General features: G+C 38.4%; 2 protein-coding genes across 5 annotated transcripts in view; one reads left to right on the top strand and one right to left on the bottom strand.

Moving 5' to 3' along the window:
• LOC122041535 (vacuolar cation/proton exchanger 3-like) overlaps positions 1–11,019 on the bottom strand; it is a 25,324-nt gene extending 14,305 nt beyond the window's left edge. The window contains exons 1-11 of the mRNA XM_042601249.1: positions 10,729–11,019; positions 9,543–9,803; positions 9,304–9,371; positions 9,207–9,235; positions 8,892–9,088; positions 8,591–8,803; positions 7,484–7,615; positions 6,397–6,513; positions 6,264–6,317; positions 5,599–5,715; positions 5,114–5,207 (exon numbers count right to left, since the gene is read on the bottom strand). Of these exons, the coding sequence (XP_042457183.1) occupies positions 5,114–5,207; positions 5,599–5,715; positions 6,264–6,317; positions 6,397–6,513; positions 7,484–7,615; positions 8,591–8,803; positions 8,892–9,088; positions 9,207–9,235; positions 9,304–9,371; positions 9,543–9,803; positions 10,729–10,731 (1,285 nt within the window). The 5' untranslated portion in view covers positions 10,732–11,019. The remainder of the gene's footprint in view (positions 1–5,113; positions 5,208–5,598; positions 5,716–6,263; positions 6,318–6,396; positions 6,514–7,483; positions 7,616–8,590; positions 8,804–8,891; positions 9,089–9,206; positions 9,236–9,303; positions 9,372–9,542; positions 9,804–10,728) is intronic.
• A 29,710-nt stretch (positions 11,020–40,729) lies between these two features.
• Positions 40,730–51,313, top strand: LOC122041534 (1-phosphatidylinositol-3-phosphate 5-kinase FAB1B-like). Of its 4 annotated transcripts, none has more exons than XM_042601246.1 (12): positions 40,730–40,872; positions 41,245–42,249; positions 43,643–44,368; positions 45,221–45,374; positions 45,454–45,810; positions 46,120–47,028; positions 47,125–47,456; positions 47,550–47,673; positions 47,762–47,905; positions 48,015–49,436; positions 49,816–50,082; positions 50,471–51,313. In XM_042601246.1, the coding sequence occupies exons 2-12, from the start codon at positions 41,633–41,635 to the stop codon at positions 50,792–50,794; spliced, it is 5,376 nt and encodes a 1,791-aa protein (XP_042457180.1). In that variant the 5' UTR covers positions 40,730–40,872; positions 41,245–41,632; the 3' UTR covers positions 50,795–51,313. The 4 variants fall into 4 exon arrangements, with proteins under 4 accessions (XP_042457180.1, XP_042457182.1, XP_042457181.1 ...); XM_042601248.1 differs by having other exon boundaries at positions 40,781–40,872; positions 41,797–42,249; XM_042601247.1 differs by lacking the exon at positions 40,730–40,872 and adding an exon at positions 40,958–41,119.
• Positions 51,314–72,089: the final 20,776 nt, after the last annotated feature.

The following is a 72,089-nucleotide window of genomic DNA, read 5'->3' as shown; positions in this document are numbered from 1 at the left end:
AAAATTATGGAAAAGAAGAAGCAGAATAAATATGAGTCTATGAGATATTATTAGTTTTCCCAATTTTGAACTCATTTTGTTAAGACATGATTTATGTTATTTAACAATTATATTTTGCTTAGTGGTTACTAGTTCACAATGCATTGTAATCTTAAATTGAACTATTGCTACTATTTTCCAATGTTCTACTGTTTACTATATGATTATGATAACTTACTGCATGTTCATTTTTTGGTATTGGAGAGTATGTATTTATTTTAGCATACATAGTTAGATCTTCATTGCTATGAAATTGTTTAAGACAACATTTAGATTTACATATAACATTATCCACAGTCCACATGAAACAAGGGACGCCTAGTCCCCGCCTAGGCGGCCTAGGCGCTAGGCACTGGTCTGCCGCCCGACTAGCGCCTAGCGAATTTTAGAACCTTGATCTTCTCTAATTTATCAATTTTATCTTTTAAACTATTATTTTGTATTCCTAATTTTCTTAAGGTTAATTTCTTATTTTTACTTAATAATTTTGAGTTATTCTTGTTTATATATGAATCAAATTTAATCATGGTATTATTAGCATGTGTATCTAGTTTTGAAGAAAAATCTATACTTGAGCAAGCAAGATTAGTTGAACTACTGCAATCATGTGTTGTAAAAACTGAATTTTCATATAATGTAAATTTATTTACCTTGATTTCTCCCTCTGGATTATTGGGTCTTCTTTCTGGGCATTGTCTTTTGCAGTGACCCATTTGTTTGCATTTGGAGCATTTAATTTGTTCCTTCCCTCTTTTGATCATTTTCTCCTTCTCCTTCGATTATACCGGCCGAGTCTTATGAGTAGGACACTCGTTTTTATAGTGCCCTCTCTCCCTACACTTAAAACAAGTTATGTGACATTTGCATTTTGAATTTACAATCTTGCCTCTCAAATTCATGACAGGATCCTCCCCCTTGACTGTTGCCACCTCGAGTTCAGACTCAGATTCAGCAATTTCCTCTCTAGCCATAAGTGTTATGAAATCGGTCTGATCTGATTCTTCCGAATCTGGTTCGGAGGTTGACTCTGGAGATTCGTATTTGGGTTCGCAGTCTTGTTCAATTTCTGACTCTGAAGGAACCTCATGAAGTTTGAGTAGTTTCTCCCAAAGCTCTTTAGCAGTGTCGAACCTTCCGACTCGATCAAGCTCTGAATTTGATAGTCCGCCTAGGAGAATACATGTTGCCTTTGCATTTGTCTCGAAGTTTCTTATTGTTTGTGCATCCCACTTGTCACAGGTGATGGATACACCTTCTTCAGTTGGGAGAATGAATCCGATCTGGACTATGGTCCATGTCTCCACTTGAGTTTTCAGTTGGTGCTCCATCTGATCTTTCCAGTAACCAAAATTTTTGCTGGACAAGAGTGGTAGGTTTGCGGTGTTGTATCCATCTTCATAGGCCATTTAAAAACCTAGTACACAATATAAACAAAAAACTTATTCCAAGACTTGGTCTTGGATTAATAGTGCGGGAAAAAAATAGAACACGAACTCGAGTAGTGTTGCACCAACCTCAAACAAGAAATCTAATTACGAAAAATAAATTGGAAAATGGTAAGAATACCGATTCCAATCGACTCCTAAAACCAAAAAATGCCACAAAAGATGCTTGATTGGTGGTTGCACCAGATCAAAGCTCCCCCGCTCTGATACCAATTGTTGGATCGAAAGCGCTAGAGGGGGGGGGGGTGAATAGCACTCGTGGCTTTCACAATCGATTTCGGAATCGTAAAAATAAATGCAGCGGAAAAGAAATAACACAAACACAGAAGACACGAGAAGTTACTTCGTTCGGAGCCTATCTCGACTCCTACTCGAAGGCCCGCGGTCGTTGACTGCTTTCGGTGGGCAACAACTATATAGCGCAAATCTTTACAAGTAGATGAGAACAAGTATGAGCTTAAAAAGAAAGATTATACCGACAAAATACAATATATTAAGAGTGGTTGCTGATTGTCGGAGCAGCAGGGCGTTGTTGAAGCGTACGGAGCAGCACACTAGAGCACAAGAGATCTTCTGTTCGAGAGTTGTTTATAAGCTGCACCTCGAGGCCTCCTTTTATAGCTCTGCAAAGTCTGATCTAGATCCCCAAGCTTCGGGATCAAGTTTGACCCGACGCGGATTGGTCGACCGATCCCAAGGTGCGGTCGACCGATCAGGCGATCCCTCCTATCTGATCTGCCCGATCTTCTCACTCCGCTTCAATCCGGTCAAACTCCATACGAGGTTCGGTCGACCGATAAAGGTCCGATCGATCGATAAGCTCTTCTGACTCAGCCCAGTCAGCCTGATCCTAGGGTTACTGCCCCCTAGGGTTTTTCTCGACCTAGGGTTACCACCCCCTAGGACCTAAGGTTGTAGCCCCTTAGGGTTTTCCGTCACCTAGGGTTACCACCCCCTAGGACCTAAGGTTGCCGCCCCTTAGGGTTTTCCGCCACCTAGGGTTACCACCCCCTAGGGTCTAGGGTTACCACCCCCTAGGGTTTTCACCTTGCCTAACCGCAGCTAGGACTTTTGTCTAAGCATCACTTAGGACTTTCCTGCAAGCTCCATGAACCTTGTTAGATAACACCACAGCTTAACTTTGAACCTTTTACCATAATCAAAACTCAAGTTCGATCATCTGGTGCTCACTGCACCAACAATTCTCCTCCTAGATTACTTTGAATTCTTTTAATTCGTTAACCAATTTGATTCTCAACTTCATTCTTATAATTTTTTAATGCTTCAAGACTTCATTTGTGCCATTCAATAGATACACAAAACAATATATAGTGCAGTCATCAATAAAAGTAATAAAGTACTTTTTGTCTCCTCAAGCTTGCATGAATTTTAAATCACATGTCATTGTGAATTAACTATAGAAGGATCGTTCTTCTTTCCACTAAATGGAAAGATAACCTTAACATTTTCGCTTCAACATTTATTTCACATTTAGATGTTGGATCAATATTAAATATTAGCAATAAATTTAAATTCACAAGTCATCACAAAGTGCTATAATTTACATGTGTAAGTTTAACATGTCATAAATTAGAACACTCAATCAAATAAGCAAAATTTATAATTTTATTGTCATTGAAATCACGGTGTACAACCATTACATTCATTTTGAATAAATTGTTCTCCATGAACCCTCTTCCCATAAATTGACCATTTTTTGTCGATACATATTTATTTGACTCAAACACTAGCCTAAAATCAGCTTTGACAAGAGTCAACTTGACACTAAATTCTTCTAAATTTTGGAACATGAAGTATATCAATTTGTGTCACTTCTTTGCCTGATATCATCTTCAATACCACCTTGCCAAGACACCAACAATATTGAAAGTTGCAGAATTGTCCATGATTAATTTTCTCCCATTAATTTGGGCATAAGTTGAAAGTTAAGCCTTGTCAGAGCAAATGTGTCGTATAGCACAAGTATTGACCCACAAGTGTCTTCTATTGTCCACCAAGTTGGCTTTAAATACAACGACAGTCGGGTCTAATGCTGACATGTCCAGTGGCACTAACTTATCTTCAATCATGTGCACTTGAGTGACTTTCTTTGAAAATCGATAGTCTTTGGCCTTGTAATTCGGTTTGCCACAATTGTGATATATTTCTTGGAACTTCTTAGCCCTCCCTTGGCTCTGCCCTTTGTCGGGATAATTTCTCTTCTTGCCCGTGTTTAGTTCCATTAGATTTGCCTTTGCAAATATATGTATTTTTGTTGATTCTGTTTGCTTGCGATTATCTTCTTCAATCCACAGTCTTATCCTCAAGTCTCATCTCCTTTCGCTTGTGCTTTAAACAATTTTTAAATTCCCTCCACAAAGATGAGAGTTTCTCGATTATCGCAGCAACTTGAAAGGACTCATTCATTGTCATGCCCTCGGCATGCAGACTATGTAGGATCAATTGCAACTCTTGAGCTTGAGTTATACGATTTTGAAATCGATTATTTTGACGTCTAAGAATTTGCCGACAATAAATTTCTTTAGTTCGGCATCTTCTATTTTGTACTTCTTTTCAAAAGATTCCCATAATTTCTTTGCAGTTGTCATTGGAATATACATATTATATAATGTATTGTCCAAGCCATTGAGGATATAATTTCGACATAAAAAGTCACTATATCCTCAAGTATCATATGTCGTCCTTTTTTCTTTATGAGTCTCACCTTGAAATATGGAAGGGGCATCTTCACATAAGAACCTCGCAAGATTCAACGTTGTTAGGTAGAACAACATCTGTTGCTGCCACTTCTTGAAATCAGTACCTATAAATTTCCCAATTTCTGGCCATGCGTTGGTGGAAGAGTCGTCGATGATGAATCCATCATGATTGCAAGGAAATTCATCTTAAACTTGTTGCATCTGGTGGTGGTGCAATTTGAACGCGAGCAAATAATGATATAACACCACTCTGGCAAAGTCGAGGTTAGAGTTGGACTCTATTTCTTTAAGACGAATGTGCCCTGCACACGGTGCTCACAGACATGGCAATCTCCAAAGATACGACTTTATCTTGCAATAGTAGCACTACAAATCGAAGAAGCTTCTCGAGCTCTCCAAATGTAACTATGGAATGCAATACTTGTTTTGCTTTGAAATGGAATGAAATGGGAATGTGAGGGATCTTATTTATTTCAAATGAAGGGACAAAAAAACCTCTTGGTTCAATTAGATCTCATCCATCCAACTTGAATTGGATGATCTAAATTGCATCCCTTCCTAAGGAACACAATGCCTCTGCATTTGGATGCCTTCCATTTTGAAATCAATGTTGTGATTGGGTCGAGCCAGATTTGTTCATCTTAATCCAACGATCTACATTTAATTTCTCATGCACACCAGTTTTCCAACATTTTCTGTATACAACTGTTTCTCATACTCTGTGCCTAGGGTCAGTGTTGAATTCAATAATGTAGACCCACATTACTAGTTAGTCAAAGTTGGAGTCCTATATAAGGTTGCACTATTCCTTTTAGTATCAAATAATAATATTATTATTATTTTCAATTCTTGCAAAACAAACAAAAAAAAGTGTTATATGAAGCATATGTCGAGCTTCCTTTCACTTACTTTCTGTTGGATCAGTGTGGAAATAGAAGCTAGCAGCGACAATGAAGTAGCAGAGTATCAACATTAAACCTTTGAAATAGTTTGCCGTGCCCTCCTGAAAAAGCAAAACAAGCATTAACGGACCTAAAATTGGTATATTGAACTCACAGCAAGGTCAGAAAATATTACCAATTACAAGTCTCGACACAAAGTGCGAGAAGAAGCATATATTGACTACTGAAACTATGGCAGTGAAAGACATTTTCTCGGTGCAAGGATTGCAAAAAATAGATGCATAACAAATATACAAAGTAGGAGTCTTAAACTCTTCCTACTTAGAATTTTTTTCAGAATCTTAGCACAGTGCAAGAAGATGCATATATGTACTGAATGTTTGGCAGTGAAAGATATTTAATCAGTGCAAGGATTGCATAAAAATATATAAGAAAAGTTAACGCCGCATCTACACAACTTGAATAAAAAATATGCTTGATTTGAGAACCAACCTGTAGCATAAATGCCACAACCAACACTGTTATAAAAAGAGTTGCAGTCTCAAATAACTGAAAATTTAGGTCCATCTGTGTCCCCATAACCCAACCAACAACCACAGTGAAAGGAATCTGCAATTGCCACCACAAACAAGATGGTAATCCACATCAGTAATATAGTATAAAAGGAGAAAACATGAATGTCTAATTGGAAACCACAGGCAGGTAACTGGAGTGTAGAGGTCCAGAAGTACTTGAATTAGAAATCTGTTATTGGTGTGAAACTATAAAAATGTTTTACTTTTGACTCTGAACATGGGAAGTTTAGAGAGTTTTAAGACCATAGTGCAAAAATTATAGCATATTAGACTTGAAACTTTTCCATACTTCTCAAATCTTACTGCAAAGCCTGCAGCTACAACTTTTATCAGACAATTTGTGCTATTCCATTTGGAATCAACTGATAGAAAAGTGAGATTGATTTATTAAAGTACATAAATGATTATTTTGGATGAATGTTGTTTTGTCAAGATTTTCAGGAGAATTGCTCTCGTGGATGTTGCAATAAAATTCGTGATAATTACATGGGACTCTAATATATGGATAATTGGCTAACATATGCCCTTGTAATAAAATAACTAAAGGAACAAATGCAAATAGATAGGTTGTCGAAGCATTACCACAAACATGGATATTTGAGTTGATGATCCAATGGCAACTCCCAGAGAAATATCCTACAAGAGAGAAGAAAACAATAACCTGATTGCATGTGGCATAAGGAAATCAACATTAATCAATGTTCTCCAGATTTACAAGCTTATCCTTCATGGCAAACATAATTGCACTAGCGTGTTCAGCAGCATTTCCAACAATAGGAAGTAAAATGACACTGATAAAGGCCAGTGGAAGGTTCAATGCATCTGAAGCTCCCTAAACAATAATAGCAGATAGGAAGATAATAAAGTTAGTATAATTTTTGCCATATGAAATTTGGCAAATCTTACAACATTTAAAATGCGGAATAATTAACAAACAATAGTTTTTCACCAAATACTGTAGATTAGAACTCCACAACTTGCAGAAACACATTAAACTAGGGAATGACACAGCGCAGCAAGGTAAATCAGTAATCCTTACATGATAGCTATTCATATCAAGCCCTTTAGTTTATCCTCATCATTACCTCCAGTGTGTCAATACTAAAGTCCATCAAGACTAGGATTCATTTTTTACTACAGATTGGTACAAAAGAAGGAATCAGTAATGGTTACATGATAGAATCAAGATTTTTTGTTTTGCCCTCATATTAAACTAGGATTTACTTGTTACTAGGGATTTGCACAAGAAGGCAAATCAGTAACAGTTACATGACAGAATCAAGATTTTTCATTTTTTTTTCCCCCTCATCATCGATCCCTTCAGTGCACCAATACTAAAATCAGTCAAAACATGTGGATCTTAGTGAAAGCATCAATATGCCAAATCTCACTCTGACGTGCCACCCAAACCCAACACCAGAACTAGATCTTAGGCCTTGACCAAATCCCTTGCTTTTGGTATTTCAAATAGTTTTGAAAGAATAGGAAATTCATCATCTCATATGGTTAAAATGACCACCAACACATGGCAGTTAATTTGTTGCAAGATACAACAGCGTGCGTAGCATTTGTATGGGAAATTTTTACACTTGGATAATCCACAAGGTGAAACATTCGCACAGGAAGTTATCAATTACCAACCACAGAAGTGTGGCTAAGAGCCACACAGCCAATCAAGGACTGTTTGACCTCATGCATTGTGCAGTTACACATTTACACAATATTACAGAAAACACAGCCAGAACAAAATACTTTCAGAGGAAAAAAAAATGTTCAATATAATGAATAAGAGATTAGTATACCTCTATGACATCAACAAGGTACTCAGAAAGAATGGAAATCCAAAGTGTCAAAACTGCAAGCCATGATATTGATTCCCATTGGCTCAACTCTGGAGGTTCATCTTCATCAGAGTCCTCAATATGCCCCTCTTCCTAGAAGATATAACACTACTTTATAATTAAAATAACATAAAGTGCATAAGTCAAGTAAAAAAAGAATGAAGCAAACAAGAAGACATGTGCCATTAGTTGGTAACATAAAATCTCATTTGACCCTTTGCTCTAAAAAAACACAGAAAGAGATCAAAGACACAATTACCATTTTAAGTTACAAAATAATACGGAACAAAAAGGGGGCATGAGATTTGTGGTAAATCAGGACAGGAAAGCATGGAAGAGTTGAATATATTTATTAAAGATAGTATGCGTGCAGAACTTCACTTCTGATAATCAGCTTACTACAGGGAAAAAATAGTTTGGGAAAAGAAGTAGGAGGAAATGGACTGGAAAAGATTTCCTTTGTGATTCGTTGAGTGGGAAAAAAGGAGAAAAAAAAATAATTTCCTAATATTCATATCTCAAAAACACACAAATGTTCGAAAATAAATATCTACAAAAGATTTGGATCCACAATAAAGCAGATATACAATTTAGGTGGAAACAAAATAGGTGAAAATAAGATAACATTTCCCTAGTTGCTTTCTTCCATCCGGTTATTTCCAATGAAGGAAACAATAGGAAATAGTGCTTGAGGAAGTTTTTCCACAGATATTTTTCCTTCTGCCAAAGGAAATTTGACCCTTAATCTCAAATCTCCAAATGAGGGATCTTAAATTGTGCTTAAATGCCAGAAGCCCCCCACTATAGAAGTCCCCACCTAAGGACCTTGGCATTTTTTGTTGGATTGAGCTCCCTCTTGTACTTTAAAACTACAAAACATTGTTTCTTTGTCAAATAGCAGTTGTTTCTACACCAGTCAGGAGAAGCATATGACACGGATGCAGAATTCATAGGCTTACTACTGGTGTAAGATCAATTATTCATTGTCCTACACATCAATCAGGGGCAAATATGACAAACAAAATAATAAGTTAGCTGTGCGATCATTTATGTTGCCTAGTAACTCACATCTGAAATTGGATGGTAACTGTTTTGATGACTCCTGAGTTGGAAAAAAAGGTAACTAGCATATGCCACAAGCATAACGCCACTGCTAAACCTTGAAAGGGCAACCTCTGACTTTCCATAGTGCACCTCTGATCTTGTAAAGTGGAGGACAGCAGGAAATGTTAAACCCATAACAGCCATCAACAGCAACCCCGAATTCACAACAGCAGCAGCCTAGGTGGATTTGGTATAACATGTGTCAGCTATCATACTGCAACCATCCTAATTTTGCAAAATGCAAACATTCTCAACCAAAAGATACCTTATTGAAGAATTGATCTTTTTTGTTGTGAACAACCCCACCGGCAAAAAAAGCACAACCAAGAACTAGTAGCATATTTGATAAAATAGAGCCCAAGAGTGATTGTTGTACAACACGGATCATTCCACTTTTTAATGCATATATTGCTATTATCATTTCAGTTGCATTACCAAAGGTTGCGTTCAGCAATCCACCAACTGCAATTTCAAAGCAAAAGAACAGTTAACGTGATACATCCATCCGGCCCAAAAAGTCATTTATAGAGAAACTGGAACATATTTGATGGCTGGATAACATATAATTAGATCAGCTCACCTGTATGACCAGTGTAAGTAGCAAGTTGCCTGAAAAATAGAAATATTCAGAATAAATTGAAGATAGGAAACAATATTATAAATACGGATTAACTTACTCTGTTGCATATCCTAAACGTTCAGCTAAAGGAATAATACCTACCAAATTGAAGAAGAAAACTAACCCCTGAAACGAGCAGAAGAGAATAATCAGAAATGACATTCATTTTGTCGAAATGGTAATCCTATAGTTGACTGTTAGTTCAACATAAGCTTGTCAAGAATTGCATAGGACAGAAACAAAAAGTCAAAAAGTAAACAGAAGTATCAGGTACATACTGTTTCAACTTTGACTTACATGATTTTTAGTAAGAAAGTGGAGAATGATTGACAGAGGTCCAAATGGTAGTAGAATATTAATTTTTGCACTGAAAATGACAACTTTAATGCTCTTTGAAATTCCTTTGAGTATTCCCCAGGGGATCCTCGAATAGGCAACATTCAAAAGAGACCTACTATGAAGTAACTCAGATGAGACAATCTTTGTGGACGGTGATGATGAACTAGCAATTGTCTCCATCTCCATTGCAAAACCTTCCCTTTCATCCGCGGGTCTCATCTGTATAATTATCATAACAAATTCAATAAGCAGCTTAAGGAATACAATTCACTAACAAAGATTGTTCATGTAAAAAAGAAAATATGTACAAATGTTTTCTTAGGAAGTGAAAGTTGGTTCGGGTAGTCTGAAAAGAAAGCAGTCCAATAGTGGGACCAGACACTGCAAAGTCACATTATCTCAAGATAGGATTAGCCGACTTTGTGAAGCATGGTCACAAAGTGTATACTTCTATCATACTAGGATTAGTATCAAGTGGATGTAAGTCCAATTATGATATCACTGATGGAAATAAATCATTGACTATACACTAACACATTCCCAAAATCAAAACTTAGGTCGAGACAACTAGCTCAGGGTATCAACTATCAACTCAAAATGAGTCAAATGAAAGATGGAGTTATCCAGCAAACAACCACTCCACGATGCAAAATGCTCAAAAAGAAGAAAGAGAAAAAAAAAAGAATGGTAACATAATTAACCACATTATTTAACAACTAACGCAGGTCGTGACTAGCTAGGCACAAGCAGAGACCTTTGTAAACAGAAAACCTCATCCTCACAGTTAAGGCTTGAATTCTCTGAGGCTACTGCTTAAGCTCGGAATCTGCAACCGGCAAGACCTCGGAATGCCTTAATTACTAAGGTGTAAAAAATTGACCTCATCCGCAAACAATCTCTAACTGAGGCCCAAGATATTGAGTTGAGATCTACATTCTTAGTGTCAACGTAAGTCCGATATCTTGCACCAGGTTTCGGCCATTCAAATAATACTTGCAAAATTCAAAGGTCGTAACGCTGTACATCAATATCAAAGATGATCTTAAGCACTAAGGAATCCTTGTCCAGAAGTGATCAATTCAAGTCCAACAGAGATCTACAACAACGTGGAGACAGAGATCGGAAACAGAATGAGACAAGTTACCATTTTTTCACTCCTTGCGTCGAGAACGAAAGGGATTGAAGATAAGGTACAGCAATCGAAGCGAGAGGCAAATCGATAAAACTAAGACGAAGCTTGATCTCCTCCTCCTTTGCTGCTCATCTAGAATTTTGCCCTTTCGTATCTACAAATCCGAAGATTTTTTGGAACGTCGCCTTCCTTTTAGGGATTCGATTCAACTCCATGAAGACGGCGGAGATCGATGCCTCACCAAGTTAAAGCTTCTAGGAAGCTTCGCAGTGAGCCCTATGGTCGTCTCGGCCGCAAGTCGGTCCGTGTCAGATCAGCTGCCGTTGACTCAACTAGGCTCTATGTGTTTCGACCAAGTCTGACTACAGCAGAGTGCGTCGATTAACAATACCGATCTGCCATTCGCTGAAAACAGGGTTTCGTACTAAAAATATACAGCGGATGGAAATTTCTGTTCGCGTCCGGTTAGCGTACGGTGGCATCTATTTATGGAATTGGTGCGTTGAAATAGGATGCTTTAAACCAAATATTCAAATACGCCCCTATCAATTCTAGAAAATACTCGGGCACAATTTTCATTGAGCACTATCACTATGAAATACACGCCCTCCATCCAGGCCTCCACGGCTCCACCTACGACCACCTCTTCGACATCGATCTGCTCCCGGGCCCGGCTCCCCCCGGGGCAACCTCGGATACTGCAAGGACAATCTCGACGTTGACGGCGTGCGGAGTCTCCACCTCACCTCCACTCCAAAGAACGCCGCGCTCCGCGAGGTTGAGTTATAGCCGAAGGAGGCTGCTGCAGGGGTTCCTCATGGAGGGGCGAATCCGAAGATAATTTCTGACGAATGCTAACATATTTTTTTTTAACATAATAAATATATTTAATAATAAAAAATTTAATTCAATTACTATTAGACTATTATTTATTGTAGTATTAGTTAACACTCAATAATCGTAGATAAGAAAAAGGAGGTAATTATATCTTGTGGCATGTATCTTTTGAAAATATTATAATATTTGTTTATTTTCAATTGTTGAAAAGATATTTTTCTTGATCTATACTAGACAGTCATAAATCAATCTTTATTACTTAAAAATATTCTTTCAATAGATACAGTCACAACTGGTAAAATTAATTTCATCTCAATTAGACGATAAATCAATGGATAAGCTTGAGTTTTTAGAGTTTTAATAATTTTCTGAGCAAGACTTCTCAAATCTACAATTCTAAAAAAATTTAGATTTTATTGTATATTATAAATGAAATTATTAAGTTGTTACTCAATAACTATATAATTATTTGTTAAGAAGTCTTCAAAATATAAATCATAAAATTGAACTAGTTTTTGAACATTAAATTCAAAAAAAAAAAAAAATTGGATGAAGACATGTACAGCAAAATAATTTTGTGTGAACTTATGAAAAAGAGTATTCATCTCTTTATAACTTAATTAACAACCTAACATTATAATTTGTAACAATAATAATTAATAAGTAAAAAAATCTTATTGGGAATATAATAGAAATAAAATAAAAATAATAATACATGATAGAAAATCTCATAATAATAATACAAATTAGTGATGATTTACCTTCTATATGCCTACTAAGACCGCCACTCAAACAAATTGTATTATATTTCATATCCAGCACTGAGATCTAATTCAACTCACAAAATGTATTGACTTTATCTGTAATTGTATACCATCTTTCTTCCCTAAATATTTGAAATTGATCTTTCACACTCTCAATCGAACTTATGGCTTAGACAATATTTTGATTCTTTTGTTGTAAGACAAGTGACAACTCGTGTGTCATTTTCAATATCATCTTCATCAAATGCAACATGAAAACAAACTCATAATTCTCCATTTTATGATTCAATATTCTCCAACACTTGTATCACTAAAGGTCACGTGGATAATAGACAAGCCAATGTCAAGTAGTATGATTCCCAATGAGTATCTCTTGACCTTACTAAACTAGTCTTGGATTTTGCCACTACCAGTACTCGTCTCTCCACCCTCTAACATTGCAACAACTCTATCATGTTCAATTTGTCTAAGTTGATCTCTCCTTTTGCATGATGCTCTAGCCATATTCACAATCATAGAGACATAGTTAAAAAAAAATCACTCATATTAAGATTACTCTTGACAACATCAATAATAACTAAATATAATTGGTGAGAAAAATAACGAATATATTTTGCATATGAATTTTCTTGTAAAATGAGATATTTAAACCCATTCAATCCACCCCCGCATATTTAGAGTTCTATTATATCCTTGACCTCTTAGTCTGGATAATGATAATCCATGTTTCACAAATAAAACATCAATAGCGTCCTTTAAATAATGAGAGCTAGTGGTAGATATATGTACAATTGCAAAGAATCGTTCAATCACATGTCCTCTTTTGTTTACATATCTCAAAACAATTTTCATTTTCTCCTTCACTAAAATATCTCGAGACTCATCAATCATTAAGGAGAAAACATTGTTTCCAATATCTTCAATTATGGAAAGTGTGATCTCAGAGGTACAAGCACGCGTAAGATCTTTTTGAATTGCTAGAGAAATCATTACAACCTTAGAAATTACCTAATTTCATTGACTATACCATTGAAGCAATTCAAGAAAGTTTCCTCTATTTAAATACCTAGTTGACTCATCATGTCCACCGAAAGATAGTCCCTGCTTCAAAAGAAATTACGTAACATCCAACATTGTTGTTAAATGGGCGTGATAAGAAACCTTCATATCTCGCTCATGTGCTCGTAATATATTTGAAACATTATGTCTTTGATCTTGAAAAGATTCAAATTATGCTCTAGTATGATTGTGACAACTATCCACAACACTATTATGCAAATTAATCTTTCTAATCTATTTTTCTAATTAATGAATCCCCTTTTTACAAAGGCGTCATCTTTATATCAACCTCCTTTATTTGATGGTTTAAAAAAACAACACTATAAGTAAAATGTCACATCTTTTAATATGTTATATTTTGAGGCAGGATCTCCTGGATCACTTTTTGTGGTCCAGGGGATGTGCCACTCGTATTTGTCGTCGAATCGTGATTGCGATCCGGTCACAAATGTTTACGATCCCTTTTTGGGTTCACTGTCCCGATCAGGTTATAGTTTTTGGAGCGGGCGACCTCTGATGATACCCTCGCTCGGCGCCCAGTAACCTGGCCACTTATCCACCACCGGAGGTTTCCGGGCGGCCTCCAACCGTCTACTCCGAACAAAAATTATAATCTGGTGGGGACGGTGAACCCAAAAAGGGATCACAATAATTTGCGACCGGATCGCGATCACGATCCGACCGCAAATACGAGTGACACATCCCCTAGACCACAAAAAAGTAGTCCAGGAGATCTGTGCTCTTATATTTTAGCCATATATATATTTTATACTAACTATCTTGGAAACTCCTTTCTTGATTACCAAAAGATCTTTTTAGATATATATACTCAATTGGTTGACAAGGCGTCATATTCAAGTACTTTCTTTAGACTTTATCTCAAATAGAAGCATCAAACTCATAAATTGATTTTTATAATTCTGGATCACTAATAATATTATTTAAATTTAATTCCACACGAGATTGATTTTCCACAACTTCACTAATATTAGAATCACTATAAGAACCCTCACTACGAAAACGTGTAGGTTTTCAAAACCTCTCCTTAATCTACATAAATAAATAATTAAAAATAAAGTTATGTACATTATGTAATTAAATCAATATTCACAATTAATTTAAAATTGAATTAAATAAATAATATATAATGGTCTAAATTATAGTTCCCTAATTTCAAATTAATTTTTTTTTAAACACAACAACTAAAAATTTATATTTTTTTAATTTTTAATTTTCATATTGTAGAATTCAACCCCTATTTAAATTGAAATAAAAAATTAATATTAAATTTCTAATAATCAAATATCCTAAATACTCAAATACCCAAATTGATTATCCTCAGAGCTATGGTGTCATAGTAGAATATCCAAGTTGTCATCTAAGTACCTGTAGTTCGATCCCAAGTATGACAAATTTATAGGAATTTTTCCTCCAAATGGGGGTGTAACTGAGATTATCATTTTTTTCAAATACCTAAATTGATTTTATGCACTTTTAAATTTAAATACACAACACAATTATTTAATTAACAATATCAAAATAATAAGAATGGTAAAAAAAAGTAACCTTGAATTATGAATGAACAATGGTCAATGGGAAATAAAATATGTTATTGTTTGACTATTGATTGGGTCTAGGTAGACTGGGCACTGAGTAGTCTGAGCAGTGGTAATTGGGGTCGTTAGGTAGTAGACCAGTGATGACAAAGAGAAAAGAGAGAGTTGAGAAGCGAAGAGGGAGAGCACCAGAGAGCAATTGAGTAGGGGTTCTTAGGAGGTGTTTGGTTGATGAGTTTGGGAATGAGGGAATGGAATGATAGTAAAAGATGGTGTTTGGATTGTGAGTTTGGGAATGATAATTTGAGAATGATTTCTAAATTTATGGGAATCAACCAAATCCATATAACTAGGTGGATTTCATTTCCATTCTCATTCCTATTACACCTTACTATCAAACTCATACCCATAGTCATTCCCATCATTTAACCAAACGTCATCTTAAATTTGATTTTGGAATGATAAATCAGTCAAAATGGGGAAAGGAGAGAGTCAAGAAGAATTGAATTGTTAGCTTGTTGGACTTGGGTTGCAGCCTATCAGCTACAAAGTTAATAAGATGACCCCTTTTTTATATAAGGAGTTAGTGGAACGATCCACTAACTCCTATATAAAATAAAATAAAAAAGGATGAAGGTAATGAAGACGACAGACATTTTTTTCTTCCCATTTCCCAAGACGCTGGTCATGACTCACCACTTACGGCTAGGACTCCATCTCTCGGTGAGGGTTGAGAGCAATTAGCCCCACCGCAACCTCATTGGCTCCTCCTTCTCCGGTAGATCTTAGCGAGGGCTTCAACTCACTCCGACCCTCACCTAGATCTGCCCTATCCCCAAGTGGGTGTCACTGGAAGGAACCCCTCGAGACTAATATTACACATGGACTCAGAGTCGGTGCCTCGTGATGGGAGTGGGAAATCTTTTATGGGTGAGGGAGGCGGTGGAGGTGACACTGTCGCTGGTGAGCCACCTTCTTAATTTTGATTTATTTCCTCAATTTTTTTTTTTTGTAATTCAAATGTTCAATGGATTTGACTAATACTAATAAAAATTTCTATGAATCGTTAGGATAAATCGTACAAATGGATTATCGTAAATCAAGGGTGTAGTCAGGATTTAAAATTACTTGGGCCTACCGCCAATTATAATTGATATAATAAAATTAATTAATTTAAAAATATAAATAAAATTAAAATTATGTAAATATTATTTTTTGAAAATATGTAATACAAGTTTTTAATATTTAATAATTAAAAAATACGGAGCAAAAATATTATTGAAGTTGTGTTCTTTGATAAACAATCTTAAAATCAAAATCATTATTTTTATATTGTTATCAATTTTTTCAACCAACTTCCGTTAAATACATATATATGATCATAAAACTACAAAAAACTCTTTGTTCATCTTATTATGAAGAAATGTTTTAATAAGTTTCATACCTGAAAATGTTTTTTCCATGTTGTAGAAACAGAGAGAGGTAAAATAATAGGAATCAACTTGTTAATTAAAAATATATATTAGATTAAAAATTCACAACTAATGGATCATTTTCTCACAATTCTTAATAATAAAATTTTAGATTAAAAATCTGAACTTGAAAATTCATAAAAAACATGACACAATATTATCGTAACTCAAATAATTACAACTAAATATTCGACATAATTTTAGAGTAGTCAAATTTTATCTCAAAATTGCACAGTTTCAGAACTTACAACAATAAATCAACCAAAAAATAAAATTAGCAATATATATAAGACAAAAATCAAACTAAATCAAATGGGTAAAATTCTCACTCAAGGCAGGTCGCAAATCGACCAATACGTGTTGGAATTGAGCTTAAAAACTCTCAAAATCGTAGCTAAATTGAGCGGAAAATTTAATTTGGAATTGAGTTGAAAACTCCTCAAAAATGAAGCAAAATCGATTTGTGTCGGAGTTGTAGAAATTGACGCAAAAGAAAAAATAACCATCTTGATTTGATGAATCCCAAAAGTAATTTATAAATAAAAGTACAAAGCCTTATATAGTTAATTATAAGAAAAATCTAAACCCTAAATTGAAAAGGTGAATGACTAAATCGCCTTTGACACTATAAACAAATAATTATATAATCTAACAGAAAGGTGGTCACGCAGTGGTTTTGTTGGAACCCCAAGGTTGTTTTGATATGATCAAACAAGTTAAGTTAGGTCCTGTTTGGTTTAACCCCTGTGTCTAAGTGTACAGGAGCTTAGGAGCACAGGAAGTCGAGCGAAAGATGTAGCTAACGAGAAGGACGACATGGGAGAGAGCCAATGGGCTCGGTGCGCCCGAGGGACAAGGTGCCGCGGAAGAGTACACCGGTGGATGAGAAAAACGTACGCGACATTTGAGGGACGAGAAGCCGGGGAGGAAGGCTGCTCGAGAAGAAGGCCGGAAATTGGGTTCGGGTGAGCCCTATTCCGGATGACCGAGATCACCCAAGTGAGAGAAACCGGAGTGGAAGACCCGGACCGAGGCGAGCAGAACCGGAGCAGAGGGTCTAGATCGAAAAAGTCAATTGTGTTGACTTTTATGGGTTCGGGCGCCCCGGAGCCATTCCGGGCACCCGGAGTCCAGGCACCTGGACCCTTCCGGGTGCTCGGAACCTCAATCTTATCAGGTTCGACGTGTCCATTGACTGACGCGTCGGGGAGAGAATTCTATCCCACTCCAGGTTCTCAAAACCCTTCCAGGCACCCGAAAACAGTGTTATAAATATAGCTCTGATTTAGAGCCGTCAATTTGGGTTGGGCCCGTCGGGTTGGCCCGCCCCGTCAAACAATTTAAGCGGGTTGGGTTGGAATTTTATCAACCGAAGTCCGCCGTGGGCCAACCCGCCTAGGCCCGTGACCCGCGCAAGTCGGCCCGCTCGGGCTTGGGTTGGTCCGCGGGTTGAAAAACACATGTAAGCTAAGTTTTAGGTCAATTTATTATTTTTCTTTGTTAATTTTGAAATAAAAATAGTACTTTTCATCCAACATAAGTACTCGTTTGTGTTCATTTATATTTAAAATACATGTTTTTGTATACATTTAATTGTAGAAAACTTTTTTGAAGTAAAATGTTGAAGATATGAAATATTTTTTATTTTTTTAAAAAAAATTTGATGGGCCCGCGGGTTGGCCCGCCAAACCCTCAACCCGCCTTAGAATGGGTTGAGTTGGAAATTTCTCAACCCGCCAAGTTGGCGGGTTGGCCCGCCCCGCCACGGGTTGGCCCATCTGACAGCTCTACTCTGATTTCAGTAGTTCAGATAACAACTTGTAATTCTTTTCTTTCTGTTCTACTACTATGTGCGAGCTATTAACCTTGTAAGAGCCTACTCTGCCCGAAGGAGATCTTCAGAAAAGTGCGCTTCATTTTCCTTGGATTAGCAATCTCCTGATTGCTTGCAAACCAAGTAATTCTCCTAGTGTTTCTGTCCTTTTAATTAGTCTTTTTTTTATTATTACAAGTGTTCTTAATTAAGCTGTAAAGTTGAGAAAGGGTTGAGTTTATTTTTGCAGGGCAATTCACCCCTCTCCTCTTGCCGACAACCAAGGGACCAACAAGTGGTATCAGAGCAAGAACGCTTAAGAAGGACTAACCGCCGACCGAAGCAAAGGAACCAATGGTCGGACCAAGCATCGTTCCACCAAAATTCGAGGGAGACTTCGCACACTGGAAACGTCGAATGGAGGTATTTCTAAAAACTGGCTTTGAGATTCGTTTAATAATCAAATATGACTTTGTAGCTCCTACGAATCAAAACGGAGAGGAGAAGGAAGAGAGTCTTTGGACGAAGAAAGAACAAAATGATTCCTTAGCAAATAACCGAGCGGAATATCACTTGTTGAGCGTGCTGCCGCCTCAAGAAGTCAACCGCATCGGGAGCTACTCGTCGGCCAAAGAACTCTGGGAAAAATTTCTGAAACTACATAAAGGCACATCTGAAGCCAAGCTCACAAGACGAGACATACTTTGAAACAAGCTGACGAATATCCATATGGAAAAAGGTTAGAAGGTAGTCTATCTACACACGAAGGTCAAAGAACTAATCACTGGGCTCGCAAACCTCGGTGAAATGGTAACCAACCAGGACTCGATATGCTACGCACTCAATGCCTTTCCTAGGACTCCAGAATGGTCCTCGATAATCGACGCCTACTACATCTCAAAGGACCTGGAGGTAAGTACCCTAGAAGAATTTTTTTCTACTCTAGAATTACATGAAACCAGATGTGCAGGTACAACAAAAGAAACAAGTCAGATTATGGCACTAAAAGCAACCAAAAAGGATGAACCCGAGTCTGACTCAGAAAAAGATCAAGAAGCTTATATGGTAAGGAATTTTAGAAAATTCTTTAGATCTAACAAATTTAAAGAAATGCAGAATAGGAAAAATCAAAGAAATAGAAGAAGGGTTCGATGCTACTAGTGTCAAAAGGAAGGACACTTAAAAGATTACTGCCCAGAAATCAAAAAGAAAAAAGGCAAGATGCCCAAGAAAAACAAGCACAAGACTCTAACTGCTACTTGGGACGACACCTCATCATCAGACTCAAAAATAAAAGAATATGCCGGACTAGCACTAATGGCAAACCATAAAGAATAAAGCACCTTAAAAGCTGGCATCGATGAAGGGGGAGCGACTTCAGATGAATGCATCGAAGCAGGGGGAGAGCCAGACTTCAAGTCTGATATGGTAAGTGAGGTATGCCTCTTACCTCTTGATCAACTCTATTTTGGTATTAAGTCTATGGCAAAATCTATGTACAAGTTAAAAAAAATGACAAATTAAAAATTAAAAATTGAAAACTTAGAAATAAAAAGAATTTTAGTAAAATCATGCATGATAGAAGATTTTGAAAAAGTAAAACTTGAAAATATTAAATTAAAAGAAGAAATAAAAAACTTGAAAAATGCTGCATGTTCACATATTTCTTTTTTTAGAAACTATAGAGGATTAAACTGGTACTATAGATTTCACAAAGATCATATCAGAAAAGTAATAAAATCTTATATCTCTAGAAAATACCTGATTAACCCTGTAAGAAGGAACCTATATTGAGTTCCAAAAACTTGTTTAAATTAAAGAGAGAAATTAGATTTAGGGCTTTCAGGTAGAAAATTAAATATTTGAACTCATTAAAAGACTTTATCTAGAAGTGGTTGATGATTCAATAACCAAGAAGGCCTAGTGTCTCGCCACGGCCTGGAAGCTAATTTCTGAATTAAATATTTAATTGACAAACTGATAAACATAAAATAATTAATTAATTTAAATGCTTTCAATATTTATCAAAGGTTTAACATTTGTTAACAAATTTTAAAAAATTGTGAACTTCACTTAAAATCTTTTTCAAATTTCACTTAGAAATTTGTCGGTGTAAAATTCATTTAAATTATTTTTGTTATTTTTTTTGTGTTTAACTAAATTTTCCTTCTTTTTTTTTTGCTTTATTGTAAAATTTATTTTTGCTTTAACCTTATTTGTTTATCCTACCTTAACTTGGGTTGCTCACATAAAAAAGGGAGAGATTGTTGGAACCCTAAGGTTGTTTTGATATGATAAAAAAAAGTTAAGTTAGGTCTTGTTTGATTTAACCCCTGTGTCTAAGTGTGCAGGAGCTTAGGAGCACAGGAAGTTGAGCGGAAGATGTGGCTAGCGAGAAGGACGACATGGGAGAGAGCCAATGGGCTCGGTGCGCCAGAGGGATGAGGTGTCGCGGAAGAATACACTGGTGGACGAGAAAAACGTATGCGACGTTCAAGGGACGAGAAGCGGGAGAGGAAGGCTACTCGAGAAGAAGGCCGGAAATTGAGTTCGAGTAAGTCCTATTCCGGATGACTGAGATCACCTAAGCGAGCAGAACCGGAGTGGAAGACCTGGACCGAGGCCAGCAAAACCGAAGCAGAAGGCCCGGACCGAAAAAGTCAATTGTGTTGACTTTTATGGGTCCGAGCACCCGGAACCTCAATCTTATCATGTTCGACGTGTTCGTTGACCGATGCGTCGGGGATAGAATTCTATCCCACTTCAAGTGCCCGGAACCCTTTCAAGCACCCGGAACAGTGCTATAAATATAGTTTTAATTTCAGTAGTTCAAATAACAACTTGTAATTCTTTTCTTTCTATTCTACTATTGTATGCGAGCTATTAACGTTGTAAGAGACTACTCCGCCCGAAAGAGATCTTCAGAAAAGTGCGCTTCATTTTCCTTGGATTAGTAATTTCCTGATTGCAAACTAAGTAATTTTTCTTGTATTTTTGTCCTTTTAATTAGTCTCTTTTTTTATTATTATTACAAGTGTTCTTAATTAAGTTATAAAGTTGATAAAGAGTTGAGTTTGTTTTTGCAGGATAATTCACCCTTCCACTTTTGTTGGCCACCAAGGGACCAATAGGTTTTGCCCAAATTGCTGTTGGAAGCTCGAAGGGAGGTGACGATCATGATCAGATTTGGTCAGAAATATTTTTAGGGTTTGATATACACAATTCACGAACTAAACTCTGGAAAATTGTCAACAAAATAACAAAAATCGAAGGAGAACAATTCACATACAACCTGTATGAATTAGGGTTTGTTTTCACCATTTCTTGCTTAAATATTTGGTTCAAGCCACAAATCAATGCGATTGGACCTGGATTAGGTTGGGTTAAGATTGGATGTCCTTTTCTAGTAGTTTTCCCGTGACAATAGGTTAAAATTGGAAGGGTAGGGAGACGATAAGAATGATCAATGAGTTTATGAGTGGGGCTGGAAAAAAAAATCCAAAGACATGCCAAAAATTAGTGGGACTAGATCTCACCTTAGCCATGGGTGGCTCTGTCCCTTGGCAAAGGGTTTGACATCACAAATAATTCTAATTTCTCATATATAATATATGGTTCGAATCTTTATTATCGTTCATTTACGATCACATCAAAATCCTGGGTTCTTCATTTATGATGAACCAGTAATATTGAATATAGAGTGATCGATTCGGTTCCATAGAATTTTCTATCGGCTACTAGATTAAATCATGAAGAGCACGGTAAGCAGCTTAGAAGCTCAGTATTTCATCGTTGTGTGTCCTATTTGAAAAAAAAATTCTATAAATGATCTATAGGCGAGAATCAAACTACAGATACCTAGATGACAACTTGATAGCCCTCCTCTGTGTTGGTGCAATATCCCTCAGGTCAAGGTTGACCTGGGTAACCAAGCTGAGTCTTGTTTTGGGTTTAGATGTTTGACAATAAGATATTGATTGAAGAAGAGTCAAGTAGGTCAAGGTTGACTGGATACTTGACTGGGAAGTTCTAACTGGGATGTTAGGCAAAATGAAAGTCCTGGTGAGTGAAGCCAGGCAGAAGGAAGTCCTAGTGAGTGAAGCTAGGCAGATGGAAATCCTGGTGAGTGAAGCCAGGTGAAAGTCCTAGTGAGTGAAGCTAGGCAGATGGAAATCCTGGTGAGTGAAGCTAGGTGAAAGTCCTAGTGAGTGAAGCTAGGCAGATGGAAAACCCTAGTGAGTGAAGCTAGATGAAAGTCCTGGTGAGTGAAGCCAGGCAAGGGAAAATCCAGATGGATCAAGGATGATCGGACATCTGGTGTTGGGAAGTCCAAGTAGGTCAAAGGATTGACTGGATACTTGGCATGAAAGAAAAGTCCAAGTAGGTCAAAGGTTGACCGGATACTTAGCAGAGAAAAGTCAAGTGGGTCAAAGGTTGACGGACACTTGGTAAGGGAGTCCTAGCAGGTCAAGGGAGTGACTAGATGCTAGGCATGACATACCAACAGGTCGAGGTTGACGGATGTTGGTTTGGAGGTTTAGGACTTGGTTTTGGACAAAACCAAGTCTGGATCGATCGGATCGATCCAGGACTGGATCGATCGGTGGATCGATCCGAGGTCAATCGATCGATGGATCGATTGGGGGTTTGCGCGATAAGGGCTGGATCGATCCGTGGATCGATCCGAGGCTTGGATCGAGCCACGGATCGATCCGTGGATCGATCCAAAGCCTCCCGATCGATTGGGAACATTCGAATCGATCGGGATCCGACCGTTGACATCGTTTATAGCTGCGGTAGAACTTCACCGATTCACTCCAGATTACTCGCCAGCTCCTCCACAGCGCTCTCAAAGATCAGGTCGCCAGTTCTTGAAGGATCTTGGAAGCTTTCCAAGTCAAGAGGCGGATCAAAGGCAAGAAGAGAAGCTAGGGTTAGGGTTTTCTGTACTCATTGTAAGCTTTGCGCTTGTATTTTGTTTCCCTTTCCTTTCTTCTTGTACTGAGAGTCTTGTAGGGCTTCTCCGCCTTCGGTAGTTACCGAAAAGGAGTGTTTTCATAGTGGAGGGTGCGTGCGTGGTGTGGATCCTTGGACTAGTCACCTCTTGTGAGGTGGATACCAAGTAAACCAACCGTGTTAGCGTTGTTGCATTTGTTTCTGTATTTTCCGCTGCATATTCTTGAAGAAACAAGCAACGCCAAGCAACGCCGAGCACCGAGAGAACGCGACGAGCTATTCACCCCCCCCCCCTCTAGCTACTTTTGGTCCTAACACTCTGCACCACTAGGGGCTTTTGTTTTCCTCAATTTGACCTCAAAGAAGCTGTTGAGCAACAAATTCAAACATTAGTTTTTACTGTATTTAACCATAAAAATCTAATGTAAGTTAAACAAATCAGTTGCATCAAAATTCAAAAGAAAATGTAGTCATAGATTAATTCCCTTAAAACAAAGAAACCTATTGTTGAAGCAGAAGAAGATTTAGGTACCGGGGCAATGGTTTCATGAAAATTAAAAGATATATGATTTGAATTTTAGCTGCGATGTACTATAGATAATTTTCTCTTCAATGAGAAGTATGTCTAAGAATGTTTGTCGTTTGGATGGACCTCCATGAACATTTCCTAATTTATCCTAAGAGTCAGTGGAAAATTTTCGTGAAATCAGGTTAGTCATTGCGACATTAGTTTGTTCAAAGAATTAAATATATGAAGTCAACTAAAATAATAGTTAATAAATAAATAAATAAAAGATTGAATAGGAAGAAGGATTAAGTGTTTTCTTAATTTTTCATGTATTTAAGGATAGAATTTTAATTTCAGTGAATTAATAAATAAATTTTTCTTGATAAACGGTTGATCTAAGAACGCTTAGTAAATGAATACTTCTTAATTTATCTTTAATAGTCAATGAAAAATTTTTATAGGGTTGGATCGATTACTCCTGAATTAATCAAAAATTTATGGTGCCAAATTTAAAAAAAAAATTGAAAAAGGAAGAAAGACCGTTGTTACTGTTGTGCGTTACACAAGAGACGAAAGGGTTCGTCCCTTTCGCTGCCGCAAACGGCAGTTTGCTGGAAACGCCAAGGAGACGAAGGGGCGTCCTTTCCCCTTCGTCTTCCTCAGCCTTCTTATAAGAGGCGTCCAAGGCAATCAGAGAGGGCGCAGCAGAAGGTGATCAGAGGAGCAAGTGAAGCGTGAGGTGATGTGTGAGCAAAGGGAGAACATCTGTAGATCGGGATTTGGCTCGTGAACCTTGAAGCGCTTTCCGGCAACTCCGTGATCGTGCTTCCGACAGCGGCAATCTCTTCATCGATTGGCGTCTTCAGTTGCGGTTCTTCGGGAGATCAATGTGAGTGTTTATGGTTTCCGCATTATTATTTTAATTACTTCGTTTTAGTTTTCATGCTCTCAAAACTACCAACAATGGTATCAGAGCATGTATAGTTTTGACAGCATGAAAAACGACGCCGAAAAGCTCGTGTTTTTCCTTCTTCTGTTCCGAAGAAGAAGATGAACAGTGAATTGAATCGATTGAAATTTCGTTTCAATCGATTCAAAAATCGTGAACAGCGTGTATTTTTGTTTGAATCGATTGTTCAATCGATTCAAATATTTGAATCGATTGAATAAGGAATTGAATCGATTCAATTGACGACACAGTGCTTTGTTGAATCGATTCGTCAATCGATTAAAAATCATGCACAGTAATATTTTCGATATTTGAATCGATTCATTTCAAAATCTGAATCGATTAAAGATCGAATGAAAAAGAAATGAACAGTTTCGAAGCACAGTGCATGCATGTGCATATATATATATATATTTTTTTTTTTCTTCACATTAATAAACCGTAGATGTGAATATTAATTAAATATATTTATTAATTAATTAAATGCATATAGTTATGTATTATTAATTAATAAATAGATATTTAATTTCTGGTTCAATTTACTAAAAATTGAATCATACCAACTTATCTGATCAAACTCCGGTCTGGTTTAAATTATTAGTTAATTTAAGCAGACCAATTTGATTCAATAATATGTAAAGCTGGTTCAAATTATTTGTTGGTTTAACCAGCTCAGTTTATTATTGAATTAATAAGGGTGATCTTGACTACAGAAGTTGGGCTGATCAAATATGACCGGATTAGTTCCGTTGTGCCAAAATTTGATCAGAAACATTGGATTTGTTCTAATGAGTCAGACTTAATCCAATGGGCAATTGGACGAGTCAAACGAACCTGAGTTTGATTAATAAGTCTGTGATTGACTCAAATGGGCTTAAACGAGAACAGAACATATTAGTTCTAATAAGGACAATATACTAAGTTTAACATCCAGACTCCTGATTGACCGGTCTAATGGGTCAGTCGACTTAAACTCCTGAAAATCGAGAAGATTTGTTTTTCTTGATTTATAATGATGGTATGCCTGTATAAATTGAATTAAACTGGTTTTGTACTGGTTAGTCGGTTTTGTACTGACTTATTTAAATTCAATTTTTCAGATGGTACAGACGATTACCACATTGACTCGTCGCGAAGTGCGGCGAAACCAGCTCCGAGAGGAGATTCAGGAGATAGAGTATAAGTCTGCTTATGGAGTTGACGGACATGTTTTTGGAAACTTGAACAAGAAGAGTTTCCAGTCCTGGACAGTTATAGGATCTGGGCATTGATGCATTCATTGCCAGAGTATCCCAGGATAATAGCAGACTATGTATGGGGGTGTCATCAAGGGCGTGTCACATATTCAGTACTGTGTGAGGAACTATTTCACCATATGGGTGAAGAAGAGCCTGAAGAGTCTGAAGAGGACCAGGAGATGCTCAAAGAAGATCCAGAAATGGATCTAATGGAGAATCCTGAAGCTACCCCATCTGAGATTATCCCAAATGAGTCCAGGTTAATAGGGATAGTGTTGGCTGCTATACTAGTGTTTGTCCTAGTGGGAGCAGTGTTGGCCTATCTAGTTTATTAGTGTTCTGTTTGCTGTCGTTATGTACGAGCAGTGTTAGCTCATCTAGTTTTTGAGTCATGTAATAATTTCTGTTGTTTTGTACGAACAGAATTATATAATAAAAGTTATGTTATATGTTAACTAACTTGGAAATGATTAGTTCATTTCATGATATGATTAGTTCATATAAATATGATTCGTTCATATAAAATGATTTGTTCATTAGTTGGGATATGTGTAATATAATTGATCAATGTTGATTAGATTAGAACATACAAATGATGAGTGGAAACAATGTTATCACTTGATTTTGTAAACTAACTCTAATTTACACTGAGTCAATAAATAGTTGCACATATATGAATTACACTGAAATAATAAATAATTTGTTTATTTATGTAGATCATGGCAACTATAAACATCATAGCTGAACTCAATAAGGGTGAGAAATTATATGGGGATAACTACAAAATCTGGCACCTCAAGATACAATATGTTCTTGAGGAACAAGAAGTTCTGGAGGCTGTAAACCAAATTATGGAGGAACCGGTTGATGGTTCTTCAGCACAGCACAGACGTGACCTTGATGCCTATAAGGCATGGAAAAGGAAGGACTCCATTGCTAAGGGCATATTGATTAGTTCAATGGTGGATGACCTGGTATTTGAGTATGAGCCATTACCATCGGCTCATGCTGTCTGGGTAGCCCTTAGAGAGAAGTACAGTGGAGTCAGTCTGAGTAAGCTCCGTCAGCTAACTATCAAGTTTGATAGTTGTAAGTGTTGGTGCAACCTTAGGTCAAGGTTGACCTGGTTGACCCGACTCAAGTTGACTTGACTCGAGTTGTATTTTGATGTTTGACTTGGGAAGATTGTTGATGCAACTTTAGGTCAAGGTTGACCTAGTTGAGTTGCATGTTGATGTTTGACACTCGTGAGGGAGTTCTATTCTTGATATGGGACAAGAATAGATGTTTGGGAGATTATTGGTGTAACCGTAGGTCAAGGTTGACCTGGTTGACCTGAAAAGTCCAAGTATGGAGACTTGGCACTGGAAAGGTCCAAGCAGGGAGCTTGGCATGCGAAAAGTCCAAGTATGGAGACTTGGCACGGGAAAAGTCCAAGTATGGAGACTTGGCACTGGAAAAGTCCAAGTATGGAGACTTGGCACGGAGAAGTCCAAGCAGGGAGCTTGGCACGAGGGAAAGTCCCAGTGAGTGAAGCCGGGCAAGGAAAGTCCTAACTGGGATGTTAGGCGGTGTGGAAAGTCCTGGTGAGCGGGCAGTGGGAAGTCTGGTGAGTGAAGCCAGGCAGTGGGAAAGTCCTAACTGGATGTTAGGCGGTGTGGAAAGTCTGGTGAGTGAAGCCAGGCAATGGAGAAGTCCCGTGAGTGAAGCAGGCGGTCGGAAAGTCTGGTGAGTGAAGGCGGTCGGAGAAGTCCGTGAGTGAAGCCGAGATCGAAATCTGGTGAGTGAAGCCGGTGAAAATCAAGGGTGATCGGACATCGGTGTTGGGAAGTCCAAGTAGATCAAGGGATGATCGGTGGCACGAAGAGGAAGTCCAAGTGGGTCAAAGGGTTGACCGGACACTTGGTGGAGAGTCTTAGCAAGGGGACCGACCGGATGCTAAGCATGATGTACCAACAGTCAAGATTGACCGGATGTTGGTTTGAACTTGGTTTGGGCGAAAACCATGAGTGGATCGATCGGTGATCGATCCGGTGATCTCATGAATATTCGATCGGTGCGGTGACCGATCGTGCTATCGATATCTTGTGTGATAAGCGATAGGTCCGGTGACCGATCGAGTCGATCGAAGCAGAGCGGGCGCGAGGGCTGATCGGTCGGGACCGATCGACCTGGCTGATCGGTCCCGGCCGTCAGAGTTCTGATCGGTCTATGGACCGATCAGGAGGTTCCTGATCGGTCCATGGACCGATCAGGACAAGCAAGCTTCTTCCGATCGGTCCCGGACCGATCGAGAAGTTCTGATCGATGCAGTGGACCAATCGGGGAAGCAAAGCCTCTTCCCGATCGGTCCCACCGATCGAGTTCTGCGACGCAACTAGTTTCTTCATCTTCTTCGCAGTTATAAAAGAGGTTGAGAAGCTACCGTTGAACTTCTTCTTCTTCTTCTTCTCTTGCCTCTTCTAGCTTTGCTGAGCTCTCTGCTTCGTGAAGCTTAGTGTGAGCTTCCCTCGCTGCTGCTATCGTTCCGTGAAGTTGCTGCTTCGTCAACGGAAACCAGTCGAAGGCAAGATAGTGTGTGTTTTTACATTCTTATTGTTCTTGCTTCTTGTTGTATTTCTTGTACACTTATCTTGCTGTTGCAAGAGACTTTGTGGCGAGGTTTCTCCACCCAGAAGGAGTGTTTGTATTAGCCGGTTTTCCGGGGACTCATCCACCGACGGATTGATAGGCTTCGTCCACCTTACGGACACGCCGAGGAGTAGGAGTTTCATCTCCGAACCTCGTTACATCGACGAGTTGAGGTTTGGTTTGTTTTGCTTTCGTTTCCTTTTGTTATTTCCGCTGCTAACCTAATTTGTAGAAAGAAACGAGCAAAGATTTGGGGTCGGCTATTCACACCCCCCTCTCTAGCCGTACGAAGGATCCTAACAAGTGGTATCAGAGCGAGGTCGCTCTTCATCGGATCAACACCCGTGGGAGCAAAGCTAGAGATGGATCAATTCGGAGAAGACATCACCATTCCACCCTTCTACAACGACAACTTCGCATATTGGAAGGTAAGGATGATGTATTTTCTTAGGACTAATATGTTGAATTGGTTTTGTGTACAAGAAGGTTTTACTCCTCCAATGGATAAAGAAGGAGAGCCTCTAGAGAAGAACAAGTGGACAAAGGAACAAGTCCATCAATCCACGATCAACAATGAGGTAACTAAAACAATTGAATTTTCATTACCTACTAATATTTTGCGTAAGATAGGTGAATACAACAATGCCAAGGAATTATGGGATAACTTGGCCAAGTACCATGAGGAGAGCTCCACTTCAAGCCATGAAGAGGAGCCTAGTGAGCCAAGTAGCTCACATCATGGAGGGAGCGAATTGGGAGTTGAGGGCTACTCAACATCCAAGGAAGAAGAGGAGGAGAGTTCCTCTTGTTCAAGTTCGGAGCAAGAAGAAGAGACATCTACCTCCGGAAGGGATGAGGAAGAGAGCTCACACCCATCCCCAAACCTAGGTAACTCAAGCATTTCAATTTCAAATAAGTTACATATAATATGCTTTGAGTGTAGGGAATTTGGGCACTACAAGAGTAAGTGTCCAAAGAGGGTAAGGAAGACTCCACCGGCGCCAAAGGTCAAGGTAGCCGGAGTCCCGACACGCAAGGGCAAGGAGCACGTGGTGTGCTTCCAATGCAAGCGAAGGGGACATTATCGGAGTCATTGTCCGAGGGGGAGGCAACCTCACAAGGGCAAGAAACCGAGCACTTCTATTGGGTGAGATAAGGCAAACCCTAAGGTATCATTTAAGTCTCATTCGTGCAATACTAGTAAGATACATGCTAGAAATTTTATTGCACTAGTCAATAATGATAAGCATGATAACATTAGAAATCAATACACATGCTTAGGTGCCAAACATGTGAGCCTAGATAAGGATAACCCTAGGAAAGCCAACCCTAGAATTACCTCATCTAAGGTTAAGGAGAACCTAGGTAGGAATCCCAAATCAACTAGACACATGCCTAGGAATGCCTCAAAGAAAAATGACAAATCAAAAATTGAGGTATTAGAGAAGGAGAATCAAGTCTTGAGGTCAAGACTTGATACTTTGGAAAAGGCTCTTAAGAACTTGGAGAAGTCATCTCTAGGGTTTAAGGGTCAAAAACCAATGTCCAAGGACAAAAAGGGTTTGGGTCACAAACCTAAGTCCCAAGTGGTCAAGCCCACTTATCATAATGTTCCATTCAATTATGGAACAAAACCTAGGGCTAGGAAGACCATCACCAAGGTCACAAGGGGAGTCACCCCTAGAGTTGATCTTGATGAGTCCCAAATGACCAAGGCTTTAAAGCCTAAGAGGGTCATTAGGAGAGTTGCTAGGGAAGTCATCCTAGTGAATATTTAGTGAACCCAATGAGCTCTAATAGGTATTGGGTTCCTAGGAGCATCTTCTCTACCCATAGATGGGTTAGAGAGTGTCAACTCAATTAGAAGGGTAGTTAACCCAACTTTGAGGAAATTGACACTCAAGGAGCATTTTCAAGGTCTTGATAACCTTTGGAAATGAAAAAGAATTATTATTTACTCCTTAAAGAGTAAAATGTGCCATTATGGAAAAGAATGATTTTAATTGGCACAATTTGAGGAAAACCTAGAGAAATACCATAATTGGGATTTTGGTTTCTCTTAGGGATATATGGGCAATCTAGGGTTAGATTTTAAGTTAGCTAAGGCTAAGGATACTTAGATACGGATTTAGGTATTTTATTTGAGCTAACTTGCCATGATTGGTTGCCATATGCCATGCCATGACATCATATTTATTTTATTATCATTTGAAATGTCATGATAATACTTAGGCTAGTTTATATGTCATGTGTTAGTTTAGTTTCAAACTTTATGCCATGACATCATGACATTGGCACATGTTCTCATTTATGATACCATTTTATGCCATGTCATCATCTCTTGCATTAATAATCAATTGAATTGATTTAAGGATGAAAAACATATTTTGATATTGAGATCAAATTTGTGTTTAGAAAATGCATGAGACCTTAGCCTAAGATACCTAAACCCATATCTCACATCAAAATTGACATGGATGTGCTTGATACACTTTAGATGTGTGTGAGATATTAGGATCATGAATTAGGATCAAGGTGCATAGTTCTTGTACCTAGATGAGCCTAATTCAAGATATGGAGGATCATAGGGAAAGCTTGTGTACAAGTTATGTGCATATAGCCCTAAGATTATGGTCCTAAATTCAAATGGTTTTAAAAGCATTTTAAAATTGATTTGAAAACCTTGATGAAGCTTTCCTAGTGATAGCATTCATCATTGAACATTGTGATACAAAGTTGAGTTAAACTTGAACTTTTTCAAAGTTTTTGAACTTTGTATCAAGATTGAAAAATGGAAACTACTTTCATAGAAAACTATTTTTCCATGGTAGTATATGTTATGAGGAATGTATCCTCGAATTTCACATTTTTCGAATTTTCTGGAATTTTCTAGGAGTTTGAATTTCGGAAGGAAATTTGAAATCGCCTATCAGTCGGATCGGTGCGGGGACCGATCCGAGAAATCTGATCGGTGCGGACCGATCCGGTGGCATGGATCGGTGCGGACCGATCCAAGATTCGAGCAGGTGCGATCGGTGAAGGCTGATCGGTGCGGGGACCGATCAGGTAAGCCTGGCACGCTTTCGATCGGTCTACCGATTGATTTCATTTGTTGGTCTGAAATTTCAGCTGGAAGTTGGGTTTTGTAGATTTCTAAAGGTTTGGAACTCCCAAAGACATTGTTGGTGCAATGGTCAAGGGAGTTGGCTTTTAGGGAGTTTTACTCCTTAAGATTTTAAGGATTAGTGATATGGGATTATCACTAAGTTGATTGTTGAGTTTAGTATCGGGGAAATTAAGAGTTTCAATGAAAGGTATGGGACTTTCATTAGAAAGAAACTCTTGACCTTGATACTCTCCTTTTCTTTTGATGTGTGTCAAAAGGGAGAGTGCTCAGAGTTATTGGAGAACCCAAGTTAGGTTATCGGTTTAACCTAAGCTAGGGAAGAATGTCAAGGAATGTTCGAGGAAGAACATTGGAATTCTTTTGATGTGTGTCAAAAAGGGGGAGAATTATTGGAGAACCCAAGTTAGGTTATCGGGTTAACCTAAGGGAGAATGTCCAGAGAATGTTCAAGGAAAGAACATTGGACATTGGAAGATGGTTGGAAAACCTAAGTTAGGTTATCGGGTTAACCTAACTTGATTATGATTTTGTCAAACATCAAAAGGGGAGATTGTTGGTGCAACCTTAGGTCAAGGTTGACTGGTTGACCCGACTCAAGTTGACTTGACTCGAGTTGTATTTTGATGTTTGACTTGGGAAGATTGTTGATGCAACTTTAGGTCAAGGTTGACCTAGTTGAGTTGCATGTTGATGTTGACACTCGTGAGGGAGTTCTATTCTTGATATGGGACAAGAATAGATGTTTGGGAGATTATTGGTAACGTAGGTCAAGGTTGACTGGTTGACTGAAAAGTCCAAGTATGGAGACTTGGCATGGAAAGGTCCAAGCAGGGACGTAAATCTGAAAAGTCAAATATGGAGACTGACAGGAAAAGTCCAAGTATGGAGACTTGGCTGGAAAAGTCCAAGTATGGAGACTTGGCAGGAGAAGTCCAAGCGGGGAGCTTGGCACGAGGGAAAGTCCTGGTGAGTGAAGGCGGTGGGAAAGTCCTAGCGGGATGTTAGGCGGTGTGGAAAGTCTGGTGAGTGAAGCCAGGCGGTCGGAGAAGTCTGGTGAGTGAAGCCAGGCGGTGGGAAAGTCCTAGCGGGATGTTGGCGGTGTGGAAAGTCACAGTGAGTGAAGCCGGGCGGTGGAGAAGTCACGTGAGTGAGGCAGTGAAGGAAAGTCCCGGTGAGTGAAGCCAGCAATGGGGAAGTCCCGGTGAGTGAAGCCGAGCAATGAGTGAGTGAAGCGGTGAAAATCAAGGGTGATCGGACATCCGGTGTTGGGAAGTCCAAGTAGATCAAGGGTGATCGGATACTTGGCACGAAGAGGAAAGTCCAAGTGGGTCAAAGGATTGACCGGACACTTGGTGGAGAGTCTTAGCAGGTCAGGGACCGGATGCTAAGCATGATGTACCAACAGTCAAGATTGACCGGATGTTGGTTTGAACTTGGTTTGGGCGAAAACCATGATCTGGATCGATCGGTGATCGATCCGGTGATCATGAATATTACGATCGGTCGGTGACCGATCCTATCGATGCATCGTGTGATAACCGATAGGTCGGTGACCGATCGAGTCGATCGAGCCGAGCAGAGGCGGGCGCGAGGGGCTGATCGGTCGGGGACCGATCAGGTAGCCTGATCGGTCCCCGGACCGATCAGAGTTCCTGATCGGTCTATGGACCGATCGGGAGGTTCCTGATCGGTCCATGGACCGATCGGGGACGGAACAGAAGCTTCTTACTGATCGGTCCCGGACCGATCAGAAGTCGACCAGTACTGATAATCGTGCCAGAACCACTGATCGATCTGCAGACCACGGCTAGTTTCTTCGCTGTTTCTTCTTCGCAGTTATAAAAGAGGTTGAGAAGCTACCGTTGAACTTCTTCTTCTTCTTCTCTTTGCTTTTTCTGGGGCTTTAGTGAGCTCTCTACTTCGTGAAGCTTCGTGTGAGCTTCCCCCGGGTCACCGCTGCTATTCGTTCGTGAAGTTGCTGCTTCGTCAACGGAAACCAGTCGAAGGCAAGATAGTGTGTGTTTTTACATTCTTATTGTTCTTGCTTCTTGTTGTATTTCTTGTACACTTATCTTGCTGTTGCAAGAGACTTTGTGGCGAGGTTTCTCCACCCAGAAGGAGTGTTTGTATTAGCCGGTTTTCCGGGGACTCATCCACCGACGGATTGATAGGCTTCGTCCACCTTACGGACACGCCGAGGAGTAGGAGTTTCATCTCCGAACCTCGTTACATCGACGAGTTGAGGTTTGGTTTGTTTTGCTTTCGTTTCCTTTTGTTATTTCCGCTGCTAACCTAATTTGTAGAAAGAAACGAGCAAAGATTTGGGGTCGGCTATTCACACCCCCCTCTCTAGCCGTACGAAGGATCCTAACAGTAAGAAGCGCTCGAATGTTACCATAGCCCAACATCTCAGGGAGATGGGTAACATGATTCGAGAGCTTAAGACTGCAGGTTATACGTTGACCGATGAACAACAGGTTCAGGCAGTTATCCGTTCCCTTCCTGATTCTTAGGAAACGATGAAACATAACCTGACCCATAGTGAGAGTATCAAGACTTTCACTGATGTCTCACGCCATGTGGAACTTGAGGCGGAGAGGATTGAATCCGCAAGGATTTCGGGTCAAGCTTTTGTAGCTGAAGGTTCTGGTTCCAAGAGTAAGAACAAGTGGTTCAAGAAAGAAAAGGGGAAAGGAAAGGAGGTTAATGCTGTTGCTGCGAAAAACCAAATCAAGAAGAAAGGAAAGAAAAATGGACAAAAACCTAGGAGCAAGTTGACCTGCTTCAACTATGGCAAGAAGGGTCATTTTGCTCGGGATTGTACTGAGCCTAAAAAGGTAAATCCATTTTTGTCTTCTTTCCATGAGCAATATGTTGCAAGTACAGTGTTGTTAGCTGATTCGTATCCTTTGTGGATTGTAGATTCAGGAGCAACGAACCGCGTAGCTCGTGATCGAGTTACATATGTGGAGTACCGTCGGGTACCAGCTGGCAACAAATGGATATATGTAGGAAACAATGCAAGAATAGAAGTCAAAGGAATTGACACTTGCAAGCTCAACCTACGTGGTGGAGGCACCTTGTTTCTACATGATGTCCTGTACGCTCCTGAGATTCGACGGAATCTGGTTTCCGTTATTTGTCTTCTTGATTTAGGTTACAATGTAAATTTTTATAGCTGTTGTGTGGAACTTCGAATTAACTCTGTGTTAATTGGATATGGTTATGTAACAAATGGTTTTATGGTTCTTGATATAGAACCAAATAATAATAGTTGTTTTTCAAACATTGCTCTTACTAGTAATGTTGATGTTAATGATGAAACTTGGCATGCTAGATTGGGACATATAGGAAAAGAACGAATGAATAGATTAGCTAAGGAGGGCCTATTAGGCGCTCATGCTAAGATTAACTTGTCTATATGTGAGCATTGTCTTGCAGGAAAGACGACTAGAAAACCATTTGGTAAGGCTATTAGGGCTGAATCACTATTACAATTAATTCATTCGGATATTTGTGGTCCGATGAATATGAAGGCTAGAAATGAGAGTTCTTATTTCATTACATTTATCGATGACTTCACACGTTTTGGTCATGTGTATTTGATTTATCACAAATCTGAAGCATTGGATTGCTTTATTCGTTACTTGAACGAAGTTGAGAATCAATTGGAACGCAAGGTTAAAAAACCTTGCGCACTGACCGTGGAGGAGAATATTTGTCTGATCAGTTCAAGGCAATGTGTAATGAGAAAGGGATTATTAGAACTCCACAGCAAAATGGGGTTGCTGAAAGAAGAAATAGGACTCTTCTTGAAATGGTTAGGTCTATGATGGTGCAGGCTAATTTGCCAATCTCCTATTGGGGAGATGCATTATTAGTTGCGGCCTATATACTTAACAAAGTGCCTTCAAAGTCAGTTCCATCTACCCCACATGAACGTTGGACAGGCAGAAAGCCGGATTTGAGTAATCTGAGACCTTGGGGGTCAGCTGCCTATGTTCATGATAAGACTCACGAATATGGAAAATTAGGACCCAGAGGTAAGAAGTGTATCTTTATAAGGTACTCTGAGACTTCTAAGGGTTATGTTTTTATTGGTGAGCAACAAGATGGAACCATCTCTGAGATAGAGTCAAGAGATGCCACTTTTCTAGAAACTGAGTTCCCAACACGAGGTGAAGTTGATAAGACAATTCCTCTATATGAGATAGAGGAGGAGGATAATGTTCCTTTATCAACAAATCAGGAGATGCCTGAATCTAGTCAACCGAGTGGGAGTAATTTGCCACTGAATGAGTCAGTTTCTCAACAGTCTAACCTTCGAAGAAGTAGTCGTCAGATTATTCCTCGGAGAAGGTTTGATATTGAGAATGAGGCATTGATGGTTCTCCCAGTTGATGATGAGGAACCTCGAACAGTTGAGGAAGCTTTGAGAAGCTCAGTTAGAAAAGAATGGAAAATTGCAATGGATGAAGAAATGGAGTCAATGAGGAAGAATCAAGTTTGGGATTTAGTCGATCTTCCTCTGGGCCGAAGGGCTATTGGGAATAAGTGGATTCTCAAAGTAAAGAGGAAAGCAGATGGATTGATTAATCGATACAAAGCTCGATTAGTTGCAAAAGGATATATCCAAATGGAGGGTATTGACTTTGAAGAGACATTCTCCCTAGTTGTAAAGTTTGTGTCAATACGTGTCATCCTAGCTATAGTATCACACTATGACATGGAATTACATCAGATGGATGTAAAAACGGCTTTCCTTAATGGTAATCTTGATGAAGAAATCTATATGGTACAACCAGAAGGTTATGTTGCTGAAGGCCAAGAGAAAAGAATATGTAGACTTCGAAAGTCTATATATGGGCTAAAGCAAGCGTCAAGACAATGGAACATAAGATTTAATGAAGTAATATTATCTTATGGTTTCGAAATGATCAATGAGGATCATTGTGTTTACATAAGAAAGGAAAAAAGGAAAGCTTGTCATTTTATCATTATATGTTGATGATATGCTAATAGCTGGAAGTGACATAAAGAGTGTGATAGAAGTCAAAAGTTGGCTTTCATCACAATTTGACATAATAGATATGGGAGAAGTAGAATACATCTTAGGAGTGAAGATCGTTAAAGACCGATCAAAGAGGCTTTTGGGTTTGTCTCAAGAAGCTTATATCAGTAAGATGCTACAACACTTCAATATGTCAGATTGCAACATTGAACAGACGCCTATTGCGAAAGGTATTGTCTTGAGCAAAAGTATGTATCCCAAGACTCCTGAAGAAATAGCCGAAATGAAGAAGAAACCATATGTCAGTGCTATTGGTAGTTTAATGTACACTATGTTGTGTACTCGTCCCAATATAAGCTATGCTGTTGGCTTAGTTAGTCGTTTCCAGTCAAACCCAGGATCGAGACACTGGAAAGCGGTGAAGAGGATATTCAGATATCTTAAAGGAACAACTGATTATTGCCTCTGTTTCCAAGGATCAGATATGAGCCTTAGTGGCTACTCAGATGCAGATTGGGCTGGGGACCTTGATGACAGAAAATCCACATCTGCCTATGTCTTCTTGCTGAATGATGGCGTCATCTCATGGAACAGCAAGAAGCAGGCTTGTGTAGCCTTGTCGACAATGGAAGCTGAGTATGTGGCTTGTGCAGCGACTGTGCAAGGGGCTGTCTGGCTAAGAAGGTTCCTGAAGCATCTGAGGATTGCTGAGGATAGTGAGAGTCCTGTTACTGTGTACTGTGACAGTCAAGCTGCGATAGCTTTTTCCAAGAATCCCAAATATCACAGCAAAGGCAAGCATATAGAAATTAAGTATAATTTTATAAGGGATATTGTTGACAAGAAAAAGATTATTCTTGAGTACATCCCTACACGAAATATGCTTGCTGATCCTTTTACTAAACCATTGACTAAAGAGTCATTTCATGGGCATATGAAGTCTTTGGGACTTCGAAGAATGTAACAATTGTAAAGACATTTTGATAAATGAAAAATGTCATGATATATTCAGTGTATATGTCTTGGTTACATTCGAATAAAAGTCTCGATAAACATATTAGCAGATTGGGATTGGTCCACTCATATGGACAATCATCTCTATTTGTTAAGTACGAATAGAGGTAAGACCGTTGCTTATGGGACAACTTTTGTAGCTGTGAATAGAGACATACCCATAAGTTAAGGTCGCCTTGATATTTGTGTCAAGATGAGATCATTTGTGTAATGATTGGAGTAAATGCACCCACCATTTACTGAATCTGCTTGAAGCCAGATTAGAATTCATATGTTGAATTCAGGATTAGACATTGGGAATGTCTAGATCGAAATCTGTACGATGTTAAAATTGGGAAAAACATGCGCTCTTTTTGGTAAAGAGAATAACATCGTAGCATGTGATTCATACCACATGTGCTATGACGACAAGAAGGGTTGTAGGAGAATGGATCCCTGCTTCTCTACTATGTGAGACCCTTGAGATTATAAGTTAATCTCGATTTTACCCTAAGTGACTATTTAGCTGTCTACTTGAAGTTCTGATCAGTGTCTGCTACTTTAGCATGTTTCCTATTGACTATGGATGATTCGGTCTATGAAGCATAACTAGGAAAGCAACTGATTAAAATGAATGGATTCTAGCTAAAAAGGAAGATTAAGATTGATTTACATCTGCGACATTTATTCACTGGTACCGGTTACATTTTTAGTTCAGTACATAAAATGTAATTGTGAATAATTTGTTTGATTGGAGGTGTTGAACATGCTCTTGACATATGGTCAATATGAGGGATTAGAGATGTTCATGATGATGTAAATAATTTAATCTGGGGTAAAGGCAAGCCATTTATGTCTATGATTTGTTCTATGAACATTTATGTCTTTGATTTGTTCTATGGAGCAGCTAAGTAAGGTGTGACAATCTTCTTAGCAATTGAATGCTCACTGTGCTTGCTGTCGCACGAACCATTTTCCCTAATGTATGGAATGGATATTCTGATCTGGTCTTTGTGACTTGATCCTCATAAAGTCTATGTGACTTATTTGGTCTATGTGACTAAATTTTGCTCTGGTCTTCGTGACTTGATCCTCATAAAGTCTATGTGATTTATTTGGTCTATGTGACTAAATTTTGCTCTGGTCTTCGTGACTTGATCCTCATAAAGTCTATGTGACTTATTTGGTCTTTGTGACTAAATTTTGCTCTGGTCTTCGTGACATGATCACCTTGTAGTTTATGTGGCTAACATGATCTATGTGACCATTTGGATTGACTTGGACGAGTGGGAGATGTTGTGCGTTACACAAGAGACGAAAGGGTTCGTCCCTTTCGCTGCCGCAACGGCAGTTTGCTGGAAACGCCAAGGAGACGAAGGGGCGTCCTTTCCCCTTCGTCTTCCTCAGCCTTCTTATAAGAGGCGTCCAAGGCAATCAGAGAGACAGAGAGGTTGATGCGAAGGTGAACAGCGAGCGAGCGATCGAGGTGATCAGAGGAGCAGCGGAGGTAATCGTGTGTGAGCAAAGGGAGAACATCTGTAGATCGGGATTTGGCTCGTGAACCTTGAAGCGCTTTCCGGCAACTCCGTAATCGTGCTTCCGACAGCGGCAATTTCTTCATCGATTGGCGTCTTCAGTTGCAGTTCTTCGGGAGATCAATGTGAGTGTTTATGGTTTCCGCATTATTATTTTAATTACTTCGTTTTAGTTTTCATGCTCTCAAAACTACCAACAGTTACTACTGGTTGGTCAGTTAAAAATAATAGATATAACTCAGATGAATATTTATGGAATGAAATCCCAGCATTCACCCTCCATTTCTATATGGGCAATGTTAAATTGTTAAAATATGGTCAACTAAAATATACCTTTAAGATCATTATAAAAAAAGTATTCAAATAAAATTATCTCTCTCCATATTAATAATTAAAAAAATTAATATGCATCTCAATGAAAAATTCAAGGATAAACATATAAAATGATGGAGCCCACAAAAAATAAATATTTATCCTTAGAACTTTTTCTTAAAATTTTTTGATTGAATATATCATTGCTTAATAATTAATTATAACATAAAATTACATGTATTGTAATTCATTTTCTAACGGGCCGGACAGCAAAATGTACTATTTCTATACCCCTATCTCTTTTATATTAAAAACTTTGGAGGGGGCGGCTGCCATCGCCTCTAGCTCTGACCTCACTTGGAGTCGTTTCCGGACATGGTGGTGACACAGAACGAGAGCGGTAAATCTTCGACGGGCGGGGGAGGCGGTGGCGCCGTCATCGGGGAGCCGCTTTCTTAATTTTGGTTTATTTTCCTCAACCCGAGGATCAGATCAATCACGGAGCAACAATTCTGCTTCTCCAACAGAATTTGGATGGCAAATTTGTGTTTTTTTAATATCAAAAGCAATAGGAAATAAACAAATCAGTTACACCAAAAGAAAATGTTGCCCTAGATTAATCATTTTAAGTCACATCAGTGGACTTTTGGAAGCTCAACTCGTCCGCACACGTATAAGGATTATTAGTTCTAATACTAATGACTAACACATGATTTAAATTTAATAAATCAGTTACGTGCATGATAAATTACGCATACATCACTAATCTCTCGAGCTCACTGATAAACATAAGAAAAAACGACGTAGTCGATCACATCAAAAGGAAAGGAGTTTCAAGATAAATTTTAAACTAAAATAAATAATTACAATTATACTGTTATGACTTTCATAGCTGTAACCACAGGTTGATTTTATGTAAATAATTAAATATTACGATTAAATTATATTTTAGATGCTATTAAACTTTTAAATCGTATCGCAAACGTGGCGGTTTAACTTTCGAAGAGTAGTTAATAAATTTGAAAATACTTTTATATCAGACTGGAACGGCGGCAACGACAAACATAATTAGATTCTGTTTTAATTATTATAATCAGTATTAGCGTTTGAAATAGAAGCGTAATTAAATTAAGTCGCTTTGGGAGAAATAAAATTAATTCGAAAAGTTTTGGCGTGGACCCGTTAATGAAGGCAAAGTGCGTCTGCCTGTAACTCTATGGGACCTGAAAGATTCGGCTAATTGGGGAGCGGGTAGGAAGGTAGGTATTTGCGACAATAAAAGAGGATGAGAGAAAATGATGTGGGCTTCAACTCTCGGTCTTTGCATCCACTCCACATGAAACCCGAAGCAGGGAAGGGCAGCGGAGCGGAGAAAGGTGGTCGAGGAGGAGAAAGGTGCGATTTTTCGTCTTTTTCTGCGATTTTTTGTGCGCCTTATTGGTTTCAATTTCCGTGATTTCGGTTGGGAGATCGATCCGATTCCACTCGGAAGCTTCCTGAAACGAGGAGAGGATCACGTGTGGCGGCCGATCTCTTCCACTCCAATTCGTCTTCCCTGGTGTCCGTTGAAGAACTCGAGTGGATTGCAGTGTTTCCGTCGAGTTCTTCGGACGTGGATCGTCTCCGATTTTGATATTTTGGGGTCCTTGTTGTCCCGCTTTTGATATTTTGGGGTCCTTGTTGTTCCGCTTGTTGCTTTCGTCCCTTCTCCGGGTGATTTTTTCCCCTAGGAAATTGACAAGATTATATATTTTTTTCTTGTTGCAGATATAGTTTCTAAGGTGTTGGTTTGAGTTCTTCATTTCGAGTTAGGAAGTGCTATCGGATTGGTTTGCATGATTGTATCAGAGTTTTGTATCGCAGTGCATGTTTTGAAAAGAAATCGGTTGTTCACCATGAAGTGAGTTAGAGTGTTGTTGTTGATTCCTCATAAGATAGAAAAAAGGCTTCTTGAAGGGGGAGTTCGGGTCTTCTTCTCTTGAGTTGGACAGGGTTACTTGTCGTCATAAATTTTTGTAGGGAGTTTGACTGAGTGGCCTAAAGTTTCTCTTGGGGAAATCTGAATCAGAATTGGTTGCTTAGTGAAATTTTCAATCGTTTTGGCTAGCAACAAATGAACAAATCAGAATGAGAGGGCTAGGAAAGGCCATCGTCTATGGAACCCTTTGGTAAGAGGTTCCCTAATCTGTTAAAGTTAGCGAAATCCTGGATTACTTCAAAGACCGAGCCAGATTCAATTTCAAGGGCCTTTTGGATGCCTGATGATAGTTGTATGGTATGTTATGAATGTGATTCACAGTTCACAATTTTCAATCGCAGGCACCATTGCCGGAAGTGTGGGCGCATTTTCTGTGCTAAGTGCACCTCAAATTCTGTCCCTATAAATTTGTATGACTCGGAGAGTTTCCAGGAGGAAGGGGAGTTTATTCGTGTGTGCAATTTTTGCTTCAAGCAGCGGGAGGATGTGACCGCGTCAAGAAATGAAGCAGAACCACCAAACCCAATCCTTACTCCTTCCCTTTCAAATGCAAGTTTTGATAGCACAAAGTCCAGTGGTGCTGGTAACAGTAGCTTGTCAACAGCAGTTTCTTACACATACTCAGGTGGAGCTTACCAGCAAGTGTCCTCTGGTCCTGCTCTCAGTCCCAGCCATTCTGTTCAGTTGGAAAATTGCTTTGACAAACAAGACTTACTGATAGGAGAGGGTTGCATGGATTCCTTGGTTGACAAGGGCGACCATTCACCAACCCAATTCGAACTTTCCTTAAACAGGTGTGTTTATCTTTTTAATATCACTATCTCTATAGCAGCATGCTATTCACTTGCCAATGGAATTGATAATGTCTCATGATATTCATGCATGTCCATATGATAACTTTCTGCTTATGTCATTGTATGCCATAAAATCCTCATATCATTCAATTGTGATTGGACTTAGGGTCCTATCAGATTCTAAATATGGTTGCATATTAATCCACGAGATTAGAGCAGGTGGCTATATGCTCATCCGACTCAATTCGGCTCAAAATGAATTAAGTTAGATAAAATTGTACCTTTAACAAACACGTCATAATCCAAAAGGGGCTGCCACGTTGTTTTATTTTTAAGCTTGTTGAACTCGGAGGAACTGGCTGTAATTCATTATTTCTGAAATAGCCAAAGGGAAATACGCTACTTCTGCTATTATAAATAACTAAATTTTATTTAACCAAGACCTAACCTATGCAAATTGGTGCATAGATGAGTTAAAATTGTGCTACATTTAACAAGGCAATGTTATTAAAAAAAGGCCATCTTGTTGCTTGTTCAACCTGGTGAACTGAATGAACTTTACTTTTTGAAATAGCGAGTTGATGACTTGTGTATTGAGCAACCTAAGTGTAACTATAGTTTAACGTACATATATGAAGTCTAAATTAAAGAAAGTATTTTTTTTTTAATCTTTTGTTTCTTTTGATAAAGTAATACATGAACTTTGAAACAAACATGTTAATTTATCCAATACTTCTGGTTTCCACCTAGCTCTTGCTTTGGTGTTTTAATGATTCCACTTATTTATATCAACTTAAAATATTTATTAATTAATTAGTGTGCATTGAATTGAGGAATTATCCACGAGAGAATATGTGGAATCAACTTTCATGAACACATTGATTTTGTTTGAAAAGAGAAACAAAAAAAAAAAATCTAAAATCAAACTAAATAATTTAATAAATAATTATTAGAAGGTGTGCTAAGATTTAAATTTATTATTATTAGTCAATTATTGAATTTGATAATTAATTTGAGGAACAACTATATAAATTTTTATTAGAAGGCGTGTTATATAAAATTTATTTGCAAATTAGATGCCTTATATTAAAAAAATCCTGACTAGTTTAAAATTTGTAAATGATTCTAAATTTAGGTTTCTGTTGTAGACAAGTTTTGCTCATAAAATTATTTTGAATGATAGAACTTTGTCTACCCGACCCTACCTATGGCATAAGACTTGATTGTTGTTGTTGTTGATAGAACTTTGTCTACATTTTAATCACTGTCATCAGGATGTCATATTTTCTTCTTCCTGAAATTTTATGGCGTTCTTATTTATTGGAGATTCTCTATCTTCAAAGTTTTTTCGGAGAATTAAACTTAAATTTGTAGTTTTCCTCTGGTTATACAGGAGTGATGATGATGAAGATGATTATGGAACATGTCGGTGGGGTTCAGAAGAACAAACATATGTTAACTCTAATGAATTCTATGGGCCGCTTGAATTCAACGAATCTGGGAAGACCTGCGGATCACAGAAAGCTGCTGAAGGAAATATTGGTACACATGAAATCACTGTTCTGTTGCCTGACAACAGAAACTGCCAAACTCATTTAAGCACTGATAAGGTAGAAGAACATTGTACAGTAAATAATGTTGAATGTGATACTTCATCTTCCATATTTGGTGCGGATGCTACTGATGCAGAACCTATGGATTTTGAGAGCAATAAACAACTTTGGCTTCCTCCAGAGCCTGAAGATGAAGAAGATGAGAAAGAAGCTGTTTTATTTGATGAAGAAGAAGATGATACTGCAGGAGAGTGGCGCTATATGCGTTCATTAAATAGCTTTGGAAGTTTTGAACACAGAAATAGAGACCGATCCATTGAGGAACATAAGAAAGCCATGAAAAATGTTGTTGAAGGACACTTTAGGGCTTTGGTGGCTCAACTTCTTCAAGTTGAAAATTTACCTATTTCTGAAGAAGAAGACAAGAAAAACTGGCTAGATATACTAACCTCCTTGTCATGGGAAGCAGCAACACTTCTTAAACCAGACACTAGTAGTGGTGGAGGAATGGATCCTGGATTATATGTCAAGATTAAGTGCCTAGCTTGTGGGCATCGCAGTGATAGGTACGCTGATGTTCAATGCTTTGAAATGCTGATTAGACTTTTAGGGATCATTTGGTATGGAGGTTCGAATTTCTAGGAATATCTTTCACTAAAACATTATCCATTGAAATGTTATGCCCTTGAAATTTATTTCTAGCAAGATAATAAAATACATTTGGATATTATAGTGTAAGATGTGACCAAAACATTGTCTGTGAGTGCATAAAAAACTAAAATTTAACATTTCTCTATCTCTACTTTCTATTTTAATATGTATGAATGCTTTTATTAGTGTCTTTGGTTTGCAATTGCTTTGTTATGGAGTAGTTCTCTTGATTCTAGGATGTAGGTAGTAGACCTTTTGATATGTGAACATTTTTTCATTTAATCTACTGAGTTTGCTTGTTTCTTGTTTGATGAAATATATGTTTATGGTCCATATCTACCATATTAATATGAGCTTGATGCCAAAAGCATGAGATTCATATCCCATGAGGGTTTGGGGATGGACGACTAAAAGACCTAGATCTACATCAGTAGACAACTACATTAACAAAAGTAGAAAAATATAAATAGTTAGTTACTACTAATAACTGCTACACATCAATATTTAAAGTGTTTCTATTTAAAATATTCTCACCAATTCTCATGCCATGAGTATATACATATAGTCCATGATGGTTTTTTTAAGTTGACTTCACTAATAATTGCAAATGATCCTTCTCCATAATGGGATGTGCCCCTCATGATAATGAAATATAAATGGTGCACATTGTTGTCATAGGATCAGTTATCATGATTTTTGATTTGGTCTGTGTATTGCTGGATGTTTCCTTGATTCTTAACATAATTTTTTCCCTTGTTTTCTTTTAGTATGGTGGTGAAAGGAGTTGTGTGCAAGAAGAATGTGGCTAACCGACGCATGCTTTCAAGGATTGAGAAAGCTCGTTTTCTACTCCTTGGTGGAGCTCTTGAATATCAGCGAGTATCTAATTTGTTTTCTAGTATTGATACTCTGTTGCAGCAGGTTTGTTGGGCCGTTATTCTTGACATACATGTTTCATGTAGATGCTTAACTAGTATTTCATATTTCATAAATTATTCAGGAAATGGATCACTTAAAGATGGCAATTGCAAAGATAGATGCTCACCACCCCAATGTTCTTTTGGTTGAGAAATCAGTTTCACGTTTTGCTCAAGATTATCTTCTTGCTAAAAATATTTCACTTGTTTTGAATATCAAAAAGCCACTTCTAGAGCGTATAGCACGCTGCACTGGTGCTGAGATTGTCCCTTCAATTGATCGTCTTGATCGTCTTTCATCATCTCCTAAGCTAGGGCATTGTGACATCTTTCATGTGGAGAAATTCATTGAAGAACATGACAGTGCCTGTCAGGAGGGGAAGAAACCCATAAAAACATTGATGTTTTTTAGGGGATGCCCAAAACCCTTGGGGTGCACGGTAAGTGCTCAAGTTTCATGGTTTATTTCTTACTTTAGTTATTAAGTACATATAGTTGCAAACTCAAACATTATTGTTGACATTTTTATTGGGCCAACTCTTGAAGAAAGCAAACTCAAGAGCAATTGATTTTACTGGTTCTTTAATTTCTGCCCCCTTACTTTTTTTCCCCTTTTAATATGATGTTGCTTCCTCAAGTTATTTTATGTTTCTGAAGATAGCTTCATTGATGCTGATGTTTTCTCATTTGAGTTTTTGAGACACAAGGTCCTTAAAGATTTATCTGAGTATCCTTTTTTTGTTTTACAGATTTTACTTAAGGGTGCCAGTGGCGATGAGCTGAAGAAAGTCAAACATGTTCTTCAATATGGAGTTTTTGCAGCATATCATTTGGCATTGGAAACATCTTTTCTTGCTGATGAGGGGGCATCTCTTCCAGAACTTCCGTTGAAATCTCCCATTACTGTTGCACTTCCAGATAAACCCTCAATCATAAACCGATCTATATCCACAGTTCCTGGCTTCATAACCTCTCCAGCTGATAAGTCACAATCTAATAATCTTGTTCAAACTTCTGGTAAATCAGATTCCAATTTAGGAGCAGAAACTGGATCAGCGTTACCACTTTCTTCTGAATATAATATTTCTCAGACCAATTTGTCTCTCCCTAACTCTAACAGTACAGCTGTAAGTAGGCATGATCTTTTGGTTGACAGAGGCAACCAACTGAATAACATGGGAGAGCAACGCCTAACTCCTTTTGTTTCTTTGTCTCACCCAGTCCCAGATCCGAGATATTTCTTTGGCCATTCTGCATGTCATTCTGGAGAACAGAATAACACAGGCTTTTTAAGGGGTAATGAACCTGGATGCATGGAAATTCATAACGAAACAACTCTAATTCATCCATCCCAAACACCCAACTTTCACAAAAGCATAGGAACCTTAAAGGATGCTAGGGGGACAAACTGTGATGTGCAAAGAGATGACTTAAAAACTATAAAAATACAAGAAGATAATGTAAGAAATGATGACCTGATTACAAAGGAAGAATTCCCACCATCTCCATCAGATCATCAGAGCATTCTGGTTTCTCTATCTTCACGTTGTGTTTGGAAAGGTACTGTTTGTGAACGTTCACATCTATTCCGCTTCAAATATTATGGCAGTTTTGACAGGCCTCTTGGGAGATACTTACGAGACCACCTGTTTAATCAGGTTTCTATTTTTTATTTTGTTTTATTTCCTTTACATGTGTGTTTCCTAGAGTGATTTATCTGAAGTAGCTTTCTATTCTAACACCATGTACTTCAGAGTTACAAGTGTCGCACCTGTGAGATGCCATCAGAAGCTCATATATATTGTTATACTCATCGCCAAGGTAGTCTGACAATATCAGTTCAAAAGCTTGAAGAATTTGTTTTACCAGGAGCACATGACGGCAAGATATGGATGTGGCATAGGTGCCTACGTTGCCCACGAGCTAATGGACTACCTCCTGCCAGTCCAAGAGTTGTAATGTCTGATGCTGCTTGGGGTTTGTCTTTTGGTAAATTTTTGGAGCTTAGCTTTTCAAATCATGCCGCTGCAAGTAGAGTAGCTAGCTGTGGTCATTCACTACACAGGGATTGTCTACGATTTTACGGGTACTTTTCTTTTACCTTTATTTTCTTTTAACACTTGAAAAGATAATTTGTACTGTTCTTGTTCATCATTGATGTTTGTCCCTACATGACCAGATATGGGGAAATGGTTGCTTGCTTCAAATATGCACCGATCAATGTACACTCTGTCTATTTGCCACCTTCGATTCTGGACTTTAACTACCAGCATCAAGATTGGGTGCAAGAAGAAGCAGATAAGGTCTCATTTAACTACCAGCACTAATGGTTAGTGCAGAATTATTCAACACTATTGGTGGTTAACTTAATTATTTTATATAATTTGACAGCTGAGTGATATTGCACTTGATTTCTTCACTCAAGTGCAAAAAACACTGCACCAACTTGAAGAGAAAATGTTTGACGTTGGTTCTCATGATGGAAACATTAAAGTCCTTGAAGGGATTTTGAAGAAAGAGAAAGAAGAGTTTGAGGTGAGGAAACATAATTACTGCCTCTTTTCTTTTATATAATTTTCCATGTCTTCATGCAATGACTTCTTTCTCATATGGATGAGGATATCTGCTACTTTACTGGTTTCAGGAATCTATTCGGACAGTATCTAAACAGGAGGAAACAGATGTGCAGCCGTTTGTTGATATTCTTGAAATTAACAAGTTGCAAAGGAAATTGCTGTTCCTGTCCTATGTATGGGATAAACGAATAAAATTTGCTGCTACTGCATGTAGTAAAGGTTTGCCGATCAGGAATAAAGAGGATCTAGCTCCTAGGGTAGGAAGGAGCTTCACAAAGTCAGACTCTTCAGTTTCTATAGCCTCTGCTGAATCCCATAATGGGAGCGGAAGTAAAGATGAAAATGATCAATGTAAGCAACCTTCAGATCGTGAGAAACTAGATTTAGAACATGAGAGCGCCAAAGTTCTCTCTACTAGCACAAGTGCAAGCGATGAGAATGATTCTCTAGAATTGAATGTTGGTCCATGTAAGGTTGTTTCTGATGGGCAATTTCCTGTCATGGATGAGCTCTCTAACACCTTGGATGCAAAGTGGATAGGTGACAATGGCCCTACATTAGTTGATTCAAGCAAATTGAATCCAGAAGACCTAGATGAAACAACTCATGTGATTTCATCTTCCAAAAATTTTGAAGAAAGCTGTCACATTGATTCAAATTCAACAGCATCTTCAAATACTTCTAGAGCAGGGCCATCAGGCGACCATGCTGAAGATGCATCTGTCTGTATCATGACATCTATATCGGACCTCTATGCTTCTTTCAACAAGGATATTGATGGTGCCCTTGGTGCATATCATCCTGAAAATATACATATATTTAAGGAGTTATTGCAGAAGGGATGGGGAAGTCTGTTTCTTCCCCTTGGCGTTAATGATACTGTCATTCCAATATATGATGATGAACCAACAAGCGTCATAGCTTATGCTCTTGTTTGTGCTGATTACCAATCTCAAATATCTGATGAGCCTGAGAAGCTAAGAGATGGCAGGGAGTCTCCAATTTCTTTTACCACCAAGGATTATGGAAACTCTTACATCTTTCAATCATTTGATGATATTCCTTTTGAAAGTTTTAAGAGTTTCGGGTCCATTGATGACAGCACCTTGTCGATATCGGTTAGCAAGGGTCCCCTGACCGTAGATCCACTTGCATCCACCAAATCAATGCATGTTAGGGTCTCTTTTGCAACAAGGTATAGTGTGACATGCTACTATGCAAGACAGTTTAAAGCATTAAGGAGAATTTGCTGCCCATCTGAACTAGACTTTATAAGGTCTCTTAGTCGATGCAAAAAATGGGGCGCACAAGGTGGGAAGAGCAATGTCTTTTTTGCTAAGTCTCTGGATGATAGATTCATTATAAAGCAGGTTACCAAGACTGAATTAGAATCATTTATTAAATTTGCCCCAGAGTATTTCAAGTATCTAACTGAATCCATAAGAACTGGGAGTCCAACATGTTTGGCAAAGATTCTCGGCATTTATCAGGTATCTAATCCTTTCATCCTTTTTTCATATCTGATTTTCCATATCCTCTTACTGAAGCTGGTGGCAGTGCACCAAAAATCCTAATCTGTCTAAAATTTGTCCTCTTATGCTTCTTAGATTGCTTTAGGGGGAAAAAGTGTGCCTCTTCACTATATCAATCACACTTCTTAACTATTGACATCACACTTTTTGAAGCATAAACTGAAAGCATCAGATTTGCTCTTATTAATCCCTCACTAAAACAGCCTCCTTTATTTTGTATGCTAACATGAACATGACCACCAATCTGGATAGATCTTTTTCTTATTAACCATTTTCATGTGCAAGCAGTACTTTATCCTTTTCTAAGACAAACATTTTCTTTTTATTGTAATATAAGGTTGTAGTCAAAAGCTCGAAGGGCGGAAAAGAAACTAAGATGGATGTTCTTGTAATGGAGAACCTTTTATATGGAAGGAGCGTCAAGTGGTTGTATGACCTTAAAGGATCTTCCAGGTCTCGATATAATGCAGATTCAAGCGGTAACAATAAGGTGCTGCTTGATCAAAATTTGATCGAGGCAATGCCTACTTCTCCAATTTTTGTTGGAAACAAAGCAAAGAGACTTCTGGAAAGAGCAGTGTGGAATGACACTGCATTTCTTGCGGTAAGTACTGTTTTTATAGGCCTGCTCCTTACATTACAAATATTGTCCAGGAAACAGGTCCTTTATGAACACACCAATTTCTGCAAATTATTGGAATTGTGAAGTATAAATCTTATATCTACTTGGACGGGGTAAAAACTGAGAAAGTAAATGATGACTAGTTCCCACATGAATGCATTCTCTCTGCTGAAAAAAATTTACAATTTGGAGAAAGCCTACTTCTCCAACCTATACAATATTTTTCTTAACTCAGATTATATGATAATTGTTTGTCAACTACTAAGAATACTAAAGTGATCGAAACTGCTAACATTGAATGCTCCCCATCCTTTCTAATTCCTTCTGTTTTCCCAACTCTTTTGTTGACATTTTTCATGTTTTCTTGTAGTCCGTTGATGTGATGGATTACTCTTTGCTCGTGGGGGTGGATGAGAACAAGCATGAGCTGGTTCTTGGGATCATTGATTTTATGCGGCAATATACGTGGGACAAGCACCTCGAGACATGGGTGAAAGCTTCGGGGATTCTGGGAGGACCCAAAGACGCATCTCCTACTGTGATCTCACCCAAGCAGTACAAAAAAAGATTCAGAAAAGCAATGTCAGCGTACTTCATTGTGGTTCCGGATCAATGGTCACCACCCACCATTATACCAAGTCAATCACAGTCTGACCTTGGCCAAGATGATCAACTAGCTGCCTCACCAAATTAATAAAATGCCAATGCCAACATATTTTTAAGGTTTGAAATGGCTACACTGATCCTACCATGACACCAAGCTGGTTGCAGCCAGCCCGATCCATCTTTGCCAAGTGAACCCGCTTTGCTGCTCTCCGCATCATGCTGTTCATGTGAATGCCATCAAAATGTACAGTGGGTGATTGCTCACATTTTTGTGTCATTTCACACCAAATCTACCCTCATATATAAAGTCTTATAGTGTTCTTAGATTTCTGCCTCTCTCCTTGTTTTCTCTACACATGCCCCATTTATTTGTCTAAGGTATGAAACATGGATGGTGGTCTCCAAATCCATAAACTTACTCTTTGTCTGCCATTTATTTGTTTTTGTGTCCATGAACTCGATTGTCGGAGGGCAGTAGTGTATGTGATACTGGAAGTAGAGGCAGCACTAGAATAAAATGTACATTTCAGCCATCACAATCAATCTGATTGCATGTATTTCAAGAGCCCAGATCATAGTGATGGAATAATCTTTTTTCTTGTTGCAACAATAACATTTATTGGCAATTAAGTTGATTAGTGGTCACTTTAAGCAACTAATGAATTAATTAATCATACTATCTTCATGATTTGTGCTCTGTATGTGATGTAAAGTAATATATTTTTACCGAAATAATCTGGATCAATCGAGAAGATGATGGAAACTTTATGATTTATAAAATTGAAATTCTCTGAAATTGTCACACTTTAATCAAATCGATTTTTATTTTTAATTCAAATTGGATATGTATTGTCCCACCAATTGAATTGAAGTGATTTGAGAAGCAAAGTTGCTCAAGTTGCATTGTCCTTGTTGATAAGAAAAGGACATTCTTTCTTTTTCTTTAGTGGCTATGGTACATTGCATCCAGAGGAACACTGTCTTCTTCTTCTACATGGAAAGCTTTTGAAATCATAATAGCCCTACCAATCGAACCGATTCATTAGTAACCAAAGGCCATCGATTGGTCTTATTCGATTAAGCTAATCGAGTTAATTGAGACAACCAACTACTCCCATATTTAAAGAGTTGTCTTATTCTTCTTCTTCAATTGAGTTAATTTAGAGAGTATACCTATTGATTTAGTAGATTTAATAAAAGGAAATGACAATGATAACATAAATAAAAATATTTGTTTAGAAATAATGCAAATGGATTAGTAATGTTTTATGCAATACAAATAATTAAATTTAATCATCTTATATATACATAATTAACATCTTAAATTATAAAGATGTCCCAAAATCTAACACATATCCTTTCCACAGCAAGACAAATCTAATACATCCACCAAATTAGATATCAATCCATCCTTGATGTTGACTTTTCTATTTCTATAAGTCAAATCATAATTTCAAAATAAAAAATCGATCAAACGTGTTGTCTCGAAGCACTGAATGTGCTTCATGTAATTTAATTACTGAGTTTTGTCCCCGGGTATGCTACTATGGAAGGGTATTTAAGTTGTCATTTAGATATCCTCAGTTCTATCCCTAATTATAATATATTTATAGAAATTTTTTCTCCAAATGAGACGCGCAACCAAAGGATGGTGGACTTCTGGGCTGGTCACCGCGCTCGCTTCCCAATTTATCTTAATGGTGGTAGAAAACTTCCGTAAGATCGGGTCGATCACGTATGAATAGCCAATGAGGCTATTTATCTCTATATATATCTATATATCTTCGTGTGTAGATTCGTCCGGACTTAACTCGAGGCGCTTGGAATTGATCTAGGCATCTGTGGATAACATGACCCAGACACTTGGAATGAATCTAGGTGCCTCGACTCATTTGGTATTTATTTATATTTTTTGTTTTATTTTATGGTATATTATATATATTTAGGGTTCAAAATTTTAAGATTTAAGAGTTGGGCTATAATAGGTTTAAATCAATAAGATTTTCCTTCTAGGATTCAAGCTTCCTTCTTATGTTATAATGTTTAAGATTAAAAAATTTAAATGTTCATGGGGTATATTATATGTATTTAGAGTTTAAGATTTTAGAATTTAGAGGGTGGGTTATAATGAGTTTAAGCTAATAAGATTTTCTTCTAGGGTTTAGGCTTTCCTCTTGGATTATAATATTTAAAATAAAATCTTTTAGGTACTCACGGGATATAATATATGTATTTAGGAGATTTGAATTTTTTTATTTTTAAAAATAAAAAATTAAAATAAAATAAAAAGAATCGAGACGTCTGAATTTAATCCAGGCGCCTCGACCAAATTTAGTATTAATTGATGATGCATCTTTAACGGATAAGGGGATAAACTTCTTCGGTGAACAATTTGATTGTTTCTATAGTAAAATTCTATTGGTGTAGTTGGCACCAATGATCAGACCTAAGTTTTGATGAATGCCAAATGGATTAAAGTTAGGTCTGTTGTGATCTAACCTTTCTACCAAGTGTGTAGGACTTGACGAGTCTAACATCAGGCTAAAATCTAGTTAGATCTAGAGGACTTGATAGTTGGTATAGAAGTCTAGATAGGTCAAGAAGTGACCTATATCTAGCGAAAAGTCTAGCTGAGTCCATAGGACCTAACAATTGACCAAAGTCCAGTTGGATCTGTGAACCTAACAACTGGCGAGAATACCTGGTGGGTCATAAGGGAGTTAAGAGATTTTGCGTGCTAAGTAAGGTAAGTCTAGGGATGGCAATGGGGCGAGTTTAAACCCGACCCCTTATTAAACTCACCCTATTCAGGGCAGGTTGAAACCAGGTCAAACGGGTTATGGGGCGGGTCTAAACTTATTGACCTGGTTTAGAAGTGTGTTCAGGGTGGGTTACGGGTTTCAATGAACCCTCCCCGAACCCATCACACACACACACACTGATCCTGTCCAAAAGCGGGAAGGTGGAAAACTAGGGATGTGGCGGCTTTGCTGACTGATTGTAGATCTCGTTCCGCTCTACAAAATAATTAACATCAGTGCCGAGCTATGGAAGGGGTCCCAGCGTTGGCCCTCTGACGCTCAAGTCAGTCACCGGAACTGTAGAAGAAGTGGAGCAACAGTAGAATTAGGGCAAAACAGTAATCACTCATACCTCCGTCGGTGATAGACCCCCTTTATATAGAGCCCTGGTAGGCGACGTGCATGCTTCTCGAGGCATGGACACATTCTCCAATATGTCCTATGAAAGGATCGTCAGGAAAGTACCTCCGACACCATACCTTAACAGGATATGCATATCCTTGACAAAACAGTAGAAACTTTCGCTGTACAATTCGTTTGTCGACTATGCCTCGTGTCAGCGGCACTATCTGTTAGGATGTATACTAAAAGCCTAGCTTTTGGTATAAATATTTATCTAGAAATAAGAATCAAATTGGTCAAAAGTCTACATTTATGATAAATGTAGTTGTTCAATTAATTTATATTGTATATAACATGGTGTGTGAAGTCACACACAGAGGATCATGTTATCGGTACCTTATAAATTATAAACAGTAGCTCACGACCAAGATGGAAAGGAACAAACCATTGGAAGGTCGTAGTGTAATTAAGTATTAGTTTATCTTAACTATATAATTACACTAGTACACTTAGAGTGTATTGAGTAGGACCATTAGAGGTCATTTCTTTTTATACTAACTTTATAAAGGAACAAAGACCTCAGTTATTATGGAATTGTGTGCTCTTAATCCTAATATAATAACAAACACATATATTTGATATTTATTTCTTTAATTTATCAATGGGTGAGATTTAGTTCGATAAATCAATAAGCCCGATAAGTTGGGAAATAATATCACTTATAGTGTGTGTTGTTGATTATAGAAGGAAACTGTGTCCTAGTGATCTAGGTTGATAATGTCTCCAAGAGGAGCTCATAAGGATTGTCATGTTAAACCCTGCAGGTGAACTTAGTACGACATGACGATAAGGTTGAGTGGTACTACTCTTGGACTAAGATATTAATTAAGTGAGTTGTCAGTAACTCATTTAATTAGTGGGCATTCGATATCTTAAACACAGGGAGACTAACACACTCATAATAAGAAGGAGCCCAAAATGTAATTTGGGATTGGTGCGGTAGTTCAATAATAGTTCTTTAGTGGAATGAATTATTATTGATGGAATTAAGTTATGTGTTCGGGGCGAACACGGGAAGCTTAATTTCATTGGGAGATCAAAACCAATTCCTCCTCTCGGTCCCTATCGTAGCCTCTTGTATATAGAGATTTATACCCACCACATACCCACCTTCTTACCCACTCTTTGGTGGTCAGCCAAGCTAGCTTGGAACCCAAGCTAGGGCCGCCCAAGACCCAAAGGTTGAGCCAAGTTAATTGGCCGGCCATAGCTTGGAGCCCAAGCTTGATTGGCCGGCCATATTAAAAGGGAATTTATTTTTAATTAAAATTATTTCTTATGCGGATATCATGGTTTTAAAAGAGAGTTTAAAATTTAAATCTTTCCTTTTATAGCTTTCTACAAAAGATTAAGAAAAGATTTGAAATCTTTCCTTATTTGTAGATTGAAAGGAAATTTTAATTTTGAGAAAACTTTCCTTTTTTAACCATGTTCATGATTTAAAAGAGAGTTTAAAAATTAAATATTCTCTTTTATAAGTTTCTACAAAAGATTAAAAAAAAATTTGATATCTTTCCTTATTTGTAGATTGAAAGGAGATTTTAATTTTTAGAGATAACTTTCCTTTTTGAAAATCATCCACGTGTTTAAAAGAAAGATTTTAATTTATAAAATTTCCTTTTTATAATCCACCATGAAGGGAAAAATTATTGGATAAATTTTTTATAAATTTTCGGAAACAAATTAGGAAGTTTTAATTTTTGTGTTAATTAAAACTCTCCTTGTTTTATTTTTAAAAGTGGCCGACCATTATAAATTGAGAAAAGAAAATTATTTTTAATTAAATAAATTTTCCTTTTCATGGCAAAAGAATTAAGGAAGTTTTTATTAAAATTTTCTTATTTGCCAAGACCAAGGATTATAAAAGAGGGGGTAGAGGTGCCTTTAGGGGAATAACTCTATTTATTTTTCTCCTTGGGTGTGGCCAGCCCCTCCTCTTTCTCTCTTCTCTATCTTGTGGCCGAACCTCATCTCATCCTTAGAGTCCTTGTGGTAGCCGGATCTTGCTTGGAGAAGAAGGAGAGAAAATGAGGCGATATTTCTAGCATCCCTTGGAGCTTGGTGGTGGCCGAACCTCTTCATCTTTGGAGGAGCTCTTGGTGGCCGAAACCTAGAAGGAAGAAGAAGGTGCTTGGTGGTTCTCATCTCGGAAGATCGTTGTCCACACAACGTCCGAGGTTAGAAGAGGAATACGGTAAAAGATCAAGAGGTTATTTTGCTTACAAAGAAAGGTATAACTAGTAATTATTTTTCGCATCATACTAGTTTTCTTTGTATAGTTATTTATGGAAATACCAAACACAAGAGGCATATGATTCTAGAGTTTTCGAAATAGTTTTTTCGAGTTTGTGTTTTTTTTTTCGAATTTGTGATTCGATTGTTCTTTTTGGTTAACCTAGAGTTATTTAAGGAAATAAATATTAGCTTTCCTTAAAAGGCTTTGCCTAGGCGGTGGTGGTTGCTCCCATATCCAAGAAGGCCATGTGCCTCGCCATGCAGTCTTGGAAGCCAATTTTGGAAATTAATATTTATGGAATTAATAACTTAGGTAGATTTGAATCAATAGTGTTAAGTTCTGCTTGCGATTCAAATCTAAACCATTAAGAACAGATAAGTTAAATTTGAAATCAATGATGTTAAGTTCCATATGCGATTCCTAATTTAACTTCTAAAGAACACAATAGGTTATTTAAGGAAAGATTCGACACTTGTATAAAAAATTTTTGTACAGTGGAACCGGTACAATTTTCTTAGGACTAACCAACAATTGGTATCAGAGCTAGGGTTTGCCTCTGTGTGTTTGGTTTTCAAATTAGGTTATGCACATGTTATACATAATTTAGGCAGGATAATAGTAGGATGTGCTAACTTTGTGGTTGCAGGCTCCAACTATTATGGCTTATAGATGTTGTGTGTGATTGGACCCTTGGACATGTCAAGGGCATTATTTTGTTTGTGCATGTTTGTATGTAACTAATACAGCAGGAGTTGTATTAGCCCTAGGATTTTAGAATTTTATTTTTGATCTAGATTACATGTACATTCCCTCGTGGAATATAGGATCGATATATGTAAAATTCTATTTTTGTCGCAGTTTGGATTCTTGTGAGGTGTGGTACTTTTGGAGCACCAGAGGCGCAGCGAAATAAGAAGCAAGATGGATGCGACAACTCGACCCGATGGCGGTGGCTAAAGATGGCAGCAGCTAGGGTTGGAGCACATGGAGGACAGTAACAGGAAAAGACCATAATAGTTGGAAAATAATTTCCATATTTATTGCTTTATTTACTGTGATGTGTGTGTATGCATGTGATGTATGCTAGGATAACTTAAAATTCCTCACTTTAAATAACTAAGTGGGAGAGAGATTTATTTTAATAAATTCCACGGTCTCCATTACTGGTTTGTAAGTGAGGCAAACAAACTTGCGCGTTGGCTCTGAGTGCCTTCCTCCATACCGGATGCGTTTGTTTGCGGATCACTAGATCAAACTTCCATTTAGGATGACTATAGGAAATTAATTAAGAGCGTGTGATCTTCTCCATCGAAAGGGGCATAATCTTATTAATAGACTTAGTGTCAAGTAATGGTATACACTTAGATACGTCTAATAGTATCCTCCCCATCGGAGTCACTGCTATTATTTATGTGACCGAAGAAAACCAACTATTAATTTGTCATAAAGATAAGTTGACAAGATAATAAAATTAAAACTCCCTCTTACAAATGTTGAGATTTTGTATACGTCCACACTATCGTGACATACAAAAATTCATGATGTATGAGATAATTTTATTTGTCAGTTTGACAAGGAAATAAAATTAATGGGAAAACCCCCTCTAACAAATGTTTGGTTTTGTATACGTCCACACTATCGTGGCATACAAAATTCACGGTGTTTGAGGTAATTTTATTTGTCATAAAGACTTATTGACAAGATAATTAATGGGTAAAATCCTCCTCTTACAAATGTTCAATTTTGTATACGTCCACACTATCGTGGCATGCAAAATTCACGGTGTTTGAGGTGTTGGTGAATTTAAATAGTATTGTTTAAGGAATCAATGTTATTTTAAATTCAAAAGTTTTGACCAAATATTTGATCAAAGATAGATCAACTATTAATTTTATTTGTCATAAAGTAAAGTTGACGAGATAATAAAATTAATGGATAAAATCTCCTTTTTTGATTTTGTATACGTCCACACTATTGTGGCATACAAAATTCATGGGGATTTTAAGGTGTTGGTCTTGACCAAATATTTTTATGATTCTTAGGATTTAAAATGTTTGACAATCCCTTAGTTGTTATACTATAGAATAGACTTAGTAGTCCCAATTGTAATGATTGAAAATAGGACTTGGACATTTAGGTAGATTGTCCTCTTAGAACTAAGAATAAAATATGTGTATTTCATTCATTAGTTAATACATGATTAGTGGTGTTATCTACCGGTACCTGGTGTGTAGATACGAGAGCCACTGATCATGTCTTCAATTCATTGCAGAGGTTCCAGGAAATCCGATAACTATATGAAGGGGAAGTCACCGTCTACATGGGCACTCTGCAAAAGTGGTAGCTGTTGCAGTGGGAGATGCTTATCCTCTGATAGGAATAAAATATAGATTTTAAGAAATTATCTTTACGTACCAAGTTTAGAAAGAATTTGATTTCGGTTTCTAAACTAATCAAAGAATAGATATTCTATCTATTTTGATAACAAACTTGTTATCAAGAAAATAGGAAAGATATATGTTCTGGTACGTTGGTTGACAATTTATAAATCCAATAACTCCCACAATGCAATAAATGGAAATTAGTAACACATCTTCTAACTTTAATAAGGAAAAGGAACCTTCGGAAATGAACCAATCACATCCTTGGCAGTCTAAGGCTAGGTTATATTAACTTGAGTAGGATTCAAAGGATAAAAACCAATGAACTCTTAGGTTCATTGGTAGTGGAAATCTTTCCAATCCTGCGGGTCTTACTTGGAAGGAAAAATAACCAAGAAGTTTTTAAAGTCTAAGGGGTATAGAGCCGAGGATATGTTGGAATTGGTTTATTCTGATTTGTGTTGTCCTATGACTATCCAGACAAGAGGAAGGTTCAAAAATTTTGTCTATTTTATAGACAACTATTTGAGATATAGATACATTTACTTGATGCACCGCAAGACTAAGTGCTTTGATTAGTTCAAAGAGTACAAGGCTGATACGGAGAAACATCAAAGTAAAAGTATCAAGTCACTATGGTAAGATCATAGTGGCAAATACCTCTTGGGAGAATTTAAGAGTCACTTATCAGAAGTAGGGATTCAATCCCAACTAACTACATCTGGTACACCCCAACAGAATGGTGTAGTAGTAAGAAGGTATAGGACTCTTATGGAAAAGATTAGATCGATGATGAGTTATTCAAAATTACCAAATTCGTTTTAAAGGATATACAATGGAAACGGAAGTGAACGTAGTACCTTCTAAGTCAACTCTCTACTCTCATAGAATTGCAGAATAGGCGTAAGCCTAATCTGAAGCATATTCGGATTTGGGTGGTCTAGCACATGAGAGACACTGATAAGTTGGGCAGGAGTTCACTTGTTTGTGAGTTATCCTAGAGAAACAAAAGGAGATTTATAGTCCTCAAAATCGGAAGGTCATTGTTAGTACCAATGCCCGATTTTAGAAAAGGACTATACAATGAACCACAAGCCCATAAGTAAAATTGTTCTTAAAGAAATGACATGTCTAATCTAGTACCAACTGTACAAGATGAAATATCACAATAAACTGCAACACGTATCACAATTGATACACAAACAGTGCCTCGTCGTAGTGGGAGGGTTGTTAGGCAACCTAAAAGATTCATGTTTTGGAAGAGTTTTTGGACTTGATCCTTGGTAGACATTAACCTGATCCCCGGACATATGACGAAGCACTCCAAGATAAAGATGCAGCATCTTTGCAAAGAATAAAGAATTAGAATATATGTATTCTAATAGAGTCTGGGAGCTTATAAAATCACCAAATGGTGTAAAAGTCATTGGGTGAAAATAAGTCTACAATAGGAAAAGAGGGATAGACAGGAAAGTAGAAACTTTCAAAGCAAGGCTTGTTGAAAAAGGAAACTTTTCATCAGTAGCCATGCTTAAGTCTATTTGGATTCTTTTAGCTATGAGATTTAGCAAGTGGATGTCATGACATATTTCCTTAATGGAAATCTTGAAGAAAACATCCATATATAGCAACCAGAAGGGTTCATTGCAAAGAGCATCTTGTATGTAAGCTCAATCTGTCTATGGACTGAAGTAAAGCTTCAAGGTCTTGTAACATCCGGTTTAATAAAGTAATCCAGACCTATGGATTTATTTTATAATCGAATGAGTTTTGTGTATACAAGAAGTGTGATGAAAACGTGATGGTATTTCTTGTACTATACGTAGATAACATTTTTGGTAGTTGAAAATAATATCAAAGTGTTGTCAGAAGTAAGGGTATGGTTGTCCAAACAATTCGATATGAAGGACTTGGGAGAATGCATATATTCATGGGATCAAAGGGATCGCAAGAAAAGAATATATTTTACTTATCCCAAGCTTCATATATCGAAACAATCCTTGCTCGTTTTAAGCATGCAAAACTCCAAGAAAGGTTTCTTACCTTTTCAGCATGGAGTAGCTTTATCTAAAGAGATATCTCCGAAGATATCAAAGGAAATAGAGGAAATAAAGGCAGTTCCTTATGCTTCGGCTATCAGAAGCCTAATGTATGCTATGCACGAGATCAGAAATCTGTTTTGCCAAGGGCATAGTTAGCAATATCAAAGTAACCCTGGACAAAGACATTGGACTGTGGTAAAGCATATATTGAAGTACCTTAGAGGCATTTGAGATTATATGCTAGCTTACAAGACAGATAATTTGGTCTCTGTGGGTTGCACGGATTTTGACTTCCAATAGGATAGGGACAATAGTAAGTCGACCTCGGGGTTTTGTGTTTACTTTAGGAGGTGAAGTCATAACTATGGAAGAGTGATAAGCAAAGGTGCTTTTTCAGACTCCACCATAGAAGCTGAGTAAGTGGCAGCCTTTGAGGCAGTCATAGAAGCTGTATGGCTCAGATACTTCATGATGGACTTAGACATGTTTTGTGGTTTGCCCAAAAATTATTACAATGTATTGTAATAATAGTGGCGCAGTAGCAAACTCGAAGAAACCATAAGTCCATAAGGCAAGTAAACACAATAGAGCGCAAGTACCACTCAATACGAGACATCGTATAACGAGGAGAAGTTGTTGCCGCCTAGATTACATCAGGTGATGACTTGTAGATCGTTTCACTAAGATCCTTAAGGCAAGAGCTTTTGATGGGCATGATGAAGGGTTGGGAATCAGATGTATGGCAGCAGATATGGCAGCTTAGTCTTTTAGTATAAGTGGGAGATTGTTAGGATGTATACTAAAAGCCTAGCTTTTGGTATAAATATTTATCTAGAAATAAGAATCACATTGGTCAAAAGTCTACATTTATGATAAATGTAGTTGTTTAATTAATTTATATTGTAGATAACATGGTGTGTGGAGTCACACACAGAGGATCATGTTATCAGTACCTTATAAATTATAAACAGTAGCTCACGACCAAGATGGAAAGGAACAAACCATTGGAAGGTCGTAGTATAATTAGGTATTAGTTTATCTTAACTATATAATTACACTAGTACACTTAGAGTGTATTGAGTAAGACCATTAGAGGTCATTTCTGTTGGACCCCGTGGTGTTTTGATGTGATCAACCAAGTTGGTTAGGTCCTACTTTGTGTTTGATCCCTGTGTCTGAGTGTGCATGAGCTTAGGAGCACAGGAAGTTGAGCGGAAGACGCAGTTAGCGAGAAGGACGGCACGGGAAGGGAGCCGACGAGCTCGGTGCGTCCGAAGGACGAGAGAGCTGCGGAAGAGTACTCCAGTGGACGTGAAGAGCGTGCGCGGCATTCGAGAGACGTTAAGCCGGGACAGAAGGCTGCTCGAGGAGAAGGCCGGGAATTGGGTTCGGGTGAGCCCTATTCCGGTTGGCCGGAATCACCCAAAAGAACGGAGCATCGGAAGCCCACGCAAAGGAGCTGGAAAAAGGAGTTGTGCTGGAAAATCCAGCTCAAGGCGCCTTCAACAGTCTTGAAGGCGCCTTTAAGGCTTGTTCAAGGCGCCTTCAACAGTCAAAGTTGACCGTTTGCGCAGCGGATAAAGTTTTATCCGCTGACCGAGCTGGAGGCGCCTTGAACCCAGTTGGAGGCACCTTGGACTCTCAGGATAAGATTTCCAGGACCTATATAAAGGCCCCTGGAGCTAGGAAAGAAATTACAACTCAAGCAATCAACTGTATACTTTTTCCTAGCAATAGTTCTAAGCTTCCAAAGTGTAAAAGGTTTCTCCGCCTTCAGCAAAGGAGATTTTTCTACTGAGTTTTTTCTACTGCCCTGGATTAACAACCTCCTTGGTTGTAACCAGGTTAAATCCTGTCTACTACTTAATTTCTATTTCCTTGCTTGTTTTAATTTTACTATTGCTTTTCTGAGTTGAAATCCGAGGAGGGTATAGTTAATTTTTGTTTACGGTAATTCACCCCCTCTTGCCGGCCTCCGCTGCACCTACAATTAGTATCAGAGACTGATCGCCTCAGAAGGACTAACCGCCAACTGAAGCACTACGATCAAGTCGATGGCCGGAGCGAACATCCATCCCCCGAAGTTCGACGGAGACTTCGCCACATGGAAGCGTAAAATGGAGGTATTTTTGAAACGGATTTTGATATTCTTATTACAATAAAATATGGTTTTGCAGCGCCAAAAGATAAAGAAGAAAACACGTGGAGCAAGAAGGAGCAAGCCGATTTCGTCGCCAACGGAAAAGCTGAATTCCACCTCCTCAGCGTTCTGCCACCTCAGGAGGTAAGTCGGATCGGAAGCTACGACTCAGCGAAAGATCTCTGGGAGAAATTCCTGGAGCTTCACGAAGGTATTTCTAAAACGAAGCTGGCGCGACGCGACATCCTCCGGACACAACTAACAAACCTCCGGATGAACAACGGCGAGAAGGTAGCGCAACTCCAAGCGAGAATCAAGAAGCTGATAACGCAACTAACGAACCTTTGAGAAGAAGTAACCAACCGGGATTCCATCCGATATGCGCTCAATGCCTTCCCGAGAACTCCAGAGTGGGCCTCCTTAGTAGATGCGTACTACATCTCTAAGGACCTCGAGGTAAGTAGTTTAGAACAATTGTTTTCCACTTTTGAACTTCACGAATCTCGAGTTTCAGAGCCCAATGGAGTAGAGAAGACCAGTCAGAACATTGCCTTAAAGGCAAAAATGAACAGTTCTGACTCCGAAGCCTAAGTCGACGAATTCGAAGCGGCACTACTGGTAAGATGCTTCAATAAGTTTTTTAGTACTAATAAATTTAAATCGCAGAGGCATCATCGAAAAAAGAGGACGGTTCGTTGCTACAACTGCAACGAAGAGGGGCACATCAAAGATGACTGCCCAAAGCTAAAGAGAAAGGAAAAAGAAAGAGAAAAGTCAAAATACAAGAAACCAGAACCCTCTAAGCACAAGAACCTGAAGGCTACCTGGTCAGATTTGTCATCCTCTGAGTCAGACATCGAAGAATTCTCGGGGTTAGCGCTAATGGCGAACCATCAGCCGGAAGAAGACTCAAGCACCGAGATGAGCATCGATGAAGGGGGAGGAACATCAGAAGAAGAGAGCAGCAGTGAAGGGGGAGTGTCACCAGATCAAGTAAGTAAGGTACGTAATCTAACCCCAACTCAATCTTTTAAATTTATTAAAGCTCTTTCTAAAGAATTAGATAAATTAGAAAAAGAAATGAAAATTTGAAATCAGAAAATAAAAATTTAAAATTGGAAATTGAAAAATTGAAATCTGATCCATGCTTAAAGATAAATGGTTTTCCTAAATCAAAACTTAAAATTTATGAAAAATTAAACTGGTATATAAGGAAGCATCAGGGTCAACTTAGGAAAGTTCCTAAGAATTATATACCCCCTAAGTTTTTGACTAATCCTGTAGGAAGGAACCTTTATTGGGTTCCAAAATCTTTGCTGGTTTAAATTTCTCTTTTAGTTAAAAGCTTATAGTGAGAAAATTAAACATTGAAATTCTTTATGGAAGCTTTGTCTAAGGAAGTGGTTGTTGCTCCAATAACCAAGAAGGCCTAGTGCCTCGCCACGACCTGGAAGCTAAAATATTGAAAGAAAATGTTTAATTAAATTTATGAAAAAGCATTAAAAACAAGAATTAAATAATACTTTGAAAGTTTATCAACCATTTTTTTACTTAGAAACTTTTCTTGAAAATTCTGACTTAGAATTTTTTTTTTGGAACATTCAAAAAAGTTTACTTAGGATTTTTTTTAATTGACTTAGAATTTTTTTGGGGAAAATTCAGTTTAACTTAGAATTTGTTTTTTTGTAAAATTCTAAAAATTCATTTTTGCTTAGAAATTTTTTTTAAAAAAATTCAATTTAACTTAGAATTTTTTTTTCTAAAAATCCATTTTTGCTCAGAATTTTTTTTTACCTTAATATTCTCTTGTTGGAACCCCATTTTTGTTGTGATCAAAGGGGGAGAGAAAGGTACAAGATTAGGGGGAGTTAGGAAAATTATGATTTTACCTATCTTTTTTGAAAATGTCTTACAATTTTATTTATTGCAAACGTTCTGCTTAACTGGTTAGTTTAGTAATTTTTTCTTTAAAATTACTTTTTAATGTCTATTTTTTTCCTAACTTGAACTTGGGTTGATGCACATCAAAAAGGGGGAGATTGTTGGACCCCGTGGTGTTTTGATGTGATCAACCAAGTTGGTTAGGTCCTGCTTTATGTTTGATCCCTGTGTCTGAGTGTGCAGGAGCTTAGGAGCACAGGAAGTCGAGCGGAAGACGCAGCTAGCGAGAAGGATGGCACGGGAAGGGAGCCGACGGGCTCGGTGCGTCCGAAGGACGAGAGAGCTGCGGAAGAGTACTCCGGTGGGCGTGAAGAGCGTGCGCGGCGTTCGAGGGACGTTAAGCCGGGACGGAAGGCTGCTCGAGGAGAAGGCCGGGAATTGGGTTCGGGTGAGCCCTATTCCGGTTGGCCGGAATCACCCAAAAGAACGGAGCATCGGAAGCCCACACAAAGGATCTAGAAAAAGGAGCTGTGTTGGAAAATCCAGCTCAAGGCGCCTTCAACAGTCAAAGTTGACCGTTTGTGCAGTGGATAAAGTTTTATCCGCTGACCGAACTGGAGGCGCCTTGAACCCAGTTGGAGGCGCCTTGGACTCTCGGGATAAGATTTCTAGGACCTATATAAAGGCCCCTGGAGCTAGGAAAGGAATTATAACTCAAGCAATCAACTGTATACTTTTTCCTAGCAATAGTTCTAAGCTTCCAAAGTGTAAAAGGCTTCTCCGCCTTCAGCAAAAGAGATTTTTCTACTGAGCTTTTTCTACTGCCCTGGATTAACAACCTCCTTGGTTGTAACCAGGTTAAATCCTATCTACTACTTAATTTCTATTTCCTTGCTTGTTTTAATTTTACTATTACTTTTCTGAGTTGAAATCCGAGGAGGGTATAGTTAATTTTTGTTTACAGCAATTCACCCCCCTCTTGCCGGCCTTCGCTGTATAAAGGAACAAAGACCTCAGTTATTATGGAAGTGTGTGCTCTTAATCCTAATATAATAACAAGCACATATATTTGATATTTATTTCTTTAATTTATCAATGGGTGAGATTTAGTTCGATAAATCAATAAGCCCGATAAGTTGAGAAATAATATCACTTATAGTGTGTATTGTTGATTATAGAAGGAAACAGTGTCCTAGTGATCTAGGTTGATAATGTCCCCAAGAGGAGCTCATAAGGATTGTCATGTTAAACCCTGCAGGTGGACTTAGTCCGACATGACGATAAGGTTGAGTGGTACTACTCTTGGACTAAGATATTAATTAAGTGAGTTGTCAGGAACTCATTTAATTAGTGGACATTCGATATCTTAAACACAGGGAGACTAACGCACTCATAATAAGAAGGAGCCCAAAATGTAATTTGGGATTGGTGCGGTAGTTCAATAATAGTTCTTTAGTAGAATGAATTATTATTGATGGAATTAAGTTGTGTGTTCGGGGCGAACACGGGAAGCTTAATTTCATCGGGAGATCAAAACCAATTCCTCCTCTCGGTCCCTATCGTAGCCTCTTGTATATAGAAATTTATACTCACCACATACCCACCTTCTTACCCACTCTTTGGTGGCCGGCCAAGCTAGCTTGGAACCCAAGCTAGGGCCGCCCAAGACCAAAGGTTGAGCCAAGTTAATTGGCCGACCATAGCTTGGAGCCCAAGCTTGATTGACCGACCATATTAAAAGGGAATTTATTTTTAATTAAAATTATTTCTTATGTGGATATTATGATTTTAAAAGAGAGTTTAAAATTTAAATCTTTCCTTTTATAGCTTTCTACAAAAGATTAAGAAAAGATTTGAAATCGTTCCTTATTTGTAGATTGAAAGGAAATTTTAATTTTGAGAAAACTTTCCTTTTTTAACCATGTTCATGATTTAAAAGAGAGTTTAAAAATTAAATATTCTCTTTTATAAGTTTCTACAAAAGATTAAGAAAAGATTTGATATCTTTCCTTATATGTGGATTGAAAGGAGATTTTAATTTTTAGAGATAACTTTCCTTTTTGGAAATCATCCACGTGTTTAAAAGAAAGATTTTAATTTATAAAATTTCCTTTTTATAATCCACCATGAAGGGAAAAATTATTGGAGAAATTTTTTATAAATTTCCGGAAACAAATTAGGAAGTTTTAATTCTTGTGTTAATTAAAACTCTCCTTGTTTTGTTTTTAAAAGTGGCCGGCCATTATAAATTGAGAAAAGAAAATTATTTTTAATTAAATAATTTTTCCTTTTCATGGCAAAAGAATTAAGGAAGTTTTTATTAAAATTTTCTTATTTGCCAAGACCAAGGATTATAAAAGAGGGGGTAGAGGTGCCTTCAGGGGAATAACTCTATTTATTTTTCTCCTCTCTTTTTCTCCTTGGGTGTGGCCGGCCCCTCCTCTTTCTCTCTTCTCTATCTTGTGGCCGAACCTCATCTCATCCTTGGAGTCCTTGTGGTGGCCGGATCTTGCTTGGTGAAGGAGAGAAAAGGAGGCGATATTTCTAGCATCCCTTGGAGCTTGGTGGTGGCCGAACCTCTTCATCTTTGGAGGAGCTCTTGGTGGCCGAAACCTAGAAGTAAGATGAAGGTGCTTGGTGGTTCTCATCTCGGAAGATCGTTGCCCACACAACGTCCGAGGTTAGAAGAGGAATACGGTAGAAGATCAAGAGGTTATTTTGCTTACAAAGAAATGTATAACTAGTAATTATTTTCCGCATCATACTAGTTTCTTTGTATAGTTATTTATGGAAATACCAAACACAAGAGGCATATGATTCTAGAGTTTTCGAAATAGTTTTTTCGAGTTTGTGTTTTTTTTTTCGAATTTATGATTCGATTGTTCTTTTTGGTTAACCTAGAGTTATTTAAGGAAATAAATATTAGCTTTCCTTAAAAGGCTTTGCCTAGGCAGTGGTGGTTGCTCCCATATCCAAGAAGGTCATGTGCCTCGCCATGCAGTCCTGGAAGTCAATTTTGTAAATTAATATTTATGGAATTAATAACTTAGGTAGATTTGAATCAATAGTGTTAAGTTCCGCTTGCGATTCAAATCTAAACCATTAAGAACAGATAAGTTAAATTTGGAATCAATGATGTTAAGTTCCGTCTGCGATTCCTAATTTAACTTCTAAAGAACACAATAGGTTATTTAAGGAAAGGTTCGACACTTGTACAAAAATTTTTTGTACAGTAGAACCGGTACGATTTTCTTAGGACTAACCAACATTATCTCCCAAAAAGATGTCGAGAGATACTATAGTGGTCCCGTTGCTTGCCCGAGCAGGGTAGCCGCTCGGCCAGGACTCCTCCTCTCCCTCCATGGCCAGGTCCCGCTGCTTGGTCGAGCGGGGTAGCCGCTTAGTTGAGACCCCTCAGCTCTGTCGACCTCAGTCGCTCTTTCGTACGGTGACTGTGCAGTAACATACCTTACCCGTTCGAGCAAGCTATCCGATCTCCTTTGGTGCCCTATTGCTCCGTACTGAGCGTCGGCTGTGTTACGTGTCATCCCGAGCTGGATGAGTGGTATGCTCGGACATGTCTCCAGCCGGTCGGGCCTTGACTGACCCGACCGACCATTGCAATTGTTTTCCATTCGAACCTTTGACACCTGGGCGTTGACCACCTTGACTTTGACCTTCACCTTGGCAGTTGACCCCATGCCAAGTGGGCCTCCATTTATCGCCGCATCACAAACCTGTTGGAGCAATCTGGGTACCCTAGGTTTTGATGTTTGGGCAAAGGTTTAAGTTAGGTTTATTGTTGTATTTGATATGCATTGTGAGTGTGCAGGATACAGGTACAACAAGGAAAGTCCAAGGGTGAATCTTGGCGGTATAAGTCCAAGCATGTAGTCTTGGCAACGTAAGTCCAAGTGTGATCTTGGCAAAGGAGGAAAGTCCAAGGATGAGTCTTGGCGGTGTAAGTCCAAGCATGTAGTCTTGGCAACGTAAGTCCAAGTGTGACTTGGCAATGGATGAAGTCTCGGAGGCGTGACCTCTTGGCAAAGGAAGACCCGACAACAATGACAAGGCCGATGGAAGCTCCAGAAGGCAAGACGTGAAGGATGGGGAGGCATCCGAGGGACGCAAGGCTGATGGAGGAGGCTAGAAGGCTAGGTCTAGGTTGGTCGGGCGAGAACGAGTGCTGAGTGAATGTACTCGGGGTAAAATCCCAATGTTAGGGTTTACCGTAGCAGTATTGTAGCGTTACTGTAGCAGTACTGTAGCAGTCGACTGGTGGTTTCATCAGTCGACTGGTGCAGTCGACTGGTGCAGTCGACTGGTAGCGAACAGAGGGTTGGTATCGAGCCGTTGGGCTGCAACGGTCGAATTTCCACGAAGGGCAGTCGACTGCATGTTTTGGCAGTCGACTGGTAGGCGGGGTTTTCTAACCCGTGGCCTATATAACCAAGCATTGGAAGCTTGGTTGAAGTTGACGAAATTAGTGGTGGTTAACCCTAATTAGAGTCTCCAAGTGCCCAAGTGATCTAGCGTGCTTGTACGAGGTTGTGGCGAGGTTTCTCCACCCACAAGGAGCTACGCGAGCTAGCCGGAAGTTCTCCGGGGAATCATCCACCGACGGATCGGGATCGTCCACCTTACGGACAGTCGTGGAGTAGGAGCTTTATCTCCGAACCACGTTAAATCAACGTGTTAGGTTTGCTTTCTATTGTTAGTGTTTATCTTGTATTTCCGCTGTGCACACTAACCATTGTAGGAAGTAACGATTTGGGTGAGACGCTATTCACCCCCCCTCTAGCGGACATCAAGGTCCCAACAAGTGGTATCAGAGCAAGGTGAGCTCTTGTTGGACTAATCGCCAAGAGAGCGGCTAGAGGAAGAATATGAAGTCGGAGGGACCTCTCGGATGGGACATCCGAATCCCACCTCCATACGAGCGTGAGGACTTCGACTATTGGAGGAAGTGCATGGAGATGTGGTTCCAAATGAATTGGGACCAATGGATTGCGTTGGAGGAACCGTTTAAAACTCCAACGGACAAGAAGGGAAAACGTCTCCGACGTCGATATTGGACCAAGGAGCAAAGGGAGCAATCGAAAACGGACAAGGAGGTAACTAAAATTTTAATTAATTTATTACCTCTTAATGCGATATTGAATGTAGGTGAATACGAGAACGCAAGTGACCTTTGGAAAAAGGTAATTGCGCTTCATGAGAGTCCTACACCAATCCAAGGAGAGGAGGAGCCCAAGGAGAATGACTCATTGGTCCAAGAGGAGAAGGACCAATCAGATGTTGATACGTGTTCAACATCCGAGGAGGAGAAGGAAGATGAGGAGGTATCATCCACATCTTCAAGGGAGGAAGAAGTGGAGCCGTCCACATCTTCAAGTGAAGAGGAAGAAGAGCAATCCAAGGAAGAGGAGATCTTGGAAGCTCAACCCTCCACCTCAACTACCAATAAGAGCACAAAGGACCACATCAAATGTTTTGAGTGTGGTAAGATGGGGCACTACAAGAGTAGGTGTCCTTCGCTCAAGATGGTAAAGGAGGTAAACCCTAAACTCACTAAAGTTAATTTAGAAACTAATGTGAGTTGTAGGAAGAAGAAGAAGGAGAAGAAGCACATTAGGTGTTTCACGTGTGGTGAGTGGGGACACTACCACACAAAGTGCCCAAGGAGAGGAGAGCTCAATAAATTGGCGCACTTGAAGAAGTGGGAGAAGAAGTGGAGGAAGAATGGAGGCTTATGTCAAGGGGGAGCTCCAAAGGTAAAGGGTAAGGTAAACCCTAATTTGAATTTAAGTTCAAATTCAAATTCCTCCATGCATGTTAAAAATAATATGAATTATTTTCCCATGCATATTTATGGTTTTAGATATAATGATAGGAATAGGGTTAATGTAGGTGATAACCCTAGGAAATCATTTTCAAATGATAGACCTAAAAGGAAACAACCTATCTTGCCTAAGGAGAAGAAGGTGGTTGAAAACCTAGGCATTAATCCCAAGAAAGGGAGACATATGTCTAGGAAGGTGGGTAGGTCTAGGGATGCCCAAGGTGGACATGTTGACTTTAGGGTTAGAACCCTAGAATTGGAAAATCAAGCCTTGAAGACAAAGCTTGAGGAAATGGAGAAAATCCTAGAGAGGTTCATTATTGGACCTAAAGGACTTGACATGTATTTGGGTGGTCAAAGACCCAAAAATGTCAAATTAGGTCCCTCCAAGACCAAAAGGAGATCAAGTGCTAAGGTAGCACATGACATTGGTAAGAGAGGTGTGACCAAAGATAAGAGAGAGTCATCCAAGGCCAATAAGAAGGAATATGCTAGGGTGGCATATAATTATGGCAAGGATGGGATGTCCAAGGTTAAGGGCAAGAAGAAATTAACTAAAGACAATGTGTCTAAGGTTAAGAAGGTGAGTTTTGTAGGCCAAGTATCACCCGATGTGCACCGAAGTGGCCTAGCCATAGTGGATGAGTCACCAAGGGAGGTGACTAAGGTTAAGATTCCTAAGGTTAGGAAGAGCCTTTGGGACCCATGGTAGATGGGTTATCAAATGTGCCAAGTGGTTTGGAGACGGACTTGAGTCTCAAACCTAGGGAATTGACACACATGGGTTGTGTTTCATGCTTGAAAATGTGACATTGGGGTCATATAACATGATAATTGGTTTTGGATGTATAGATGTCATATAAACCAATGCTAGGGATGCATTGTGGGTTAGTATGGACAAATACATCAAGAGGAAGCCAAAACTAGGACATTAGGTCAAGGTTCAATTGAACTTTTTAGCTAGTTTTGTGTTTTGTATCAATCTTAGGATTGGTGATAGATATATTTATATATATATTTTTCCCAAGTAGATATTGATATAATAGACCTCTCCACAAAATTTGGGGATTTTTGGAGGTCTATGGAATTTTTGGCGCATTTCTGAAGTTGGACAGAAAAGGCTAATTTTTTCATGAATAGTGTACCAGTCGACTGGTACAGTTACCAGTCGACTGGTAACACTGTTCACGAGCAAAGAATGTCTCTGTAAGCTCGTTTTCATGGGGGCAGTCGACTGGTACTTCTTGCAGTCGACTGATACGGTCTGAAAATGTTTTTCAAGCATTAGAAAATGACCAAAAGAGTGGTGAATATGTATGTAATCTTATGAGGGATTAATACATGATGTTTATGGTCATTAGAGGTCAAAGAGTCCAATAATTGGGATATTGTTGGAGCTCTTTTTGATGTATGGCAAAGGGGGAGAAGTTTAGGTTTAAGTGGGAAACTTACATACCTTTGCAAGAAATCCTAGCTCAAGGGGGAGCTTAGGTGAAGGGGGAGCGATTGCTCATTTATTAGCAAAAGGGGAGAAGTTTACCTTTGCAAGAAATCCCAGCTCAAGGGGGAGCTTAAGTGAAGGGGGAGCCTAGGATTAGGTTCCATGATTTATGCATGTGTAGATTACATATATTTATTTGCATATGTATTGTTATATT

This window comes from Zingiber officinale, chromosome 2A (genome assembly GCF_018446385.1).
Source record: "Zingiber officinale cultivar Zhangliang chromosome 2A, Zo_v1.1, whole genome shotgun sequence".
In the NCBI taxonomy this organism is placed as follows: domain Eukaryota; kingdom Viridiplantae; phylum Streptophyta; class Magnoliopsida; order Zingiberales; family Zingiberaceae; genus Zingiber; species Zingiber officinale.
The sequence above is the reverse complement of the archived record's forward strand: the minus strand, read 5'-3'. Positions and strand labels throughout refer to the sequence as shown.

What these genes read in the sequence shown, in the direction of transcription:
- LOC122041534 (XM_042601246.1), top strand. Translation starts at nt 41,633, where the DNA reads ATGGAACCCTTTGGTAAGAGGTTCCCTAATCTGTTAAAGTTAGCGAAA. An exon ending in GAGACCACCTGTTTAATCAG is followed by an intron (nt 47,029 to 47,124) that starts GTTTCTATTTTT and finishes CATGTACTTCAG; the next exon opens with AGTTACAAGTGTCGCACCTG. An exon ending in AGATTCTCGGCATTTATCAG is followed by an intron (nt 49,437 to 49,815) that starts GTATCTAATCCT and finishes TTGTAATATAAG; the next exon opens with GTTGTAGTCAAAAGCTCGAA.